The following is a 72,089-nucleotide window of genomic DNA, read 5'->3' as shown; positions in this document are numbered from 1 at the left end:
GATTTTTTTCCTCCCCTCGAGAACATGCCACAGTTCTGAGCTTCTGAATAATCTACGAAAGTGTTAAGGCAACACACTGCGTACATAAACTCAGAATTCAGAGCAGAAGACTGGTAGGAAAATTTAAGTTCAGAGGAGGAAGTATAAAAGGTAAATGGTAAATGTTTAATGTGGCCATTGAACTTTGAAAGATATTTGTTTCCCAAGGGTAAAGGCAGTGGATAAACTTTCGAAATGCATTTTAGCTTGAAGTCAGCTTGCAAATTAGTGTAATACCGTATCTAAGGACATCTTGCCGCAGGAAGATTTGGAAGCACACAAGTGGTGAGCTTCTCTGTAGAGGTAAAAGGATTGGAAGTGTGATGTCAATCTTCTGTTCTCTCTGTGTGAGCGGTCCGTGTGGTGTTGAAGAGGAAAGTGCTCCAAACAGAGTGTCTGGCTTCAACTCTCAGGAGTTTCACCGTGAACAAACTGGCCCACACCTTTCTGCCTCAGCATCTGATACTAATACCTGCTTCACAGGGCTATGATGAGCTTTGAAGAAAACACATAGCACTCTTCAAATAGTGCCTGACACTTTGTGGAGCTCACTCAATGTTACTATCATGAGTATTTGAGTGTATATTATGACACAGAAAATGAAATCATTTTTAAGTCATAGGAAGATAGAGATTTATTTAAAATAACTGTTTCTTAAGCAAGGCTTCTTATGTGGTTCTAGTTAACTGGATGTTCAGTCATTTGTTTCCATAACTGCTGACCCTTTTAATGCCTCACTGAGGCCTCAGGTTTCATATAAAAAGCTTGGTGAATTCCTCATGGAACTCCTGCGAGCCTCCATCCTCATTTTCCTGCTCTGCTCTTTGAACCAGTTTCTGTTGTCTCAGCCTATCTCTGCATCACCGTTGATGGAGCTGCTTGCAAAGATCTAGGATGATGCCGTTGGTATAAGTGCCGGCTCAGCGGCCCATGCCTCCAAAGAACATGGTACCTTAGGCTACAACACTGCCAGTCAGACCCACAACCTCACTGGTCCCCAATCCTATGCCCCCAGCTGCAACATTCCAAGGAGACAAAAACTGAACAGTGCCTTCAATGATTTTAAACTTTCAAACCAATATTTTCTGCAATGAAAGTTTTTTTTATATAAATTTATTTATTTTAATTGGAGGCTAATTCCTTTACAATATTGTATTGATTTTGCCATACATCAACATAAATCCACCACAGGTGTACACGTGTTCCCCATCCTGAATCCCCCTCCCACTTCCCTCCCCATACCATCCCTCTGGGTCATCCCAGTGGACCAGCTCCGAGTATCCTGTATCATGCATCGAACCTGGACTGGCAATGAAAGTTTTTAAAAACTGTGTTCAAGGTCAAAATCCAGCCCAACAACTAACATCAGTGAAAATTACTGAAGCCAACCAGAAAAAGATTTATTAATACAACTAAAAAGAAAAAGAAGGGGACTTCCCTAGTGGCCCAGTAGTTAAGAATCTGCCTTCCAATGCAGGGGACACTGGGTTTGGTCCTTGGTCCTGGAAATAAGCCCTTGAGCTGCAAACTACAGAGCCCACAAGCTCTGGAGCCTCAGTGAGACAACTAGAGAAGCCTGAGAGCTGAAACCAATACCCAACACAGTCATAAATAAAGAAATATTTTTAAAAACGATGTCAGGAAGGAACCGCAAGGAGACGGGTAGGAAGAGCAGGGCAGACACACATAATACTCAAATCCCATACACTCTAGGCAGTGACCCACAAACTGGAGAATAATTATATGACAAAGATTCTCCCACAGGAGTTCCACGTCAGGCTCCCCAGCTGAGGGATCTGGCTCCGGAAAGAAGAGCCCCCAGGGCATTTAGCTTTGAAGGTCAGCAGGGCTTAACTGACACGCTAGTGAAGTAATGCTCAAAATTCTCCAAGCCAGGCTTCAGCAATACATGAACCATGAACTCCCTGATGTTCAAGCTGGTTTTAGAAAAGACAGAGGAACCAGAGATCAAATTGCCAACATCCGCTGGCTGGATCATCGAAAAAGCAAGAGAGTTCTGGAAAAAACATCTATTTCTGCTTTATTGACTATGCCAAAGCCTTTGACTGTGTGGATCACAATAAACTGTGGAAAATTCTGAAAGAGATGGGAATATCAGACCACCTGACCTGCCTCTTGAGAAACCTATATGCAGGTCAGGTAGCAACAGTTAGAACTGGACATGGAACAACAGACTGGTTCCAAATAGGAAAAAGAGTACGTCAAGGCTGTATATTGTCACCCTGCTTATTTAACTTCTATGCAGAGTACGTCATGAGAAACGCTGGACTGGAAGAAACACAAGCTGGAATCAAGATTTCCAGGAAAAATATCAAGAACCTCAGATATGCAGATGACACCACCCTTATGGCAGAAAGTGAAGAGGAGCTAAAAAGCCTCTTGATGAAAGTGAAAGGGGAGAGTGAAAAAGTTGGCTCAAAGCTCAATATTCAGAAAACTAAGATCACGGCATCTGGTCCCATCACTTCATGGGAAATACATGGGGAAACAGTGGAAATGGTGTCAGACTTTATTTTTGGGGGCTCCCAAATCACTGCAGATGGTGATTGCAGCCATGAAATTAAAAGATGCTTACTCCTTGGAAGGAAAGTTATGACCAACCTAGACAGCATATTCAAAAGCAGAGACATTACTTTGCCAACAAAGGTCGGTCTAGTCAGGGCTATGGTTTTTCCAGTGGTCATGTATGGATGTGTGAGTTGGACTGTGAAAAAAGCTGAGCGCTGAAGAATTGATGCTTTTGAACTGTGGTGTTGGAGAAGACTCTTGATAGTCCCTTGGACTGCAAGGAGATCCAACCAGTCCATTCTAAAGGAGACCAGTCCTGGATATTGGAAGGACTGATGCTGAGGCTGAAACTCTAGTACTTTGGCTAGCTCATGTGAAGAGCTGACTCATTGGAAAAGACCCTGATGCTGGGAGGGATTGGGGGCAGGAGGAGAAGGGGACGATGGAGGATGAAATAGATGGATGGCATCACCGACTCAATGGACATGAGTTTGAGTGAACTCCGGGTGTTGGTGATGGACAGGGAGGCCTGGCGTGCTGAGATTCATGGGGTCGCAAAGAGTTGGACACGACTGAGCAACTGAATTGAACTGAGCTGAACTGAGGGCTTAACTGAAGGAGCCCCATGGGACTTGGGGAGACAGAGACTCCATGCCTAAAGGGCCACACAAACCCAGGACAGGGCACAAGAGCAGTCATTAGATAGGAGCCTGGGCCGGACCTACCTTTTGGTCTGTGAGGGTCTCCTGGAGGGGCAGGGGTGGCCAAGACGCATCCTGGGGACATTGGTGGCAGCCACATTTGGGAGCATCCTTTGCTAATGTGAATGGGCCCCACCATGGGACCCTCCCTCTGCTTATCAGTGCCAAGACCTGCCCATCTCCAACAGCCTGCTGGTGACAGTGCTGGGAGGCCTCAGGTCAAACATCTAACTTGGGGGTGGGGAGAGTGGGGAGGAGGGGTGACACGCAGTCCAGCTAAGGCACCCAGGCTGAAGACTGAGGAGCCCACAGCTGCCTCTGGACATGCCCCCTAGATGGGCCCTGCACACCTGAGGTGAGAACCAGGCTCTGCCCACCAGGCGGGGGGGTGGGGGTTGGGGGTGGGGGTGCAGACACCAGAAGCAAGAATACTATGACCCCCTCAAATGCCAGCCAGACCCTACCCTGAGCCCAGCTGGGCCCTGGCCCTACCCACCAGAAGCTAATGGTGGTGGTGCCCCAGACCCCATACCCAACTGTGTCAGGAACTGCCCCCCAATTCCGCCCCCACCATCCAGCAAGCTGAAAGGAACTCTGTGATTCCTGGCCTTGCAGCCAGACTCTAAGAGCCAGCTCTGCCAGCCCATGGACAGGGACTAACCCAGGATGTGGCTTCACATGCAAGAGCCCCAGAGGCTTTGGGACCCTGACTCTGCCCACCAGTGAGTCAGCACCAGCTCCGGGGAGGAGTGGGGCAAGATTTGGCAACTCACCACCTTGTGACCAGGCCCTGCTGACCTGCCACCAGCAGCATCCACATGAGGGAGGGCCTGGCAACCAGCAGACGAAGGGCTGACCAAGCCTGCCAGACCACCAGCATACAGAGCCTGCCACAACTGAGGGACCCCTACTGCAGCCCTGGCAGGGGGAACCCTGAGAGCCTCCAGCTTAGGTGATGAGAGGGGAGTGCATTGCCAGGATGCATAGGACATCTCTTACAGAGGACCATTGCTCCAAGGTCGAGAAATGTAACTAACTGCCACAGACACAAAAATACAAACAGCATCTGAAACAAAAGGAGGGGGCAAAGGAATATGTTCCAGGCAAAAGAACAGGAGACTTTCTCATGGCTCTCACAATCAAATCTTCACTCCTTATTTGGCCCTCCCTGTCACTTGGCCCTTATCAACTTGACCTCCACATGCACCCTCCATTCAAGGAGCCCTGAATCTTTCTGAATGCACCATTCATTTTTGAATGCACAGCCATTCCTCTGTGCCTTTATAATCACTTCTCTTCCTTGAATACCCCTTTCCTCCTGCCCACATGGAATACTCTTCCTTGAAGGTTCAGGGAAATTGTCAACTCCTCTCAGAAGCACTCCCTGACTCTTCCAAGCAGAGTTAAGCTTTCCTCCTCTGCACACTCACAGCATAGTTATGTGTTCTCCTATTGCACTTAATATATTGCTGTCTGAGCCACCACTCTCAGTTGGGGACTTAAATGTTTTTTCATCTCCTTCTGGCTATTTATAATGCAGACAGCCTTAAAACAGTTCCATGTTTGAATTTACTTCTGCTTCTATTTACTGTTTACTTAATTCAGGAAAACAGGGAAGATGGACCAACCTTCCCACATTGAAAGTACTGTCAGGAAACTGACAAGAATATGATCTGGACCCAGAAAATGGTTTGAGAAATAATCAAAACAGTACATGCAAAGTTAAGACAACTGAAAGATTTTCTTGGGAAAGAATAAGCCTTCATTTGAAGGATATATGAGACACTACATTCCAAATTGATACTATTTCAGGAAGTCTCCTACCCAAAGTTCCTATATGATTTAAGGGATAAAAGAGGAAACTGACAAAGATAAAATAAAAGGCTAGTCAATTGGGGGGAATGAAAAAACCCACATAAGTGTCAACAGTGCTCTAAATGACAATTATTCACTCTTAAAGAACAATTAACTAATTAAATAAATTATAGTATGTGCATACTATTGAATTCTATGGAGTGTTGAATACAATGAGATATTAATATGGAAAAAGGTTCATGCTAATATTTATATACACTATGACTTTTATGTCATCTACTCAAAATAAAATGCAAACTATCCTTTGTGTGTATGTTTGTGTATATAAAAGCATTTTTAAAATGCAGAGTATAACTGCTTAGCAAAAACAGTTTCCTCTGTGAGGAGGGGAGGGGTTTGTATGGGAGAGCAGAGTTGGGGAGCTGGGAATCCATGGATGTCAAAGGGCACTGTAACTGTTAACTCTCCCTGTGGATTGCTTGAGTTTTTGAAATTAATAAACACATTTTGCTTTTTTGACAAGTTTAATTAAAACCAGTAAAATATTCATTCAAATAACCATTCAAATCCTGCAAACCTCTCAACAAGATCTCGAAATGTAGGTGATATATTCTAACCTAATTAACTTAAAAATTATCCTTCTTAGACTATATATATAAACATATATAATTATATATATATATATATATAATACATAAAATGAAAGAAAATCATACATGCTGGAATGGGAATTCTAGATCTCAAAGACAAGATGAGAAAATCAGAATTAAACCCAGATAAACTAAAGCAGTTTCTGTTAAAGTTGCATGAGATAGATAGTAGTTAAAAGGCAGTTGACCATGGAAGCACTAGACATATGTGCATGTATGCTAGGTCACTTCAGTCGTGTCTGACTCTTTGTGACCCTATGGACCATAGCCCACCAGGATCCTCTATCCATGGGATTCTCCAGGCAAGAATACTGGAGTAGGTTGCCATCCCCTCCTCCAGGGGATCTTCCCAACCCAGGGATCAAACCTGTGTTTCTTATGTTTCCTCTATTGGCAGATGGGTTCTTTACCACTAGCACCACCTGGAAAGCAGTAGACATGAAGATGGGGCAAAAAAGAAAAAAGAGAGGGAGGGAGGGTTTATGAATTCTTACAACCAAGGATATTAGATTAGAATGAATCTGCCAAACTAACATAATTTTCACCTTTAAAATTAATTTAGCTCTATGGTTAACTTCAGTGTAGCCTCCATTGTGGGTTTCCCTCATGGCTCAGATGGGTCTGATCCATGGGTCTGGAAGATCCCCTGGAGAAAGGAATGCAACCCACTCAGGTACTCTTGCCTGGGAAATCCCATGGACAGACAAGTCAGGCAGACTACAGTCCATGGCATCGCAAAGAGTCAGATGGGACTGAGCAACTCTTTCACAGCCTCCATTGAAGTGTAAAGTGATTTCCTCCTCTGTGATACATTAATTCATTGTTTCATGCATTCACCAGAGATCTCTTGATGAAAGGGAAAGAGGAGAGTGAAAAAGTTGGCTTAAAACTCAACATTCAAAAAACTAAGATCATGGCATCTGGTCTCATCACATCATGGCAAATAGATGGGCAACAGTGGAAACAGTGACAGACTTCATTTCTTTGAGCTCTAAAATCACTGCAGATAGTGACTGCAGCTATGAAATTAAAAGATGCTTGCTCCTTGGAAGAAAGGCTATGACCAACCTAGATAGCATATTAAAAAGCAGAGACATTACTTTGCTGACAAAGGTCCGTCTAGTCAAAGCTACGGTTTTTCCAGTAGTCATGTATGGATGTGAGAGTTGGACTATAAAGAATGCTGAAGGCCTAAGAACTGATGCTTCTGAACTGTGGTGTTGGAGAAAACTCTTGATAGTCCCTTGGACTGCAAGGAGATCCAACCAGTCCATCTTAAAGGAAATCAGTCCTGAATATTCATTGGAAGGACTGATGTTGAAACTGAAGCTCCAATACTTTGGCCACCTGATGTGTGGAACTGACTCATTTGAAAAGACCCTGATGCTGGGAAAGATTGAAGGCAGGAGGAAAAGAGGATCCAGAGGATGAGATGGTTGGATGGCATCCGTGACTCAATACACAGGAGTCTGAGCAAGCTCTAGGAGTTGGTGATGGACAGGGAAGCCTGGCGTGAAAGAGTTGGACATGACTGAGCGACTGAACTGAACAGTGTACTAGGCCCTGCCCTGGGTATGAAAGGTCAAAGAGAAGAATATCCACGCCCTTTCTTCCACTTACAAAGCTTAGCATCTAGACACAGCCTTATGTTGAGCCAATGGCATTTAAGGGAGTCGTTGCTACTTGGGACCATACCAGTTGTGTGAATACCTCTAACAGTTTGATAGAAATTCCATAAGTCAGTGGTCCCCAACATTAGGCACCAGGGACGGGTTTCAGTTCAGTTCAGTTCAGTTCAGTCACTCAGTCATGTCCGACTTTTTGCGACCCCATGAATTGCAGCAAGCCAGGCCTCCCTGTCCGTCACCAACTCCCGGAGTTCACCCAAACTCATGTCCATTGAGTCAGTGATGCCATCCAGCCATCTCATCCTCCGTCGTCCCCTTCTCCCCCTGCCCCTAATCCCTCCTAGCATCAGAGTCTTTTCCAATGAGTCAACTCTTTGCATGAGGTGGCCAAAGTACTGGAGTTTCAGCTTTAGCATTAGTCCTTCCAATGAACACCCAGGACTGATCTCCTTTAGAATGGGCTGGTTGGATCTCCTGAGAGTCCAAGGAACCCTCAAGAGTCTTCTCCAACACCACAGTTCAAAAGCATCAATTCTACGGCACTCAGCTTTCTTCACAGTCCAACTCACACATCCATACATGACCACTGGGAAAACCATAGCCTTGACTAGACGGACCTTTGTTGGCAAAGTAATGTCTCTGCTTTTCAATATGCTATCTAGATTGGTCATAACTTTCCTTCCAAGGAGTAAGTGTCTTTTAATTTCATGGCTGCGATCATCATCTGCAGTGATTTGGGAGCCCCCAAAAATAAAGTCTGACACTGTTTCCACTGTTTCCCCATCTAATTCCCATGAAGTGATGGGACCAGATGCCATGATCTTAGTTTTCTGAATGTTGAGCTAGTGGAAGACAATTTTTCCACAGGCTGATGGGGAAGGGTAAGGTTTCTGAATAATTCAAATGCATTATATTTATGGTGCACTTTATTTCTGTTATTATTAAATCAGCTCCACATTAGATCTTCAGGCATTAGATTCTAGAGGTTGGGGACCCCTACCTTAAGTAGATCAAAGATGGAACTCCCTTTATGTAGCAAGGACTGGCACTGTGAACCTGAGTTGTTCACAACCCCTTTACCATTTTCTGCTTTCTAAACTCGGCACAGATACTTCATCGACTAGGAGGTAAAACAGGTGTTATCTACCTGTTCCAAAAATAAAAACCGGAGTTGGGCAGCAAAGTTGCTAGTCCAATTAGTCAAAATCAGGTAGTTGGCTAAAGCTCAGGTTATGTAATGGAGGACAAAATAGTCATGGTCCTTACCTTTGCAGAGTTCACAGACTAGGCACATGCCTAGTGCATAAAGGAGGTCCTTGTACCTAGTAGCAACTCGAGTCCCTTGAGGGTGTATGTTTATCCCATTTAACCTGCATGTAACAAATACAGCAACTCTTTGACAGCATCACTTATACTTACCCTGTTGTACTAAAACAAACTGCTTTCATGTCTGCATACCCAATAGGTGAAAACTTCTCATGAGCCATGAGCATGTTTTATTTATATTCTTAGTGCCGAGCCCTACCTGCCCTTAGTACATGTTATGTACTCAATAAATTCTTGTCAGAATGAATGGAATCAAACTGCTTTTCATCACATTATTTGGGTGCCTTTTTAGGTGACAATTTTTTCTTTTGCTAGATTTAACTGTGTTGTAAGAAAGACTGAATTCAAAGCCTTCACGTTTGAGAATGGAAGTGGGCGTAATTTCACTGCAGTTGACATCATCATAAGGTCTAAAAAAAATATATCTTTGTGACATCCTATATTTTCAGCTGTGGTTTGCAGCAAACTATTATTTTCCTTTTCTCCAAGGGAAAAGCTCTACCTAACCACAAATTTCTTTTTGATTTCACCAGGAGGCTGTTTGTTTGTATACCCCTCTTGTAAGATCGATCATGTCTTAGATCTATTTTTTTAGTCTTTATTATTTCATAAAGCAAAGGAACAGCTCTTTCTCATGTTGGTTGTTCTTCCTGCCCTGTGGGTAAAACTGAATGCCCAGATAGTGACTACTCAAATGCCCATCTGGATGGCTGAAGCTGACATGTGCCTTCTATCTGAGCAGGCACAAAGCTGAACGTCTGTCCCAGTCAGCAGGAAAGATGCAAACACTCTTAAAAGCATATTCTATTTTTACTAATATAGAAGGGATACATGTTTATAATAGAAAATTTGAACTTATTGAAAAAATGGAAAATAGAATATTCCCACCATATTTGTTGTTATTTAGTCATTAAATCATGTCCAACTCTTTGTGACATCATGGACTATAGCCCGCCGAACTCCTCTGTCCATGGGACTTCCCAGGCAAGAATACTGGAGTGGGTTGCCATTTCCTTCTCCAGGGGGTCTTCTCAACCCAGAGACTGAACCCCTGTGTCTTATATCTCCTGCAATGGCAGGCAGGTTCTTTACCATTAGCACCACCTGGGAAACCCTTCTGGGGCTCTAGGTACTTGAAAAACAGTAATGGCAGGGAGAGACTCTGAGCTCCGTTTACTACCCCAAGAAAAGCTTTGTCACAAACTCTCCTAGCTCCCATCTTGCCTAAAAATCATTTTTTCTTCCCTGAAAATTTTATATACCCCTTGCTCTTTGCCTATAAAAATGGTGATAATCCTGAATTTGAAAGTCATCTCTTTGAAATCCTCATCTCATTTCTCCTGGGTCTCTCCCATGTATACATGAGGTGTACATGTTATTAAACTTCTGTTCTTTGTCTTTTATTACAGGGAATCTCAGCCAATAACCCAAAAGGGTAAAAGAAACATTATTTGTCCTCCCCTGTACTCCTTGCAGTGTTGTGACAAGTATTAAAAGAATTAATACATGATAATGCCTAAAAAAATATTCTCTCGCATAGTAAATGTTAGGCAAATAGTGCTCAACAGACTGAACATTATCTTTAAACATCTTGGTTACTTATAACACACATTTGCTATCTAATTAAAATATTTTAGTTAACATATTCATGACCAAATGTCTCTGACATATTATTATTAGTAGTAAGAGTACAGGATATTCAATATAAAAGAACCTCCAATTCTCACACATTTTAAAAAGTAAGCTGAAGTTGATCTGCAAATTCATGAATATTAACATCATTTGAAATTTTAACTGATCCCTTCAACCACAATTGCCAAAATAGCCTGGAAAGCCTGTTCAGTGAAACTACTTGATTCTAAAACCACTTACAGATAGAGTATGCTTTGAAATTGTCAAAAGAAATCTTCATTTGAACTAAGCTTCAAATAAGTAATTGAATATTTGAATATTTATGGTAACTGAATCTGAATATTCAACTTTACAGAAGCCCATAGCAGTTGCTATAATAATATCATAATTATTTACACTATTGCCATAATATTCTCTTATTTTTTTGAATCATAAAAAATTGGAGATTAGTTTATCACTTATTAAGTTCCTTAATAGTGACATTTTGTCCCCACCCTTCTACTCCATTTTCCAATTCAGGGATGACTGACTTAATGAGTGAATTAGACAGTGGGGAAGAGTTATGCATTAACATTGTGTCTGTGAATGCAAAATGTAATGGATAATTATGGTAGCTACCTATATGAGAGCCACAAGAATGAAAAAGGTAGGTGATGACATCAAAATTCCAAGTGAGAAATTAGCAGTTGATCTTTTGTGTCAGTTCTCACAAGAAATACAAATACATTTGACCCTTGAACAATGCAGGGATTAATCCCCATATAATTTATAGCTGGCACCCCCATCTGTGATGCCTCTGCATCCACGGATTCAACCAGTCAAGGGCCTGGTAGAACTGTAGTATTTACTGTTGAAAAATAGCTGTCTATAAGTGGACCCACACAGTTCTTGCAATAAATATTCATAAAAAATAAGTTAAAAAAAAAAAAGTTCAAGTTGGTTAAAGGAATGCCAAATTTAACAAAATGAGACCCAAATTTTGTATAGTAAAGAAGTAAAAATAAACAGAATAATAAATCCCAATGTTGGAGAAACTATGAAAAGAGATATGCTTATTTATGGCTAGCACCATTATATGTTAATACAGCCCTTTCAGTGACTGCTTTAGTGATGCAAATGATAAGATGTTAAATAAACATACCCTTTTGACCAACAATTCCACACCCAGAAATTTACTTTAAGTGACTAATCAAAACAAAGTTTATTTCTACTTTATTAAAACATTTTTGGTCACTTTATTTATTATATATTAAAAATAAATAAATAATTTAAATATTCACAGAATTGTTCAGTATATTACCAGACCTATATTGATATAACAATATTAAGCAGCTATCATAAAGAATACATTGGAGGAAGATACAAAAGCTTTGTAAATAATTTGAATGTTTTGTGAGACACACTGGAACACAAAACTGGATAATAGTAGAAATTATTTACATTTTCAAGGAATCAGGTCTAAGACAAAATATCCCAAATTTGCAAGACATTGCAGTAAATAATTTCTCCCTGAAAATGCAGTAAAGAATAACTAAAATATTTAACAAGAAATTAAATACCATTTTTTCCACTTTCATCAAATTGTTACCAGAGCACTTGACAAGGAGTTTCTTGAATTGCTTTTTCTTATTCCCACACTGAGCATTTAGTGGACCTATATATACCATAAGTTCCAATTGCTACTGAATTCGACACACCATCACTTATTTTCCTCAAAATTTCTAATTTTGGACTAAGGAGTCCATATTCCCATTACAGCTCTAGCACTTGGCTTTCTTTTATAACCTCTGTTTGTTTGTTTGTTTCCACAGATTAACTTTATTTTCCCCACTTTTTTGAGAGTAACACTGAACAGGAAACCACATGGTGGAGTAACCAGCCAGGCTCACTCTGGCTAAGTGACTTGCTTTGGTTTCTCACCCTCAGAGTGTCCATGGGTCCAATGCATGCCTTTGCTGCAAACACCCCTCCCTCCCCTCTAGTTCAATACAAGCCCTGGACCAAGATGTCAGATATTCCTAAAATGAGCCACCACTGCTGTTTTAGAACCCTTCTTTAAACATACCACTCCCTCTGCTGGGCTAGTCTCACCCCCACCCTTCACATGAAATTACTAGCCACCTTTTAAGTCAAAGGTCAAGTATGACTTTCTCTAGGTAGCTTCCCTGGTGGTTCAGCAGTAAAGCATCTGCCTGCAATATCGGAGATGCAGAAGGCCTGTGTTCCATCCCTGAGTTGGCAAGATCCCCTGGAGAAGGAAATAGCAACCCACTCCAGTATTCTTGCTGATAAAATCCCATGGCGGGCTCCAGTCCATGGGGTCGCGGAATCTGACACAACTGAACATGGAGCATGACTTTCTCTGACATCTCCAGGAATGACTAACCCTGGTGTTATCTCCCTGATATTGAATGTAAAGTGAGTTCACAGTAAAATCCTGAACTATGCTTGCTATTTGGAGTTTTTAATAGTGTTAACGGTGAATGAAATGTCAGGACAGAGCAAAACTAGGGATCCATTTTCATTTTCAACTGAAGTTAAAGGAAACTCCTAACGTAAGAGAACCACATGTGGTTTGTTATGAGTACTAGTAGAATTCATACATGCATAATGCCTAGAAAAAGGTCTCATACACAGTACGTACTCAACAAATGTTGAAAAAATGTTGAAAGCCACTCAGTTGTGTCCGACCCTTTGTGACCCCATGGACTGTAGCCCACCCGGCTCCTCTATCCATGGAATTCTCCAGGCAAGAACATGGGAGTGGATTGCCATTCCCTTCTCCAGGGGCTTCCTGACCCAGGGATTGAACCTGGGTGTCTAGCATTGCAGGCAAATTCCTCACCATCTGAGCCATAGGTGGTCTCCACTTAACAAATGTTAGGCAACCCTTTCTACTAGTGTGACTTTCAGAGAAAACAGTCACCAATTTTGAAGGACTCAGGTTGGTAAGCAATGGTTAACTTCCTGAGATTAGTGGTTAAGGCATGTGTCCCCTTTTATGACTGAGTAGTATTCTACTGTATAGACATATCATACCTTCTTTGGGGTTTCCCTGGTGGCTCAGACAGTAAATAAATCTGCCTGCAATGCAGGCAACCCAGGTTCCATGCCTGGGTCAGGAAGATCCCCTGAAGAAGTGAATGGCTAACCATTTCAGTATTCTTGCCTGGGAAATCCCATGGACAGAGGAGCCTGGTGGGCTATAGTCCATAGGGTCACACAGAGTCAGACATGACTGAGCACACAGATGCTTGTCTTCAACATTGCAAATAGTGCTGCCATGAACGCTGGGGTGTTATATATATCTTTCCCAGTTAGCACATGCAACTTTCTCTGCGGCCTCCTTGCTACTTTGAGGTGGACGAATGTCTTTGACACTCTCTGAGGGTGTGTACACTTACTCCACAGCCATTCATCCTCTTGGATTTGGCTCTCCTTAGCAAGTAGTCTTGTGCTGGGATCAGCAGATGCTTCATTCCTGTTGACCCTTGGAGATTTATTTTGGCCTTTGGGAAAAACCTGTTCCTCAAACCCCTGCTCATATATCTCTTTATCTATATCAGTAGTCACAGCCATTCCCTAAGAGTACATGTTTTGGAAACCTCAAAGCTAAGAAAACTCTATTTTCTCTGCTTTGTGCCTTGTCAGATGGCTCTCCTGAATGGTGAACACCAAAGGGCATGACTACTTGAATGTGGGATGGAGGCAGAGAGATAAATAAACTACTGAGAGGGGAAATGGTTGATGCCATCTTGCAGCATTTACAAAGACTTCTCCAGCCCCAAATGTCTGGTGCAACTTCATAAACTCCTGATTGCCCTTTACTCCCCTTCCTGTGATGTCTGATGAAAAGTTAAATTCTCTTGAGAAATTCAGTCTTTTAAGCAATGTTGCTGCAAACTCTGGTCGAATGACTTTTTAAAAGAAAATGAATAATTACCTTCTAATTTTTCTTAATATTTGACAGTTTTCTTAAAAATGAAGCATATCTTTACATTTGATCTGATACTTAGTGTGTGGATTTATCATTGTTTAAAAGGGTTACAAATTATAACAGAATTGAGAAAATAGATTTTTTACCTTTATCTTATAAGAGTGGGTTGCTAATGAAATTAATGCCTTAAGAAAGTATAATTCTAGTAATTATGCTCAATTATCTTGAATCAATTATAAATTTTCTTTGGGAGCTCTTAGTAGGATAAATGTCTACCCTAAAGCTCCTAAGGTCTTTCTGTGATGTGTTCTTCATAACTATCAAATCTATTAGCATGTAGATTTTTATTGATTGAATTAATGATAAAATTCACTATCATTATCATTTTGTTAGATATATAAGACTTGATATAATTTCTCTCTTTAGGATACATTTTATTATACATTTTTATTGCATATTTCAGGAGCAAAGCTTATGCCACCTGGTGGCTGAAAGAAATATATAACATAATAGATTTCAAAAGTACTTTGTGGAAAACCAAAGGTTCCAAAATAGCACTTCGAATGTGTTTCTAAATCAGTCAGTAGCAAACTTGTGTTTGGGGGCAAGGTACACCACAGAAGGAAATCCTATAGGTGTAAAACTCAGTACTCAGTGGAGGCTGTGTCAAATAGAGACAATCAATCATAATACTCTGTTTTAGCCAAACTGTTCTGTGTTTCAGAATATTTTGGAACTCTTATGTCATATACATTTTATTAAACTGGAGTCAGATTATTTACATGCAGGATACCTTGGGCTGGTCCACACCTGAAGAATATATTTTCTTTTCCCTTAACTAACAGAGGAGGGAAGTGATGTTTTACTTGAGTATTCTCTGTGTTCCAGATGCCATGCTATCAGAGAGTATGGTGGTAAAGAGGAAAGTCCAGAGAAAACCCCTTTGCACTGACTAGCAGATCTAGTTTCCAGCTCAAAACTGTCTGGATGGCCTTTGGAAAGTCTTAAGCCACCTGATTCACAGATATATCATACATGCAAAACCTTTTTTTTAAGGTTTTACGGGAACTGATTTTTTTTTTTGCTATTGTCATAACTGTGGCCACAAAAGTTTGGAATAATTTTTTTAACATTTCTATTTTTTTTTAATTTTAATTGTAGTGAAAAACACATAATATAAACTTTACTGTCTTAGCAATTTTAAGCATAAAGTTCAGTAGTGATAAGTCTATTCACGGTGTTGTGTAACAGATCCCTAAAAACTTCTAATCTTGCAAAAATGAATCCCATCAAACAAGAACTGCCATTCCCCTTTCCCTTCAGCCCCTGACAATCAATCATTCTACATTCCATTTCCATGATTGTGACTACTCTATATACTTCATATAAGTGTAACCACTCAGTATTAGTCTTTTTCAACTGCTTTATTTCTCATCATAATGTCTTCAAGGTTAATCCACATTGTACCATGGGACAAGATGTCCTTTCTTTTTTTAAGGCTGAATAATATTTCATTGTATGTATATATCACATTATTCTTATTCATCAGACAAATGCACATGTAGGCTACTTCTACCTCTTGAATTTTTGAATGTACATGGGTGCTCAAATATCTGAGATCTTGATTTAATTTAAATTTTTTTGATATATATCAAAGTGAGAGATTGCTAGATCATATGATAATTCTGTTTTTAGTTTTCTGAGGAACTGCCATAGTGTTTTCTAAAAGGGCTGCACCATTTTACCTTCCCACCGACAGAGAACAATGGTTTCATTTTCTCCACGTGTTTGCCAATAGTTTTTTTCTGTTTTTTTGTTTTTGTTTTTGATAGCATAAATCCTAATCAGTGTGATGTAATAACTCACTGTGGTTTTCATTTTCATTTCTCTAATGCTTATGATGTTGAACATCTTCACATATGCTTGTTGACCATTTGTATATCTTCTTTAAAGAAATGCCTACTCTGCCCTTTTGCCTTATTTTTAAATCTGGCTATTTGTTTATTTATTGTTGTAGGAATTCTTTATATGTTCTGGATATTAGCCACTTATCATCATATATATGTGAGAGTTTACTTCTAGGTTTTCTATTCTGTTCCACTGGTCTATGTGTCTGCCTTTATGCTAGTTTCATACTCTTTTGATTATTGTAACTTTATAATTGGAGAAGGAAATGGAAACCCACTCCAATATTCTTGCCTGGAGAATCCCCTGGACAGAGGAGCCTGATGGGCTACAGTCCACAGGGTTGCAAAGATTTGGACACAACTGAAGCAACTTGGCACACACACACATCTTTATAATATGTTTTGAAGTCAGGAAATATGAGACCTCCAACTTTATTCTTCTTTTTCAAGATTACTTTGTCAATTTTGGGTCCCTGAAGTTTTCATATCCATTTTAGGATTTTTTTCTTCTATTCTTTAAGGGACTCAGAGCAATATAACATAAAAATCCAAGTTTTGATGTGTAGTGGTGTTCTCTTAACCTCCTGGTTTATCTTAGCAAGAAATCTGGTTACTTTATGCAGCAACTCAACTTCTTTACTCACATTCCTCACTTTCACCTCAACTCATCAGAGCAGATTCACCTCTCATTTTAAAAGATCGCCAGCAGTCATCATTCACATCAACGTGGGCCTAGTATAACAACTTAATCCACCATTTGTAGCTATGCAAATTCCCTGCAGTGGTTTACACCCTAGAAGAACTGTCCCATTTCACTTTCTGTTTGTACCCTTTATTCTGATTAGCCAGCTGTTTGTTTCTCCTTGGGCTGGCCTTGAGTATTATATTGAATGCTTCTACACAATTACTAATGTTTCACAAACCACCCAGTCACTAACATGCTGAAGTTTCCTTGATGGAAATTATACCTCATCACCCTGGCTTTGGCTCTAGGACACCGGACACTGTCTTTCCTTGAGAGTGTCACAAAGTAGGCCTCTACCGAATATAATGTCTGAGAGAGTCTCTTACTACACAGTGCAACACTCAAATGTATGGTCAGCTGAACTGAGTAAACCTTGGCCCCTTTATCAGAACTTAGTCAAGTCTGTGTTATGTCGGCCTGCAGCAGCATTGAAAGGCCTATTGTTTTCCTCTTCTATTGTGTTCAATGGTGAATGATTTGAGGTAACCTAAGAGGATGCATATTAAAAACCATTTATGATAAAAACTGTCCAGAAAGTAGGAATAGAAGGAACATACCTCAACATAATAAAAGCTATATATGAAAAACCCACAGCAAACCTTATCCTCAATGGTGAATAATTGAAAGCATTTCCCCTAAAGTCAGGAACAAGACAAGGGTGCCCACTCTCACCACTACTATTCATCATAGTTTTGGAAGTTTTGGTCACAGCAATCAGAGCAGAAAAAGAAATAAAGGGTATCCAGATTGAAAAAGAAGACAAAAACCCTCACTGTTTGCAGATGACATGATCCTCTACATAGAAAACCCTAACGACTCCACCAGAAAATTACTAGAGTTAATCAATGAATATAGTAAAGTTGCAGGATATAAAATTAACACACAGAAATCTCTTGCATTCCTATACACTAATAATGAGAAAACAGAAAGAGAAATTAAGGAAACAATTCCATTCACCATTGCAATGAAAAGAATAAAATACTTAGAAATATATCTAACTAAAGAAACAAAAAACCTATATACAGAAAAGTACAAAACACTGATGAAAGAAATCAAAGAGAACACAAATAGATGGAGAAATATTCCATGTTCATGGATTGGAAGAATCAACATAGTGAAAATGAGTATACTACACAAAGCAATCTATAGATTGAATGCAATCTCTGTCAAGCTACCAATGGTATTTTCCACGGAAGTAGAACAAATAACTTCACAATTTGTATGAAAATACAAAAAAAAACTTCGAATAGCCAAAGCAATCTTGAGAAAGAAGAATGGGACTGGAGGAATCAACCTGTATGACTTCAGGCTCTACTACAAAGCTACAGTCATCAAGACATTATGGTAGTGGAACAAAGACAGACATATAGATCAAAGGAACAAAATGGAAAGCCCAGAGATAAATCCATGCACCTATGGGCACCTTATCTTTGACAAAGGAGGCAAGAATATACAATGGAGAAAATACAATTTATTTAACAAGTGGTGCTGGGAAAACTGGTCAACTACCTGTAAAAGAATGAAACTAGAACACTTTCTAATACCATACACAAAAATAAACTCAAAATGGATTAAAGATCTAAATGTACAACCAGAAACTGTAAAACCCCTAGAAGAAAACCTAGGCAAAACACACTCTAACATAAATCACAGCAGGATCCTCTATGACCCACCTCCCAGAGTAATGAAAATAAAAACAAAAATAAACAAATAGGACCTCATTAAACTTAAAAGCTTTTGTACAACGACGGAAACTATAAGCAAGGTGAAAAGACAGCCTTCGGTATGGGAGAAAATAATAGCAAACGAAGCAACTGACAAAGAATTAATCTCAAAAATATGCAAGCAACTCCTACAGCTCAATTCCAGAAAAATAAATGACCCAATCCAAAAGTGGGCTAAAGAGCTAAACAGATATTTCTCCAAAGAAGACATACAGGTGGCTAAAAAACACATGAATGCTCAACATCACTCATTATCAGAGAAATGCAAATCAAAACCACAATGAGGTACTATCTCATGCTGGTCAGAATGGCTGCTATCCATAAGTCTACAAACAATAAATGTGGAGAGGGTGTGGAGAAAAGGGAATCCTCTTGTACTGTTGGTGGGAATGCAAACTAGTACAGCCACTATGGAGAACAGTGTGGAGATTCCTTAAAAAACTGGAAATAGAACTGCCATCTGACCCAGCAATCCCACTTCTGGGCATACACTGCTGGGCATACACACTGAGGAAACCAGAATTGAAAGAGACTCATATACCCCAATATTTGTTGCAGCACTATTTATAATAGCCAGGACATGGAAGCAACCTAGATGTCCATCACCAGACGAATGGATAAGAAAGCTGTGGTACGTATACACAATGGAATATTACTCAGCCATTAAAAATAATACATTTGAATCAGTTCTAAGGAGGTGAATGAAACTGGAGCCTATTATACAGAGTGAAGTAAACCAGAAAGAAAAACACCAAAATAGTATACTAATGCATATATATGGAATTTAGAAAGATGGTAACAATAACCCTATATACGAGACAACAAGAGACACAGATGTATAGAACAGTCTTTTGGACTCTGTGGGAGAAGGCGAGGGTGGGATGATTTGAGAGAATAGCATTGAAACATGTATATTAACCTATGTGAAACAGATTGCCAGTCCACGTTTGATGCATGATACAGGATGCTTGGGGCTGGTGCACTTGGATGACCCAGAGATATGGTATGGGGTGGGACATGGGAGGGGGGGTTCAGGATGGGGAACACAGATACACCCATGGCTGACTCATGTGAATGTATGGTAAAACCACTACAATATTGTAAAGTAATTAGCCTCCAATTAAAATAAATTAATATTTTTAAAAAAAGCTATTGAACCCCAGAGTGGGTAGTCATGTGACCAAGGCCACACAGGAGGGGCCAAGATCAAAACCCCGGTCATAAAATTCCAAAATCAGTTTCTTTTCCACTATCAAAGGAATATGTGATAGCTTTGAGGGAAAAAGACACTGTGATAGTCATATAGCTGAAAGATGACTGAGGACCTCCATATGTGGAAGTCAAAAACAAAGCTGATGTTGACCATTATCAGTATTTGTTCTTTGAAGCTAAAGATTTCTAATATGAATATTTTATTATAAATAAATGGGTATATAAAATTTATAGCATGAAAAAATATATATATACAGGTCTGTTAAGCAATTCTACACTTTTAAGAACACTATATATTTTGTCACTCTAGCTAAATATAGCTTTTTAAGGATAGGGTCCATGCTTGATAGACAAATGACTTGGTTTCTGGTTTATGTTGAAATATATGAAAGCCACCCAAAAACTTATGTTTCATAATGGGAGAAGGAAGAAGGTCAACACTTAGTGTCTATGTACGCTGCCCCACTCTGGATAAATAATGGATACATAGATTTGTTCACTTATTCAGCAAACTGAATGTTAGACTACCTGTTATGTGCAAATAGCTGTTCTAAATGTGTATACAAAGGTAAAATTAATCAAACAAACAAAAACAAAGCAATTTTTTTCTTTTTTTTTTAATTTTATTTTTACTTTATTTTACTTTACAATAGTGTATTGGTTTTGCCATACATTGACATGAATCCACCACGGGTGTATACAAACTCCCAATCCTGAGTCCCCCTCCCACCTCCCACCCCATATCATCTCTCTGGATCATCCCCATGCACCAGCCCCAAGCATCCTGTATCCTGTATCAAACATAGACTGGTACTTCGTTTCTTACATGATAGTATACATGTTTCAATGCCATTCTCCCAAATCATCCCACCCTCTCCCTCTCCCTCAGAGTCCAAAAGTCCGTTCTATACATCTGTGTCTCTTTTGCTGTCTTTTTTTTTGAAAAAACCACAGCCTCTTGAATTTACACGATCTGACTTCTGATCTTACTTGAGAATTTCTTAGTTGCCTTAGGCTCATCAAATTCATCACAGGTAACTTGTTAGAGAGGTTAAATATTATGTTCATTCATTCTCATAAAGGCTGTGAGGCCCATATCACTGCCATGCTGTAAACATAGGAATCTAACTTCAGCTCATTTATGATTTTTATTGCTATGACAAGCACATTTTAAAATCTCTCTGTGAATCACCAGTGGTAGCAGTTTTACTCTTCAACACTAAGCAGCAGTTAAGAAATCATGTTAGATATTCTGGCAATCTGTTTTAATTCCAATTAGCTAATAAAATAATTAGCAAAGTGAGAAATGTATTAGTACTACATGGTATTATGACTTAGCTGAAATTGCATGTGCAGATGCATAATGTAGAATTTCTAAAAATTCTATTTAGAAAATTTAGCAGTGTATTTAAATATTTTCCATTCACAGGCAACCAGCTGTGATGGAAGAAGCTGTATTTAAATAGTTAGTCAAAATTGAAGGTGCCAGCAGATTTCAAACAGAACACGTGAAAAGGAACTTTTTATAAAATTTGTTTTCCTTCTTGACAGGATTATCACAACACACCAAGATTGAGGTGTTAGGTTTATTTTAAGCACCTGTGTATATTTCAAAGTTTTATGCTGCATTCTTTGCGAAGTACACAACTGTCTGATAATACTCACTGTAAATACCCATGCACCTGTACAGACACTCCTTGCGTGAAAGACCATGATAGTAGTGTACATATTAGGGTATACTTTGAACGTAGTTTTATGTTAACATCTGAGCATAGTGATTCAAAGATAAGATGCTAAATAAAAATAAGTACCTGATTATATATATCTTTTGTACAGAATTTATTTTTTACTGCAAAATAAAAAACAAAAACTGTAAGGCAAATACTAAGTATATTATAGCATTCCTGTGACATCTATACTACCAAAGAGCAAGCTTCTTAATACTAAATCAGCCATAGAGCAAACAATGCAAGAAGTCTATGAGACATTTTTCTTTTCTTTTCTTTCTTTCTTTTTGAAAACACACAGTATCAAGTCATAACAGAACAGTTACTAATTCAGTCAAATTCATTATGGTGCAATGAAGCAAACGTCCTGTATACACCAACAGATATAAAATTGAAAGAAGCAGAGTTAGTCTTTTAAAAGAGTGCATTCATTATTAAAAGTATTGGCAGCCTAATTTTGCATGGCCTTACACAAAGTGAATCGCACGGATTGTTTCTTGGAACCTAGCAACCTATATCAGATAAAAAGAACACAAAAGTGGAATCAAACCATCAAACCAAAAGCATACACAGAATGAAAAGAAAACACCATCCAACCAGCATTTTAGAAAGTAAATTATTAGATAGATTGTGAAACTTGGGAAGAAACTCTATGACCAAATAGGGTTGGAAGTGTAAAATTTGACTCTTCTCTAAGCAACCTGGGAAAATTGCAGAAATGTTTGCATTTCAGGAGCGTTTAATGGAATAAGATCATCAAAACCATTTAATGTGTAAGAGCATAGAGAAGAGGAAAATAGAAAGAGAGAGTAAAGAATGAAATGAGATCTCTTGCAAATACCAAAGAAAATTATTTTGTGCCTCATGATAGAACTGATTATTGCCAGCGGGGGGGTGGGGGGGGGGACCTTTACACAATTAAGGTATAATTTTTAAATGCCAAAACAAAATGTAAGTACAAATGAACATATAATAATAAATCATGGCCTTAACTGTGTTGTGCTACCTATAACATTTCATAATCTTCCCAAAAGGTCTTGCCTTGATGAATATCATAAGCTTGAAATAGACGATACACAATTTGTATGGAAATACAAAAACCCTTGAATAGCCAAAGCAATCTTGAGAAAGAAGAATGGAACTGGAAGAATCAACCTGCCTGATTTCAGGCTATACTACAAAGCCACAGTCATCAAGACAGTATAGTACTGGAACAAAGAGAGAAATATAGATCAATGGAACAAAATAGAAAGCCCAGAGATAAACCCACGCACCTATGGACACCTTATCTTTGACAAAGGAGGCAAGAATATACAATGGAGAAAAGACAATTTCTTTAACAAGTGGTGCTGGGAAAACTGGTCAACCACTTGTTAAGAAGAATGAAACTAGAACACTTTCTAAAAACATAAGACAGAAACTATAAAACTCCTAGAGGAGAACATAGGCAAAACACTCTCTGACATAAATCACAACAGGATCCTCTATGATCCACCTCCCAGGATTTTGGAAATAAAAGCCAAAATAAATAAATGGGACTAATTAAAATTAAAAGCTTCTGCACAACAAAGGAAACTATAAGCAAGTTGAAAAAACAGCCTTCAGAATGAGAGAAAGTAATAGCAAACGGAGAAACTGACAAAAAATTAATCTCAAAAATATGCAAGCAACTCCTACAGCTCAATTCCAGAAAAATAAATGACCCAATCAAAAAGTGGGCCAAAGAGCTAAACAGACATTTCTCCGAAGAAGACATACAGATGGCTAACAAACACATGAAAAGATGCTCAACATCACTCATTATCAGAGAAATGCAAATCAAAACCACAATGAGGTACCATTTCACGCCAGTCAGAATGGCTGCTATCCAAAAGTCTACAAGCAATCAATGCTGCAGAGGATGTGGAGAAAAGGGAACCCTCTTACACACTGTTGGTGGGAATGCAAACTAGTACAGCCACTATGGAGAACAGTGTAGAGAGTCCTTAAAAATCTGGAAATAGAACTGCCATAAGACACAGCAATCCCACTTCTGGGCATACACACTGAGGAAACTAGAATTGAAAGAGACACGTGTACCCCAATGTTCATCACAGCACTGTTTATAATAGCCAGGACATGGAAGCAAACCTAGATGTCCATCAGCAGACGAATGGATAAGAAAGCTGTGGAACATATACACAATGGAGTATTACTCAGCCATTAAAAACAATATATTTGAATCAGTTCTGAGGAGGTAGATGAAACTGGAGCCAATTATACAGAGTGAAGTAAGCCAGAAAGAAAAACACCAATATAGTATACTATTGCATATATATGGGATTTAGAAAGATGGTAATGATAACCCTGTATGCAAGACAGCAAAAGAGACACAGATGTACAGAACAGTCTTTTGGACTCTGTGGGAGAGGGAGAAGGTGGGATGATTTGGAAGAATGGCATTGAAATATGTATATTATCACATGTGAAATGAATTGCCAGTCCAGGTTCTATGCATGATACAGGATGCTCAGGGCTGGTGCACTGGGATGACCCACAGGGATGGTATGGGGTGGGAGGTGGGGGGGGGATTCAGGATGGGGAACACATGTACACCTGTGGCAGATTCATGTCAATGTATAGCAAAACCAATAAAATATTGTAAAGTATTTAGCCTCCAATTAAAATAAATAAATTTATATAAAAAATAGATGATAAAACAAAAGCATTGATATCAAACAAAAAACTAAGTTAAAAAATATTTATCAAATGCAGATACATAAAGATTCTTCAACCACTATATATGACATTTTTATTTGCATGCAACTTTGTATAATGCTGGCTGATTAAAAATTATTTAAAGAAAAGATGATTAAAGTATTTTGAATTTACCACTGAAACCTTCTACAGTAATTTACATGGAATTACAATGGGATTTATTTTGAGGGGAAACATAAATCACTTAAAATTCTGAAGTTGTCACCAACATAATTCACTGATAAATACTAGTGGTTATCTAGGAGACAGTAGTTTAGCCTGTTTTGTGAGGTACTTTCATTTAGCATGGGGCATGAAAGCAGTAATTATTCAACAACTTGCAAAATGAACAAGAAAACAAATGCACATCACTGGCAAATAAATCCAAGTGAAAAGAAGTAAGCCCTTGTCTGTAGATGTGGGCACTTTAGGTATGAAAACCTACATTAACTCCAGATTGTTTCTCTTTACTTTCCAGTTCTTCTACTGGAAATTTATGTATGTACCTTGAGATCGATTTTCTAAAGAAAAGTCCCCAAATATCTATCTGCTATTCATTCCAAGTAAGGCTCAGAGTCTAAGAACTTCTGATTAGTTACCACTGAGTCAGGTCTATATATTGTCTTATCTTTAACATTTTAATACAACTACCTATAATTCCATTTCATTCAATTCAGCTGACATATATGAAGCATGTAGATTTTGCCTGGTATGGGGATATATGACCCATATGCTACTAGATGGGGACAGGAGAAGGCAAATACAAAAATGGATTAAGATAATAGTTCCATGAAAGTGAAAGTGTCTGTTGCTTAGCAGTGTCCAACTCTTTGCAACTCCATGGAATGTACCTGCCAGGCTTGTCTGTCCATGGAATTCTCCAGGCAAGAATACTGAAGTGTACATGTTTCAATGTCATTCTCCCAAATCATCCCACCCTCTTCCTCTCCCACAGAGTCCAAAAGTCTGTTCTTTACATCTGTGTCTCTTTTGCTGTCTCACATACAGGGTTATCATTACCATCTTTCTAAATTCCATATATATGTGTTAGTATACTGTATTGGTGTTTTTCTTTCTGGCTTACTTCACTCCATATAATTGGCTCCAGTTTCATCCACCTCATTAGAACTGATTCAAATGTATTCTTTTTAATGGCTGAGTAATACTCCATTGTGTATATGTACCACAGCTTTCTTACCCATTCATCTGCTGATGGACATCTAGGTTGATACAGGATGCTTGGGGCTGGTGCACTGGGATAACCCAGAGAGATGATATGGGGAGGGAAGTGGGAGGGGGGTTCAGGGTTGGGAACTCATGTACACCTATGGTGGATTCATGTCAATGTATGGCAAAACCAATACAGTATTATAAAGTAAAAAAAATAAAAGTTAAAAAAAAAAGAATACTGAAGTGGGTTGCCATGCCCTTCTCCAAAGGATCTTCCTGATCCAGGGATCGAACCTAGGTCTCCTGCATGGCTGGCAGATTTTTTACTCTCTGAGCCACCAGGGAAACTGAAAATGGTTCCATGAGAAGATGACAATTTGATGGGAAGGATGACTGACTTGAAAAGATAATGTGATCACTAAAGAGCATTGAATGAAGTTCCCTGAGCTATAGAGTAGGTTCTCATTAGTTATCTATTTTATACATTATATATATATATATATATATCCAGTCAATCCCAGTCTCCCAATTCTTCCCACTCCTGTTTCCCCTTTGGTATCCATACATTCGTTCTCTACATCTGTGTCTCTATTTCTGCTTTGTAAAGCAGCTATACTCCAATAAAAATTAATTACAAAAGATAATGTGGTACTTACACTGCTTTGAGGAAGCACAATTGATTGAAAAGCTCAATTAAAGACTTGGTTGAAGGGATGACATTTGGATTCAACTTGCATATCTTCCCAGGACTTCCGTAGGCATCAATGGGACCAGGAAAGGCTGCCAGGCAAAAGGGAGCTATAGAGGCAAGTACCTGGAGATGAACATCAACAACAAAAGATCATAGGAAGTGGTTAGGTTTGGCCAAACATTAAGGAAAGGATTAGGTAATGAGTAAAGATGGTAAGTGGTAAGGTATGGAATCTGCTTTTCAGAAATAGTGGACTTGAACAGTGACATTTATTGCATACCTATATACTAGTTTCTTCTTGCTGTTAAGTCATTAAGTTTTATCTGACTCTTTGCAACCCAAAGGATTGTAGCCATCCAGGCTCCTCTATCCATGGGATTTCCCAGGCAAGAATACTGGAGTGGGTTGCCATTTCCTTATTTTGTCATATATGAATGCATTCTTTTGGATGTGACTAATTGTATACTGGATCTCTTCTTCAACATTCCTCCAAAGTGTTTCATCAACCAGTTGAATCCTGCAAGAAACAGGCACTTTCCAGTATGCTGCAGTAGCCCATTTCTCTTTTGGACAATTCTAATCATCAGATTCTACCTTCCTGTGAGTTCAAATATTCCTCTACATAGCTCTACTTTCTGTAAATGTAGAGAAGTTTAATCTCTTTTCTGTAAGATATCCCTAAAAATGACTCAAAACAGCTAAACTTCCAGTTTTATAGGGGAAACACAATCAGTACCTTCAGTAGTTTCTCATCTGACATGGTTTCCAAAATGTAAAGGTTTCCTCCTGAGTACTTTCTAGCTTTAATATTCTTCATGAAATATGGACTAAGAATGGCATGAAGTACTCCAGATATGGCACATGCAACAGAGAACAAAACCAAATGTCCACCTTGTTTATTACAAACACTTGCATTTTCATTAATCAACTCTACTTGCTTCCTTGGCCACCACATATATTATTGACTCACACTGTTCTTATACTCAATTAAATCTTATAAGGTACCCATTTATTACAGCTACTGGTTATCTTATGAGATGCTAGAAGCAAGACCTTGGAGAAAAAATACACCATCCACCAGGATTACACAGATTCCATGTGGCCTTCAGCCACTCACTCTTTCTGGATTTCAATTCCCTCTTCTATGAAATAGAAATAATACTGCCTTTTCCTAAGGTTGTTATGAGGATTATATATAAAAACCATCTAAAATCGTACGTGATAGAAAACAAGTTCCGTGATTATTAACAAACGACGACGGTCAATAAGGGATAAGATTCATAGATGAAGTTTCATTAACCGACAACAATAGGTGAAAAACATTCACAATTTCTTTGAATACAGAACCAATCTTAAAATATGGTTGTTAATATTTTTTTTAGTAAAATCATTCACTTAAGGCAGAGACCAGAAACAGAGAAAAGAGTAAGACTTCTTGGATTTGGAGACTTCCCAAAGGGGCTTCCCTGGTGGTTCCGATGGCAAAGAATCTGCCTGCAGCGCAGGAAATCTGGGTTCCATTCCTGGGTCAAGAAGATCCCCTGGAGAAGGGAATGGCTACCCACTCCAATATTCTTGCCTGTGAAATTTCATGGACAGAGGAGCCTGGCAGGTTACAGTCCATGGGGTCACAAAAATTCAGACATGACTAAGTGACTAAGAGAAATGCAAGAAATGAAGGCAGAGAGGAAGCCACTTTTCTTAAGCAAGGACATCATAAAGGTAAACTTTAGGTCACAGAGAGGGACATCTTCAGAGATGAAAATAATCACCAAGTGTCATGACGGTGTGAGCCTGAATTTATTTTGGACCAGAGTCTAAGCAGCTAAGTCCGGCATCCAATGCCACATAAACTGCATTTTGCAGTTTTGCAAGAGGTTGTTTTGCACGAGGTTCTGATTTCAAACTTTCTCTTAATGTCAGATTGAGTGGGAAAAAAAAAATATTTTTAAAGAAAACAGAGAAATCTAGCAAGAAATTAAGAAGACAATGACTACAAGTACTTAAAATGCCTGAAATCTATAAAGCCACCATCAGATGACTTTCTAAAACTGTAATCTCCAGGATGGCGGAAATTGTTTAGTTCCACTGCTAAAATCTTAGTGCTATGTGTATAACTGAGTCACTTTGCTGTACAGCAGAAATTAATGCAACATTGTAAATCAACTATACTTCAATAAATATTTTTTAAAAAATCAATACCTTTAAAAACATCTTAGGGCATTGCATAGTTCTTAGCACAAAATAGGTGTTCAAAAATGATTTCTTGAAAGAGTAAAGCAATGGTATTTCTGTTTGCCTCAGCCTTTTCCCATATAATGAGTAACAGGAAAACATTTTAATGAAAAAGGATATTTAAGGGGACAAAAAACAGAACCTGCTAAATTGCATTCTGCATCCAGTCTAATAGTGAAGAGACACCCAGGGGTTATGAGGTATAGCAGAAATAAACAAGATAAGAGAAACAAAAGGTAAAGTGTGAAGCCTTTGTAAAGGGAAACAGAAGAGAGTTTGTAGAGCTTGCCTGGGCCAAAGGTATTTAGCTTGTGGAAGATCAGGGTCCTTCCCCTAAATTGATCCATTATTGAATTGTCAAATCTACCTGTTGTCCTATAATCAATAACCTTGGTTTCTTACTGTCACAAATGAAAGCTGAATGCAAGCTGGGAAATTGCTACAATTACTTGGAATTTTAAGTTTAAAGGTCTAAACAAAATCAGTCTGTTGATTTATCTACATTTTTTACCAGGCTGCCCAGGACAACATGTAAGTTAATTTACCTACTGGTCTTTTCCATTGTGCCTTCTTCAGGATATAGCCCAGAATTCCTCATGTGGCCATAACAGGCCAAGAGATCCGGAGGGTTGGCATCAATAACAGTTGCAGTTTCATAAACTATGACATTTTTAAACAATATGCCAGTGAAAGCTGCCTGTCACCTATTGTTTCCCCATCTCAGAAAAGTAACTCTGATTACCAAGGATAGTTTGGGTTGCTATTATACATTATAAGTAGAAAGGATTAGATTTGGAACTGCCTTCTTAAATCCTTCCATGTTGCCCCAATACTTTTATAACCAATAGAAAAGCTTAAGGGAAAACGAATGCAAAGAGGGGTTGGGGGGAGGACTAAGAATTCAAAGACTTCAAGGATAAAAGTTTGGGGTTTTGGTCCCTGTATTAGCCTAAGAGGGCTTCCTTGGTAGCTCAGCTGGTAAACAATCTGCCTGCAATGCAGTAGACCTGGTTCAGTTCCTGAGTTGGGAAGATGCCCTGGAGAAGTGCATTGCAACCCACTTCAGTATTCTTTCCTGGAGAATCACCATGGCTAAAGTCCATAGTGTTGCACAGAGTTGGACACAAATGAGCAACTAAGCATAGCACAGCATATTAGCCTAAGAGCAAAGCCTAGCTGAGTTCTAACTTAAAGCAAATATGAAAGGGGTAGTGGAAGAAGGTAGTTATACTATTATTTATATACTCATGAAAGAAAAAAATACTTGAGCAGCTATGTCTATTTCCTTCTTTGTGTGTGTACATACACACACACACATTTACATACATATGTGTATATGTAGTTATATGTAGTACTGAGTCAGTCAGGAAGTTCATTTGGATTTTTGTAATGTCTTATGGGAAAACCCAAGTGAACTTTTTGGCTAACCCAATAGCTATAGATGTATTTTATGCATGTATATATATAATATATATACATATATGTTTGTGTGTGTGTATTCAATAAGGATACATTTATCCCTCTGTAATCCAACCAGCACAGCAGTTAAACACCTCACCTGCTGTGATGTAATAGAAATAAACCTTTTCTTTATAAAACCTTTTACAAAATATTTTTAATCATTTTCTACTATCATCAATATCTGTATGTTTGAGGGCTAAATTGGAGTGCTAATTACCATGCCTTTACTCTCTCCCTATATATATATATACACACAATTTCACATCCACAATTTCTTTTTTTCATCTTTCCTGTTGTCTCCTTATTATTTTCTATAAGGATTGTCTCTGACAGTTAAGTTCAGAAATTAGTCTTTAAATTATGTACTATTTAGGTAAAATTTAAATTAAATTAAAATTTAATAGCTGGAGATGGGCATTATACCTTTGGACATCAGGGCTTTGCAGTGGGGGAAAGGGAGGTGCATCTTCATTTGGAGGAAGGATGGAAAGCATAGAGTTTTGTTGTATAAAAAGTTAAATATGTGTAGGAGGATCAATATGGATATTAAGTAGCCAAAGAGTGGGCTCTCAAGTTAAAATACACCCTTCTATATGGTTTTTCCAGTAGTCATGTATGGATGTGAGAGTTGGACTGTGAAGAAGACTGAGCGCTGAAGAATTGATGCTTTTGAACTGTGGTGTTGGAGAAGACTCTTGAGAGTCCCCTGGATTGCAAGGAGATCCAACCAGTCCATTCTGAAGGAGATCAACCCTGGGATTTCTTTGGAAGGAATGATACTAAAGCTGAAACTCCAGTACTTTGGCCACCTCATGTGAAGAGTTGACTCATTGGTAAAGACTTTGATGCTGGGAGGGATTGGGGGCAGAAGGAAAAGGGGACGACAGCGGATGAGATGGCTGGATGAGTCTGAGTGAACTCCGGGAGTTGGTGATGGACAGGGAGCCCTGGCGTCCTGCGATTCATGGGGTCGCAAAGAGTCGGACACGACTGAGCGATTGAACTGAACTGAACTGATAGCTTCTATACACGCTCTGTGACTCTGTAAAGCACATTTTTCCCTTGCTAGCTGGATCCCTGTGAGATTTTGCTAACGGGGATCTAGATAGAGTCTATAAATCTGGAGGAGAGACAAGGGACGTGGTTCTTCCTTTTTATTTGCTAATCCCATAGGCAGTGACCCTAACAACTGCTCTTTACCCTGGCAGTAGCCATTGGTTCCAGTTTCCAGTTTGTTTCAGCATTTCCAAAACCATTCTTTTTCTATTCACCCATGATGACTATAGTATGTTACTTCTTTAGAGAGTCATGTGTGTGAGTGGGCGCACATGCTCAGTCACTCAGCCATATCCAACTCTTTACAAACCCATGGACTGTAGCCTGCCAAGCTCCTAGGTCCATGGAATTTTCTAGGCAAGGATACTGGAGTGGGTTGCCATTTCCTTCTCTAAGGGATCTTTCCAACCCAGGGATCGAACCTGTGTCTCCTGTGTGTCCTGCATTGGCAAGTGCATTTTTTAACCACTGAGCCACCTCAGAAGCCCTCAATGGAGAACATTTTAGCACCCCAGACTGAGATACAGGGTTTTAATTGTTTTTTTTTTTTTTAATTTTTGTTCTTTCCTTGTTCTTAACTTGTCAAGTAATAGAACCTTAATCAAATGAGCTCTAGTCTGTTTCTTATACTATAAATGATGTAATTATAATGTCTTTTTTTATAATCTACAAGAATGTTGTAAGCATTAACTAGAAAATATCTATGAACCTTCTTAGATATGGAAAAATAATTTTGAGCTAAGATGCAATGTGGGTAAAAGAAATCATTTTCCATTTTAAATCTTTGGGAAAATAGACAGGCACCAATCCAGATAAATGACTAATAAACTGAAAATGAGTCAAATAATAATACAGCAGCAACAGAAGGGAAATGTGTTTTTTTCTTCCCAAATAATTTTTTAAAGCAAAACACACACACACACATACACACACAAATTAAACCTCATGTAAATTGAATAGCCAAGGAGGATTTCAGTGTAAGATGCTGAACACCAAATGCTTGGGGACGGCTGCTCTTCAGACTTTCCCTTTATCTTTCTTCTTTTGTGGGAGAGGGAGCCAGTGGGCATGGGGTGAGTTTTGCTCATGCAGTAAAGCAATGGAACTGAGGCAAAATCCTGAGTACCCAAGTTCTCACAGAATCTCTTTTCAAATTCAGTTTCAACATACCCTTAAGAATTGTATTTGGGTGATGGGCTGAGCAAAAGCACAAATTAAATACTATGTTAGAAGACAGAATCCAAGCAAACCAAAAAGAAGTGTGAAGTCTCTTGACATCCATAAACAGCAATTAGAAGGCAGCACTGTCAGGCCAAGGTCGGAATCCCAAGGCAAAATGGCTCTAAGAAGGAAATCTACAGTCTGCTTTGACTTACTAAATGGTCAAAAAATATAAAGGAATCCACTTTTCAGTCTTGGTAATTTCAGTAAGAATCCTCCTTTGAAATGTTTTTCAAATGACCCATTTAAATACTGTAGCACATTTGTGTATATAAGTAAAAAAGGAAAAGTGATAATGTAAAACCAGTCCAGCTAATATCCAGGGTACTATTAGCAGCAGTTCTTGCATTCTGAGAAGTTGGAGGTTTTGAATTGTTGCTTCTTGATCACTAGATAATTATATATATAGAGAGAGACATGGTAGAAAAGACAGTTGTCATTACATTTCACTCGGTTCCACTTGAGAAGTCAACTCCCTACTCCATCTATATAATGTTCACATTGCTGAAACTAACATGAGCTTGTCTTCCTTTTTCTGTCACCCTGCTTGAGGCGTTCATGTTCTGGACATCATTGAAAAAATTCTTTTTTGATGTCCTCTTCCATTTTGTTTCTTTTGGTTATATTGGTTACTTCAATTTCTGGCCCTTCCAAATGATTTAATTTCTTATTTTATACTACATTTCCTGTTAATGTCCTTTCCAAATATGCCTGGCACATGGTAAATTTTGACTCTGTATTCTGGAGGAATACCAAAGTTTCGGACTGTGTCATCTCCAGAAGGACATACAAGTTGTTGACCTTGCCATTTGGTGGAAGACAATGTTCTGATTTTCTTAATTTCCTTGAATATGTGCCATGGAAGCCTATCATGACTGCCTTGAACTATAGTATTTCACAATGTTTAATAAAAACAAGAAATTTAGTAAAGTTTAAAAATATGCCTTCAGTGGTTCAAGGGCATTTCCATTCAATACATCTTAGAATACTATTTATTATAACATAGTCTCATTTGCCTTATTACTAAACTAAAAGAACCTGGAGGACACCTTTAACCTTGCTATTCAAAGCCTCATGTATAACAGATATTCAATAAAGGCTTAAAAAGAACTGAACTTGATGGTCAAGCAGATTATGTGCAGCCTGGCTATCTTCACTAAAATTCATATTTTCTTGAATTTATAGTTCTTGGAGTCTGAAAGGAAAGGCAGTTTTTTATTCCTAGGACAGCTAGAGACAAACATGCTAATTTGTTTTCAGTATCCAAATCAACAGTTGGGATGGAGACAGGATGAGGGAGGGAGTGATCCAGGTTGGCTTAAATTTGGGAGAGTTTATGTCCACGTGGTATAAGATGCAATGCTTCTCTCGAGGAAGGCTGAGGATTAAGCTTGTCTTTTTCCAGAAAAAACCTCTGAGCTTAATACAGAATTTATAGTCAGTGGACAAGAAGGAAAAGTGCTTGGTTAAGAAAAGTAATTACTTGAAGTAGGTAATGATTTGAACGAGAGAAAAATCTACTTGAGAGTTATGTGTAATTTATGTATCATATGCAACCTATGCTAAAATGTCATTTGTTTCTCTTTAATACATTTTTCCCCTCTAGGCCACTCTGTTCTTGCCACTAGTCTTAATAAACGACAAAATCAGACTATCTAATGAATTAGAAATACTTTACATAATAATATTTAATAATGAGCTGAAAACAGATTCCAAAATGTTTACCTTTTGAGTTAACATCCATTTAATCACCCAGTTCTTATAATTTCCAGTGTTTACCAAATTCTACTTCTTTTATAGCAAAAGAGCCAACCTCTGTTAGCAATTTCTTATATAAAATCCTACAACTTTTTTCAAACACTTATTAACAGAATAGAAGCTCTTGTCAGCGTATTTAATTTTAAGTTTAAATGTTAGTGCTACCTTAGAGATATTCAACCTATGTCACAGGTCTTTGGGTTTCCAAGACATAACTGGCCAATGGATCAACATAAGTCCAATCATTCACCAAATTTTAAACTGAAAAATGGCATTTTCTCTATTTTGACCAGAAGTTCTCTTTTAGTGTACATGGAAGGGTAGGAATGGATTCTCAAGGTCCCACACAGGGATGCCCTACCATTTGTCAAATAGGACAGATTCTCAAGAAGAAAATTAGGGTGGCTATCAATGAGACCCTTCTCCTGTCAAGGCTGAGGAAACTCACATCTCCTGAAACACAGGCAGAGAAATGAGAGGAGTCATCATACTATGGTCCATTTGTAATTTTTTCATATTGCCCTGAGTGCTTGGATCTTATAGTTTTGGTTTCCTGGATATTCTTTCATCCATAAAGATAATACAAATGAAACTTTATATAATAGCTCCAACTATAACTAGAAGTAAAATGCCCAGAAAATTCTACTCTCTGAAAAATAGATTGGTTAGATGTCATACCTTGAACATTTTTTACATTAGAATATTTTTACATAGGAAGCTACAAATAAAATCCAGATAGAGTTCATTTCTAGCAATGAATTTTCTGAGAAAAGTCAATTAATAGTAGCTCAGATGCACTGTATTAAACACTGTATCTATTGGAATAGTTACTGGATGACTGAGATTGAATTAATTACATAATTTATCACACTAAGATGGTCTTAGATATAATTGCATCACATCTTGTCAGATCTGACTTTCTTTTCTCTCAAAACAACATATGCCACTCTTATGACAAAATAATCGTATGGATAGAAAAATGCTAGTTCTTCAAGTCATTAAGTTTCTAAAAATACATGTTTTCTATAGATAAAATGATAAAATTAGTGCACTTTAACTCTTTTTCTGCACATGTTACAAAGAATGCTACAAATAACACTGTACAAAAAGCAACTGTATAAACTTTGGCTCTTTTTCCCCCTTTTCTTTCTTGTTTTTTTTTTTTCAAATAAATATTCAGTGAATAAATATTTATTCCCAAATAAACATTCAGGCTTCAGGATGAAAATATTTTTAATATTCTCTCCAGAATCATAATGAGGAACTTTGCTGAAATAATATTTCCCACTTTTTGTTGGTCTAGAGTGCAGAAGACGAGATTCTAGACTAAGCAAGCAAGACTCATAAAATAAAGATGGTGTTTACACACCACTGTACAGAAGTTGTTGAAATTGATGTTTAAAAACTAATAATAGATGAGATTAGAAAAGAACAGTAACTAAAGGATACCAGGAAGTATAAGCACTCATGGATTTATTTTAAAATATTGGCTTCTAGCTTTTGAAATAATTTTTGAAAAGCAAAACAGACAAATAATATCACCCTTCTATTCATCATCCTTAGATGAGTAAGACACGAGTATACAGTTTGCAGTCTTTGCTTTTTATATATGCAGAAGTTTATGCTACTTATGAATAGAAGGGAATAACGATTCTCCATGTCAGAAAGTTACCATTTTAGGTGTTTTGTAACATTATCATAGTTAATCCTCATAAAATCCAGAGAGATGGAGTTTGCCATAACCATTTTACACAGAAGATAATGAATTCTCAGAAAAGTTAACTGCCCTAAATCATAGAACTACTATCTAGTGAAGCAAGAATTTCACCCCAAGCCCAGCAGGTTCCAAATTTCATGTTCTTTAAAATCCTGATAGGTTTCATTTTATGTTTCACAGTGACAGAACAGTAAAGATTTCAAAAATTCTGTAATTAATTTCTTAGGTGAGTCACTAAAACTTCAACCCACGGGGTGGGTTGAATACACCTCATCACCGGGTGTATTCAAGCAATGAGTATTCATCTGATGAAGATTTAAGCTTTGACTGGGAGTGGTCGAACTGTAAGGATTTTAAGGTCCCTTTAAACCATGAGACCCTGTACTTAACAACAATCCTATGCACATAAGAGATAAAGCAGAAATTCTCTGTGATGACAAATTTTCCTATAGCATGATCCCTGGCATGTGACTGAGGACAGTTTTCTCATGTAGACCTTCCGTGGGTAGACATTACTCAATTTGAGTCAGATTGGGGAAACAGAAGCTCCAATCTTGAACCGAAAAAAGGTAGTCAATCAGAGATACATGACACTGGCTTACACAGATGTTCTGCTTTCCTCTGACTCACCCTTTGAGCCTCAGAAAAGGATACATTTTATTTTTGATGTAGTAATTGGGGTACAGTCACACCATCACTCATCTCTTCCTATTATGTCTTTTCTCCCTTGTTTTATGCCCCTGAGTGTGACCCACATTTGTAATTATCCAGAAGGAATCTTGAAAATAAGAAAAGGTGCTGAAACAAGATCAATTTTGAAGGAAGGTTTTAAGTTTACATTTCTAAAGAAAAAGAATACTTATAAATGTACTGGGGGGAAATTGTAAACATTTTTTTTAATTAAAAAAAAAAAAAAGTTTTGCTAGATAGGAACAGTATTCTAGTTGCCCAGATAGAATTGAGCATGTAAAAATGGAAGGATTCTCATCAACTTTCTGTCTTTCTGACAAAGCTTTGTTTGGTGTTATGGAACTTGTACAGCCCATGGGAGTAATTCTCACAGAAGATTGGCTATTAACGTTCTATTTTTTGTTTCGTGGTCTTTATTATCTCTAGTTGTCTGAGGGCAGTAGAGCTTGTTTCTGGACCCTAATCTTTGCCAGTGAGTGAGAAAGATGAGACATGTTTAAGTTAGAGAATAAACAGAACAGCCGCTCATATATTAGCATCTGTGACTTAGAAAAATGATATTCTAGAGAATACAGGCAGTCCTAGGGAGCCAAATGAACAGGTATTCATTAGAAATCCATATTATAAAAACCCTTCAAAACAGCATACTCTTTTTTGTTACTACTCCAGAAAAAGAAATCTGTGACATCATATGAAAGATCAGCCAAAAAAAACATAGGTTACCAGCTGTAAAATAAAGAGGTAGCCTGGGCAAAATGGAAGGTCAGGTTAATCTAATCTAATCTGTTAGTCAATTAATCTCATTTATTCCATAGATTTGTATTATTGTCATGTTGAATGGTTTGCCTTGGAAACAAATCAAGATGATTCTGTTGTTTTTGACATTACACCCAAATACTGCATTTTGGACTCTTTTGTTGACTATGAAGACTGTTACATTTCTTCTAAGGGATTCTTGCCTACAGTAGTAGATATAATGGTCATCTGAATTCAGTTCACCCATTTGCATACATTTTAGTTCACTGATTTCCTAAAATGTCGATGTTCACTCTTGCCATCTCCTGTTTGACCTGTCCAATTTACCTTGATTCATGGAGCTAACATTCCAGGTTCCTACATAGTATTGTTCTTTACCACATGCGACTTTACTTTCACCACCAGACAAATCCACAACTGAGTATCATTTCCATTTTGGCCCAGCCTCTTCATTCCTTCTGGAGCTATTTCTCTGCTCTTCTACCCAGTAGCATATTGGATACCTACTGACCTGGGGAGGGGGCTCATCATCCAATATCATAGCCTTTTGCCTTTTCCTACTGTTCATGGAGTTCTTAGGGTAAGAATACTGAAGTGGTTTGCCATTCCCTTCTCCAGTGGACCACATTTTGTCAGAACTCTCTACCATGATACTACCATCTTGGGTGGCCCTACACATCATGGCTCATAGTTTCATTGACTTATGCAAGGCTGTGATTCATGTGAACATTTTGGTTAGCTTTCTGTGATTGTGGTTTTCATTCTGGAGGCTATGGGATTATAGTTCTTGCTTCTTCTGTCTGCCCATGATGGATGAGGATAAGAGGCTTCTGTAAGCTTCTTGATGAGAAGGACTGGCTGTGGAGAAAACTGAGTCTTGCTCTGGTGGGCAGGGCCATGCACAGTAAACCTTTAATCCCATTTTCTTCTTATGGGTGGGGCTATACTCCTTCGTTGTTAGTTGTTTGACCTGACTGAGGTGGCCTGGTACAAAAGGACTTAAACTCTCAGAACTGTTGCTGTTAGTGCCCCTGTCCCCATGGAGGCCACTGCCAGCCCACTCCTCTGCAGAGACCCACAAATATTCACAGGCAGGTCTGGCTCAGTCTCTTGTGGGGTCCCTGCTCCTTTCCCCTGGCTCCTGGTGCACACAAGGCTTTGTTTGAGCCCTCCAAGAGTCTCTGTTTCTGCCAGTCCTGTGGAAGTTCTGTAATCAAATCCCACTGTCCTTCAAAGTCAGGTTGCCTGGGGATTTCCAGTCCCTTTATCAGATCCCCAGGTTGGGAAGTCTGACATGGAGACTAGAACCTTCACAAAAGTACAAGAACTTCTTTGGTAATACACTTGCACTCATTTCACATGGTAGCAAGGTAATGCTCAAAATCCTTCAAGCTCGGCTTCAATAGGATGTGAACCAAGAACTTACAGATGTTCAAGCTGGATTTAGAAAAGGCAGAGGAACCAGACATCAAATGCCAATATCCAATGGACCGTAGAAAAAGCAAAGGAATTCCAGAAAAGCATCTATTTCTGCTTCACTGACTATGCTAAAGCCTTCAAGTGTAGATCACAACAAACTGTGGAAAATTCTTCAAGAGATCAGAATAACAGACCACCTTACCAGTCTCCAGAGAAACCTGTATGCAGGTCAAGAAGCAACAATTAGAACTGGACATAGAACAATAGACTGGTTCAAAATTAGGAAGGGAGTGCATCAAGGCTGTATATTGTCACCTTGCTTATTTAACTTATATGCAGAGTACATCATGTGGAATGTTGGACTGGATGAAGCAGAAGCTGGAATCAAGATTGCCAGGATTCAGGATTGGGGCACACATGTGCATCAGTGGCTGATTCATGTCAATGTATGGCAAAAACTATCACAACGTTGTAAAGTAATTATCCTTCAATTAAAATAAATCAATTAATTAGAAAATGAAGATTTAAAATAAAGATTGCCGGGAGAAATATCAACAACCTCAGATATGCAGATAATTCCACTCTAATGGCAGAAAGTGAAGAACTAAAAAGCCTCTTGATGAGGATGAAAGAGGAGAGTGAAACAGCTGGCTTAAACTCAACATGCAAAAAACTAAGATCATGACATTGGGTCCCATCACTTCATGGCAAATAGATGGGGAAAAAGTGGAAAGTGTGGCTGATTTTATTTTCTTGGGTTCCAAAATCACTGCTCATTGTGACTGCAGCCATTAAATTAAAAGACTCTGGCTCCTAGGAAATTATGACCAACATATTAGACCATCAAATTATGACCAGCATATTAGAAAGCAGAGACATCACTTTGCTAACAAAGATCCATATAGTCAAAGCTATGGTTTTCCAGTCACGTACAAATGTGAAAGTTGAACCATAGAGAAGGTTGAGCATCTCAGAATTGATGCTTTCGAAGTGCATTGCTGGAGAAGACTGATGAGAGTTCCTTGGACAGAGAGGAGATCAGACCAGTCAATCCTAAAGGAAATCAACCTTGAATATTCATTGGAAGGACTGATGATAAAGCTGAAGCTCCGATTCTATGGCCACCTGAAGGACTGACTCATTGGAAAATCTCTTGATGCTGGAAAGATTGAAGGCAGGAGGAGAAGGGGTGACAGAGGATGAGATGGTTGGATGGCATCACTTACTCAATGGACAAGAGTTTGAGCAATCTCAAGGAGATAGTGAAAGACAGAGAGGCCTGGCATGCTGCAGTCCATGGGATTGCAAAGAGTTGGACACAACTTAGTGACTGAATAATAACACCTCTTCCAAGTAACTCTGTGCCCTGTCAGGTAAGAGTTCTTTTATCTTTAATGGTGGAAGAAGCCTAGAGATGAACACTACTGCTTTCCCTGGCTCCATTGGACAGAAACAAAGGCAACTGTCTCTAATAAGGAACCATTTAGATACCATCATAGGTTCAGAATCAACTCATGTATGAAAGTTGAAAGAGCAAAATGGATGAAACAAGCCCATGTTTGGCAAATGGTAAAATCAGCTGATTTAAGAGACCCCTTCATGTGCAACTGATGTCAAGTGTTTCTCATATCATTTATTGGTTTATTCTAGTGTCAAGAATTAATAATTTGATACTTGCAAACATTTACCCAAGTGTTTATCTCTGGGGAAAAATAATTAAGCTTTCAAAATTAAAAGTGCTTTCATCCCTCTATGGACAAAGGAGTGTGAAATATCAGGAAGATCTCAAAGACATGGAGTCAAATCTTGACTGTCACTTACTAATGTGTGACCCAGGGCAAATTAACTTCTATGAACCTCATTTTTTAAAGAAGATTAATCTCTGTAGTACCATACAGAGAACAAAATGAAATAACATTTGTAGGCAACATGGCTTAGAAGAGGGACTCAGTAGCATCTACTGTGGTATGGATTAGATTATGATTTGAAAGCTTCCTTTCAGCGCCAAAATTCTATAAAATTTGAAAAGTTACACAAGTAGTACAAGATTTCTCAAAGTGTATGTGATCCAAAAGGAAAAAAAAAGGTTTTCACTGTCAAATAAGTTTGAGAAATGCTACATGCTCTATCCCTTTTCCTTTGTAAGTCAGAAATAATTTTTAACATAGAATTTGCTGAGAAACTCTAAAGTTAAAAAAAAATGTTTAGCTTTATAGAATCAAAGGTCTTCTGAACTTAGTTGATTACAGAAATCTCTCTTCTCAGATTATTAACATCCTTTAATAGAACTTTCTAGAACCGGACATGGAAAACTGACTGGCTCAAAATTGGGAAAGGAGTACCACAAGGCTGTATATTTTCACCCTGCTTATTTAACTTACATACAGAGTATATCATACAAATTGCCAGGCTGGATGAATCACAAGCTGGACTCAAGATAACCGGGAGAAACAGCAACAACCTCAGATATGCAGATAATACCACTTTAATGGCAGAAAGCAAAGAGGAACTAAAGAGCCTCTTGATGAAAGTAAAAGAGGAGAGTGAAAAAGCTGGCTTAAAACTCAACATTAGAAAAATTAAGACCATGGCATCTAGTCCCACTCCTTCATGGCAAATAGATGAGGACACAGTGGAAACAGTGATAGACTTTATTTGGGGGGGGCTCCAAAATCACTGCAGATGGTGACTGAATCCATGAAATTAAGACTTTGGCTCCTTGAAAGGAAAGCTACGACAAACCTAGACAGCCTATTAAAAAGCAGAGACATCACTTTGTTGACCAAAGTCCATATAGTCAAAGCTATGGTTTTCCAGTAGTCACATACAGATGTGAGAGTTGGATTATAAAGAAGGCAAAGCACTGAAGAATTGATGCTTTTTAATTGTGGTGCTGGAGAGGACTACTGAGAGTCCCTTGGACAGCAAGGAGATCAAACCAGTCAACCCTAAAGGAAATCAACCCTGAATATCCATTGTAAAGACTGATGCTGAATCTGAAGCTCTAATACTTTGGCCACCTGATACAAAGAGCTGATTCATTGGAAAAGACCCTGATGCTTGGAAAGATTGAAAGCAAAAGGAGAAGTGGGTGGCAGAGGATGAAGTGGTTAGATAGTATCACTGATTCAATGGACATGAATTTGAGTAAACTTGGGGAGATAGTGGAGAACAGAGAAGCCTGGGGTGCTGCAGTCCATGGGGTTGCAAATAGTCAGAAAGGACCTAGTGACTAAACAACAAGAACTTTCTTAGATTCCACTCAGAGAAATGTTAAGTTTACCATTTTTTTCAACTGCCAGAATATAAATACACTTTTGAAATGAAAACACACCAAATGATCTATTGATTCCTGGATACCAATGAAGGATTTTTTTATTTTAAATAGCAGCAAGATAAGGCAGAATAAATGAGGAAAACAATGAAATTAAAAGACTACTAAATAGGGCCAAGTATTACTAATCATTTTTTGATAGAAGTATTTGAATAAAATGCCTTTGAAATTAAGGCTATCCAGGAGCTTGATGAAATTTCTGGTGCAGTTGTTTATTTGCCTTGAAGGAGGGAGACACAATATGTCAGCATAGTTCTATGGTTCCAGTTATATCTTTGCAAAGCCAAGATTAAGTATGGTGCAACATTTGGGAAAACTATGAGGCGATTACAAATCTGTCTCACAATATTTGCATTCATATATTTTGGGAAGAACATCAACTTTGTTTTTCATTCCATTGCCATAAATAGTACTGGAGTTTTCTTAACACGTTTATTTATTTATATATTTACTTCCTTTTTTAAGCTAGAAATCCCCCTTAGTTTACCATTGTCCTATATGGCTATCATATGTAGTTCTGGGAGACAGAAAAGAGACTGCAGGGCTAAACGACTGGGTTTTTTAACTATTCTAAAAGCAAAAAAAAGCAGAAGGCATGGAAGCTGTTACTTCTATATTATTCTTATGAGTATCCCCTTTATCATTCTTAAACAGCCAACTATTTTATATTAAAGCTTTCATTTTAATAAGCTGGATATTAGTCACCCATAAGTTCCTAGTACTATTATTAACTGTAATTTATTGATGTTCTAGTCGTACTTGTTTTCAGACTTCTGTCTCCATACATATATGAAAAAGACCATTCCACAGTTATTGCAGTCAAATATAGTTGACTCTTAGAACAGTTTCTGAAGTTAAATAAAAATAGACATTTAAGTCATCTGATATTTACTGTCCAAATCTGGCCTTTCAGCTATCACAGGACTTGGAATGTGCATATTTTCAGGTAAAATTTTTTGCTCATTCTATTGAATCTTGTTAACATTTATAGTAAAGGATAAACAGCTCCCCCATCCTGATAAAATATACTGTAGCTTCCTGAATCCTTTGCATCTAGAATAAATGCCATCCTGTTTTGGTATACATTACCACTTTCAAATTGCATTATACAATATAATGTAAATGTGAGTTCTTAATTAGCAGGATCTATTTTGTTCAAATGTACAACAGTAGAGGGATTTTTCAGTGTACTGCAGCTGTTACCTATGGAGGAAACAAATTTCACCTTACTAAGAAAAGCTGTACAAGTGCATATATTGTTCTGGATGGATCTTTTACTGCTTTCTTAAGCCAGGCTATTTCATAATAGATTTTACTATTGAATATAGTACATTTTACCTTTGCTGCCCACTCAATTTCTACTTCCAGGTTGTTTTTTAAAAGAGAATATGATGAAAAGTTTAAGGGCAATGGAGAGTGGGGGTGGAGAAAGGGTTCTTCATGAAAGATACAATATTTATCAAGGTCATAAAGAAATATGCCTTTATATCCATATCTGTTTAAATATTCACTTAAACAGTGTATGTGCATCTGTGTATACAAGCCATGTCCAGCAAACATTTGCATGACTATATCACTAAGGCAGTCTCCAAGAAATGACAAAAATGAAAAAATTGAAACATATATGAATAGATCTTACTGATAATACAGAAGGTAGGAGAGTATCCACAAATAATGTAATAAATTCTTTGCTCATCGGGTTTTTTGGTCTGGATTTGAGGCCTTTAAGCATCAACCAATTATGGTAAATGTTTAACTGTAGGAGTTCAGGCAGACTGCCAAATTCTGGTTTCAAAGCTATTGCTAGTTTTAAAGAGTTTCTCATTTCTAAGCAAAAGCATTTCTGGGTACTGGTTATATCGTATTGTGGGTGGAGCTACTGCAATGTGAATAAGTGGACTAGGCAGAACCTAGGTCCTGAAGACATTGGCCCTTCAGTATTACTTGAAAGGTCCTGGGGAGATAGTTCCCATTTATAACGTAGCTCTATTTACCTAAAGCCAGTTTTATTTCCACCGACACAAAGTAAAGAGAGATAGAGAGAATTGTTTTTCTTAGCCGAGGAGCATCTACAAAAACTGCAAGGTTGGGGGAAGGGGAGAAAAACTACCATTTTAGCCTTTACTGGTTAGGAAAGCCAGGTATTTGAAATACTGTCTCTCCCCCTACCCCCGCTCCCGCCCCACAGGTTCCAGTGCTTCCTTTCTAAGCTTATTAACTGAATTACCAATCTGCATGAAACTGGTTTATACGTTCGCCCGGCCTCAAGACAGCCCTAACCTCCAGTGGCAGGATCAACAAATGGGGCCTGGCCCGTCCACACGGTGGGTTTGCAACCTCCGGATAGCTAAGATTCAATCCTAAAGCCTCTCTGGTATAGACACAATAACGGAGCTACTGAAGTGACTTTTCTTAGTCCATTCCATCTCCTTTCCTGTCTCCCCGAGGTAACCCAGAGGTCTCTTTCCTTTTTTTCTTACCAGACTCTTCCGCGCAGCCCCCAAACTCCAAACCTTGTCCCCCTTCCCTAAAGTCTCCCATTCACTGCCACCCTCCCCTAATCAAAGTCCCCTCCCGGTCACCACCAAAGCCCGGAGAAGTGGATTGCACACAATGCCTCCCTTATAGGGCTTGAGCTGGGAACTGGGCATGCTCAGTAGCCAAAGCAGTTTTTTTTCTTCTTCTTCTTCTTTTGGTCGCAAGTGCGGCATCTCTCTCAGTTCCACACCTCTTTCCTCTCCCCTATCCCCTCTTCCCACCCCTTAATGAACCCCTCGTAACCTGTTCCACACCGAAGGTTCGCAGGGTTCTGAGGTGCGGAGAACTAACGCGTCTCCTAAATCCACCAAACAGTCTCACTTTGGGCTAAAGCTTCACACTTTTGCCTTAAAGCCCCCAGCCCCTTACGCGCAGACAGGTAGGAGGAGTGAGAACACTACTGGCTCCCAGGAAACTGGTCCAGAGAAGGCTCCATCCAGGATCGCCCGCGACCGAAGAAGTATTCCCGGAGCCCTCTGTTCTGCAGGGTGACAATTAGCAAAAGGTACCGTACCCGGGATACAAAGCCCAAGTGCGATTGTTGCCTTTGAATGTCATTGTTGTTGACTCACCTCCCCCCCCTCCCCATATCTCGATCCTGGAATTATTCAATTCCGCGTAGACTGGACGCCCCTATCTACCTCCCTTGACCCCCTGCCTTCCCCCAAGCTCTCCGCTGTTTCTTGGGCTTTGCCAGGGTTGTTGGTGGCTCGCTCAAAGGAACGCCCCGGTTGTGTGTGTGTGTGTGTGCGTGCGTGTGTGCCTTGGTTCTTAGGGGACTGGGGGAGGAGAAAGGACTGGAGTGTGTATATGTTGTGGGGAAATGGAGGCTAGCGCGCCCGCGTTAGGTGACTGGGGTCTCTATGCGTGAGGAAAGGGGTCGCTCCTCCCTACGGGGTGTTTTAGGAAAAAAGAGGGGGCATGCCGGGAGAAAAGTGCGCTGTCTTTCCCGGCGTGGGGGTAGAAGAGGAATCAAGGGTGGGTGTCTGGGTGGGGGTTTGGGGGAGGCCTCGGGAATGCGCGGGGGTCGAGGTGCTTCAGTGTCGGAAGGGAGGGCTGCGTGAGTGCCCGGGGGTTGGGGGGGAGTGCGGGGGGAGGGGGCGAGGATTAGGCGCCTGTATGTGAAGGTGCAGCCGGTGTGCGAGGGGCTGGGTGCGCGCGCGGTGTCTGGCTGGGTGCGCGCGTGCGCGCCGCTGCCCGCCTGCTCGCTTGCGAGGGTTGCTCGCTGTGTTTGACGGGCGAGCGGGCGCCGAGGAGCTCCAGCCTGGATCACGTAGAGACTATCGCGGAAACTGCAGCGCGGATCGCGGCGCGGCGAGTCCGGCGAGAGCCGCCGGGGTCCGGAGGTGGGTGAATTTCCAGCTTGGGGCTGCAGAGACACGCGCTGCCTCTTTCCCCAGCTCGGCTCGGCAGCGCGCGCGAGCGCGTGTGAGTGTGTGTCTATGTGTGTGTGTGCGCGCGCGTGCATGTGGAGGGGGGCAGGTAGCTTCTTATTTTTAGTTTGGGTCGTGTTGGTTTGGAGCGAGCTGAGTGGCCAAAGCGGCCGTAGTGCCTACCTCCCCGCTCCCGCGCGCTCCCTACTTGCCTGCCCACCGCGCGGTCGCAAGTCCCCGAGGACCGAAAGAGTCCGGTGTCCTTAGCATCATTGCCCCCGCCCCCGCCCCCGGGAGGCTGGGGCGACTGGGAAAGTGTCCTGGTCTACGGCGATGTGGGCTGTCGGGGCCGCTGAGCAGGGCTGGGCTTTGTTTTTTTTCGACCCCCTCGCAGGCACTCTAGGCGGACCTGAATCTAGGGCTCCAGGCAGTGGCCCGCAAGCTAATAGGAGATTGCTGGCATCCCGCAAGACAGGGAATACGAGAGAAGCCGGTGGGTAACTCCAAAAACCCTGCAAAGCCTGGCAAGCGCTGGCAGCGCGAGTTTGCAAGATGCCCAAATGTTGAGCTGATTTCTGGCTTGGTGACAGCAGCATTCTGTGGCTGGCCGGCGTGGGGGGTGGGGTAGGGGTGGGCGCGCAAGGGGGAGCCTGGGCCGCCGCTGTCGGCCAAGGAGCCACAGGGTCACTCTGCCTATGGCTAGCGGGCCAGTGACGCCCCGGTAGCTGTCACCCTCGTGGCCCGAGCCGGACACCTCTTCCCCCTCAACCACCGCACGCCTGGGTCTATTAGAAGCCAACGGAAACTCCGGCAGCTGCCCCTGGTGGGACGGGAGCGCGCGGAGAGATGTGTGCGCAGCGGGGCTGAAGGCCCCCGCGACATCCCGAGCGGTCCCTGCCTCTGCTGCACGGCCCACGAGGCCGCCGCTCGGGCCCGGGACCCGGGACGGGGCTGCATGCCGGCCCTGGGCACCGAGATGCGGCAAAACATTGCGGTACGCGCCATCGCCGGCGGCCCCTCCAGCCGCGTCGCTGCCGGCCCGAGGTAGCGCACCCGGGGCGGTGTGGACAGCGTCTCTCCGCGGAGCCCTCCAACGCGTGCGCCCCAGGCAGGCAGGAGGAGGTTTCCCGGGCCAGTTCCCGGGGAGCCACATCGGCCCACCCTCCCGGGTCATCAGCCCCCTGCAGGCCCGGTCCCTCCGCGCAAAGCGGAGCGCCAGGCGCGGCGCTCCGGTGGATGCCGGATTTGTGGTAAGGCTAGGTTTGTGCAGTCCTGGCCGGCCGTGGGAGCCGGATGTTTTCCAGGGCAGGGAAAGCGAGAGACGGAGAGGTGGATAAGGATACGGGCCGCCCTTGTAACCCAGAGAGATGGCTTTTGGTACTCAGCTCACACTTTGTGGATTTGCTTTTTCCTTTTGGCCTCCCCCCCACCCCCACCTTGTAAAATGTACAGGTTTTAGTGGTACCATGTGACTATGAGGTTTCTTTCGCTTGCATTCATTGCCCCTTCAGCCCCCCCCCCCTTTTTTTTTTGGAGGGGGAAGATCCTTTCTCCTAGCATTTTCTCTTAATCTGTCCTCTTCTCCATGGTCTCTTGTCCTTTCGGTCCCTCTTCCCTTCTCTCCTTGGCGGCTCTACTCTCCTTCTCCCTTGCTTGATCCTCCAGCCGCCTGCAGCTTCTGTTTCACAGGAGCTGCGTTTGGGAACTTCTAGCTTGTCCTTGCGCTACCCCCACACCCCCCATTGCTACTTAAAGTAGAAATTGCAAGGAGGACAGCTCCTTATACAATTTCAGGTCTGTTCATGCTCCTTGTTCTTTTGTTTTGTACTGAATTCAGGTGTTCAGGTTTTTGGTTTGGTTTGGTTGCTATAGCATTTCTTTGGGGTTGGGGGTGGTGCGGGATAGGGGGGTAGTAACAAGAAATGACTCTAAGGAAACGGAGTAGCTGTTGAAAACCAGGTCTGTAGGAAGGCCAAGAAAGCATGTGAGATTTTGATTTTACAATGAAAGTTAGTTTGGATGATGTCATACTTTGAAATTATGACTTCTTTTTGCACTGCCAATTAAGCTATCACCGTGAACTGAGGAAATGCTCATCTATATGGCAGCCAAGGAGCATCTGGGCAGTGCTGGCTGTATTCTGAACCAAACTACTCAAAATGCAAATCTTCATGGGTCACGGCTAAGGAATTGTCTACCTTGAGGCACGTTCGGTTTTGCCACTAGCTGATTCCTCGCGGGCAAAATAAACAAAGGAGCTTTTATGTGTCACTTCTCTCTTTGTATCATTCTCCTCCTTGTGTGTTCCTGAGTAATTGATTTATTTAATTAATATTTGATGGTAACCATATTGAAATTCCGGCCAGCTTCCCATTTGAGATGGAGGAGGCTCACATGAGTAAAACTGCATTGGTAAAATGCACAGTGCTTGCTGTTCCTTTTAATCTTTTCCCTGAAGCATCACATATATTTGTACATGCATATAGTGTGGACGGAATTGGCAGCCACGGGTTAATTTGCTAAGCATGAAACTCCACTAAGTGATTCTTGGTTTGTTTGTAGACAGGGACAGAGGGTGGTAATATTTGGAGTGAGGTATTTGGGAACTGATGACTTTGAGGACAGACATTGGCTGTGCTAAATGTATCTGGTGCTGCAGATAAAGCCTCCCGGGGATTGTAGTGTGTGAACCCCTCTTCCTCAGCAGTAGCAGTCTGTGGTCCAAGTGAAGGAGATCGGTATCTGAGCCAAGTGTCAGTCAGCCCTGGGTTCAGATGGCACACAGAAGAATGGGAGAGGGTCAGGGAGGCAGGAAAGCCCGTTCTGGGGGAGTGGGGAGGCTGTCTGGACAGCCTATAGGCAGTATAGGAGCAAGCAGGTTTCTTTCCTGCTTTCTGGGACCCAAAGACAAAAAAGCCTTATTTCCTCCCCTGTTTGGGAGATGACTGACAGGAAACTGGATACTGCTTATTTACCTGATACTCAAATTAGGCCATTTCCTACTTGGTTATTTTGCTAAACCCTCTCAGGGTCATATGTGAGTGTGTGTGTGTATGTGTGTGTGTGTTAAACACAGTGTAGAGCAGTGTACAGAAGTGAACTGATTCATGGCAATGTGCTTACCTCTGGGCTGAAGCTCAGGCACGTATCTTTCCAGGGTTTCTTCCACCTTGATCTTTTGACCGTTCCCTCTGCAGCCACTCAGTACTCCCATCGCCATCCTTCATGGAACCCAAGGCCCTAATATCTCCTCTGCCTGGCTTTTTACCAAGCTAAAGCCTAGAGAGTAGGCATTTACAGATAGAAATTCCTTCCTGGTGCTAACAACTATGTGGTATAGTTGATGTTCTGGAATCAGTCATTAGAGTTACCAATAGAAGTTTGAGGTCTGAGTTCAAGGGTGGAATTTGGTGGTCCAAGTTTGTTTGTTTGTTTGTTTGTTTTTAATGCTATTTTCAGATTGTTCAGGTTAAACCATGATCAGCAATTTTTTTTCCTGTTGTTTGTTGTGTGTTCTGCACATGTAAACTTTGTATCAACTACAGGCACAGAAATAAAATGTATGGTATTTTTGGTGGCTCTTGTTGGACTGAGTGAGAATACTTAAAGTTTTGAGTGTCTTAAAAATACAAAGCTAATTATTATAGCCATGTGTTCACTGTGGTAGGATTTAAGCACAAATTCTTTTTCAAGTAACAATCATTGAAAAAAATGTTTTCTTTTTATTTTTTAGATTATTTCTCTTTATTCAGAAGCATAAAGTTGTTTGCTGATTGCAAGAAGATGTTTCTTTGGCTCTTTCTGATTTTGTCAGCCCTGATTTCTTCGACAAATGCAGATTCTGACATATCGGTGGAAATTTGCAATGTGTGTTCCTGCGTGTCAGTTGAGAATGTGCTGTATGTCAACTGTGAGAAGGTTTCAGTCTACAGGCCAAATCAGCTGAAACCCCCTTGGTCCAATTTTTATCACCTCAATTTCCAAAACAATTTTTTAAATATCCTCTACCCAAACACATTCTTGAATTTTTCACACGCAGTGTCCCTGCAGCTGGGAAATAACAAACTGCAGAACATTGAGGGAGGAGCCTTCCTTGGGCTCAGTGCATTAAAGCAGTTGCACTTGAACAACAATGAATTAAAGATTCTCCGGGCTGACACTTTCCTTGGCATTGAGAACTTGGAGTATCTCCAGGCTGACTACAATTTAATCAAGTATATTGAACGGGGAGCCTTCAATAAGCTCCACAAACTGAAAGTTCTCATTCTTAATGACAATCTGATTTCCTTCCTTCCTGATAATATTTTCCGATTTGCATCTTTGACTCATCTGGATATCCGAGGGAACAGAATCCAGAAGCTCCCCTATATTGGCGTTCTGGAACACATAGGCCGTGTGGTCGAATTGCAACTGGAAGATAACCCTTGGAACTGTAGCTGTGATCTATTGCCTTTAAAAGCTTGGTTGGAGAATATGCCATATAACATTTACATAGGTGAAGCTATCTGTGAAACGCCCAGTGACTTATACGGAAGACTTCTAAAAGAAACCAACAAGCAGGAATTATGCCCCATGGGCACAGGCAGTGATTTTGACGTGCGAATCCTGCCTCCATCTCAGCTGGAAAATGGCTACACCACCCCGAATGGTCATACCACCCAAACATCTTTACACAGGTTAGTGACCAAAGCGCCAAAAACAACAAATCCATCCAAGATCTCTGGAATCGTGGCCGGCAAAGCCCTCTCTAACCGCAATCTCAGCCAGATCGTGTCCTACCAAACCAGGGTGCCTCCTCTTACACCCTGCCCGGCACCTTGCTTCTGCAAAACCCACCCTTCCGATCTGGGACTGAGTGTCAACTGCCAAGAGAAAAACATCCAGTCCATGTCAGAGCTGATACCGAAACCGTTAAATGCCAAGAAGTTGCATGTCAATGGCAACAGCATCAAAGACGTGGACATCTCTGATTTCACCGAGTTCGAGGGACTGGATCTACTCCACTTAGGCAGCAATCAGATTACCGCAATCAAGGCTGACGTATTCCGAAACCTCACAAATTTACGCCGGCTTTATCTCAACGGCAATCAGATCGAGAGACTCTATCCCGAGATCTTTTCAGGCCTTCATAACCTGCAGTATTTATATTTGGAATACAACTTAATCAAGGAAATCTTAGCGGGCACCTTTGACTCAATGCCAAACTTGCAGCTGTTGTACTTAAACAATAATCTCTTAAAGAGCCTGCCCGTGTACATTTTCTCGGGAGCACCCCTCGCTAGATTGAACCTGAGGAACAACAAGTTTATGTATCTGCCTGTCAGTGGTGTCCTGGATCAGCTGCAGGCTCTTACTCAGATTGACCTGGAGGGCAACCCATGGGACTGCACTTGTGACTTGGTGGCATTAAAGCTGTGGCTGGAGAAGCTGAACGATGGGATTGTAATGAAAGAACTGAAGTGCGAGACACCTGTGCAGTTTGCCAACATCGAATTGAAGTCCCTCAAAAACGAAATTTTGTGTCCCAAGCTCTTAAACAAGCCATCATCGCCATTCACGAGCCCTGCACCTGCCATTACTTTCACTACCCCGCTGGGGCCCATTCGAAGTCCTCCTGGTGGTCCAGTGCCTCTGTCCATTTTGATCCTAAGCATCTTAGTGGTCCTCATCTTAACTGTGTTTGTAGCTTTTTGCCTTCTTGTTTTTGTGCTGAGACGAAACAAGAAACCCACAGTGAAGCACGAAGGCCTGGGGAACCCCGAGTGCGGTTCCATGCAGCTGCAGCTGAGAAAACATGACCACAAAACCAACAAAAAAGACGGCCTGGGCACGGAAGCGTTCATTCCACAAACTATAGAGCAGATGAGCAAGAGCCACACCTGCGGCCTGAAAGAATCTGAAACCGGGTTCATGTTTTCTGATCCCCCAGGCCAGAAAGTCATGATGAGAAATGTCGCTGACAAGGAAAAAGATGTATTGCACGTGGATACCAGGAAGAGACTAAGCACCATTGATGAGCTGGATGAATTATTCCCGAGCAGGGATTCCAATGTGTTTATTCAGAATTTTCTCGAAAGCAAAAAGGAGTACAATAGCATAGGCGTCAGTGGCTTCGAGATCCGCTATCCGGAGAAACAAGACAAAAAAAACAAGAAGTCACTGATAGGCGGCAACCACAGTAAAATAGTCGTGGAGCAAAGGAAGAGCAGTGAGTACTTTGAACTGAAGGCAAAACTCCAGAGTTCCCCCGACTACCTACAGGTCCTTGAAGAGCAGACAGCTTTGAATAAGATCTAGGTCATGCAATCTTACTTCCTACAGAGGACATTTAATGATGAAAGTGCCTTTTGTTGACTTCTCACTTCCAAATACTATATTATCAATAGGCATAGAGACAGATGTTTCCAAGGGTGTCTCATTAACTGTAGCTGCAAAATGTGTCCCGTAGAAGAGAATTTCCTTAATAGATTTTACTACATAAAACCTATACTGTGGAGTCCTGTGGGGGATACTGCAAACTCTATTGCCAAAGGGATGCTTTATATACATAATTTACTGAATTTAACCTCAAGAGGCAAATCTGTTTTGTACCCCAATGCAAAACTTTCGTCTCTTTGTGCTCTGTAAAACAAACTCAAGAAAACTGGTACCAGTGTTTGTACCTCAGCTGGGTCCTTCATCTTGCACGTAGATTCAGTTGGTGGAACTGGAATACTCCTTTTGATTTGTGGCATTGTAACAACTTTGTGTAAAGATTATCTGAAAAGTAAAAAAAAAAAAAAAAAAAAAAGCATGCCAAGAGAGAACATTCGACAGTATTTGTAAATCGGTAAACTTTATGGCCTGCATCTTGAAACCGCTGGATTTATAATGTTAAATTGTGCAAATATTTGTTTAAAATATACCATGCATTACATAACTATAAAATAAATTTGAACACTTTAAGCATTACTTGTCTAGACATAAAACCTAAAAGAGAAAAAAAATAATAATAATAAACGTGAGTTACCTAGCGTTTGTGGTGATCTGAAGAAATACGTGATGTTTATCAGAATTAAACATGGCTCAAATTCAACTAATATTAGAGTTTGTTCTCAGTTATGTGAAATACCCACAATCCTTAAAGGTTGTCCAAAATTAGCAAAGTGCTTACCGTGTGAGCGCACCCAAAGCTATTTTTGTAACATAATTCATATTTATGAAGTACTTTGTATACTAAATAGGAAAATATGTACTCCTTAATCTGTATTTAATATGCCTGACTTGTTTTCCTGATCACAGGGAATTTATCAATAGTATACATTTAGACAGCAAAAATATACCAAACTAAAACTGAAGCTTATGTGTACAGAAATATTCTGGACATTGTGATCAGGTATCATTTAAAAACAAAACAAACAAAAAAAAACACAAAAAAAAATTAAAAAAATAGTTCTGTGCTATCATTGAGAATTTAGCATATTATCTTCAGATTTGTTACCAACCGTGCATTTTAAAATAGGTTCCTTAGTTTTATAGACCGTGTCTGAGGCAATTATTTGCCACCACTTGTCTTGCTTTTCAGGATTCTATGAGCTGAATTCAAATAGTTTTCACTACGAATATTTAAAAAAATACTGAATAAGGTTAGTAGTTATATCTTGTATGCATCATATCCTGTTCTTTCATCATTCTGACTACTATCAGATAATCAAGTAGAACAGTAAACATCATGGTAATCCGCGGCTATGAAAGCCACACTGTAAAATGCTTTCATTGGTCTCAGATGAGTTCACAGTCTGCAAGTACAAATGATATGCCACTGTGTTTGCTTGTGCTGTTAACTTCTAAGTCTAAATTGGTCAAAGGAAGGGAGCACTTGATCATGGGAGATATTTTAATATTTTTAGATTCTCCCAATTAGCAAAGGGACATCCTGAAACATATTGCCTTCTTGGCCTGCCTGCATATGTATATTATTCGTGTTCCATCTCTTGTAATTACCGTATTGATCAGTAAGATGACCAAGAAGGTAAAATATAGGCATTCTTCATGAGTTTCAAGTGACAGGTATTTTGGTGCAGCTTCTAAAATGATATTATGATTCAAGTTGTAACAGCAGTCTCTTTATTAATGACTAATTCCAGGGCTTTATGTGTTTGTTGCAAGATTTTTAAAAAAAGCAAACAAACAACTTGGCATTCTTGGAGGTGTTTGTGTGTATGTGTGTGTTTGGGTGTACATGCATACATATAGATTATTTGGAGATTTTTTTTTTAAATAGCAGAAAAAATTGTCTCCATATGTACGTGCTGGTGCTCTTAAAACTTTAATGTGTAATTTTAATTTTCATGACAATGTCTGTGAATACTTTATATGACTATTAAAAATATATAAACAAATACTTGCTTTCTGATCTTGAAAGAAAAGACATGAAGATGTGTGCCCAACAGCCTGTTTGCATCTACAGTTTCATAAGAACTTTTAATATGCCATTACCATGTTTGCATGCATCCATGGATTAAAGGGCTTCTAATGTGTATTGACAGGATAAAGACGCAAAGCCTGCAAAGAAAGTGTTTTAGTTTATCCTGTCAATAAAGTATGACTTGAGGAATCTTAAGTAGATGCTCATGGGAGGAACCAGAAAGCTCTATTTATGAGCTGGGGATAAGAGGTCATTGAGATGATGCCTTTTATTCAGTGTGGTGATAGTTTGAAGAGGTTTCAAGGTTTTTGCAGTTGTCAATGATAAGAGTACCTGCCTCCATCTTGAAGCTTGCTGTAGCATATTGGCTATCTCATACTCTTCTGCTGAAAGGAATAAATGTTCACCTTTTCAAAAAAAAAAAAAAATTCAATGTATGTGGTTATTTGGAAGTTCTACTTATAAGTGAATGACAGTAACAAATCCTTGGTTAAGGCTGATCTCTTTTCCTGAACTAAAGTCTTTGTGCCTACATTATGCAATGTATACAATTTTACACCTGTCTCTTATTAGTTCTACTTGTACATTTTATGATAATGTAGTTAGGCATAAATTTTGAGTTGAGTACAAGAGCAGTTAAAATACTGTTATCTACAGTTTGTTGGTTTCAACTATAACCTTGATGTTAGTTTAACTCCTTAAGGAAAGATCTATATGTTGGTACAGCATTTTTAGTAGAATTTAATTCAAATCTAAAAAATCCAAGAAGTGCTCATTTCTAATGTGGTCTGACACATCATGGGCTTCTTGGCATTGTATCATGTACTTGGACTCTGTTAGAATGGTGACAGAGGAAATTAGATCATATGAAATCAGTAAAGGGGTGGGGATAATATGTCTGTGGAATATAAATCAAGTTTTAATTATTTTTTTATGAAATCAATAAAGATGATTCAATTCTTTAAAAGGAAATCTTTGTGTAATTTTATGAGAAAGCAGCTATTAGAATACAGTGATTCCAGTCTATAAGGCAATTTGTATTCTGTATTTAGTTTTCCATTCTGAAAAATAAACTGAATAAATATATTAATTAGAAAATCATTTCAAGACCAGCTTTCTTTCTTTGCTTTTAGAAAAACAGTTAATTTCTTTAAGCCACAAGGATGCATACATTATACAGGGCATGGCCTCATGAGTAACATCAACAGGTATTGGAGAAATAATAAGACATCTAGAAATGTATGGCAGAAATATTAATCTATATCCTTTGCATGATTTGTACATTGACATTGTATGAAATGAGCACAGTGAGTTATTATTTTTTTGTGTTATTGTCGCATCCAAAGAGCTGGGGAGAAAATATATGAAGAATGTATTTATAATTACTATTTTGAAATAAAGTAAAGAAAACTCATTGTATTGTTTTTACCCTGATTTGATTATTATTATTTATATTAGTTTCTAAGACAAAAATCAAGTAATGCTATAAAAGCTAATGTAAATCACAGAAAGGAACTGTTTTAATCTTTTGTTTGCTTTTAATAGCATCAAGGTATTAGAAGACTTTATTAAATGCCATTTTTATGAAAGTCTTAATAAAATTGTTTGCTACAATGGTATTTCTGAAGCCATACTTTGTTAAATATATTTATCTTTCCATTATTTTTCAGAAGAAATAAAGCAGTAATCAAATTGATCTTTTCACCCAGATTTGAGGTTAAGACACAGAGCTTTAGAATGCTCTTTGTATTAAACTTAATTGCTAAATCTGTGTTAAGAGATGCTTTTCCTTTCGAACATCTTTGCAATTTGAGTTCCTTTCCACTGGCATTCTCTTTGGAGAAGAGCCAGACAGGGCCAAGGTCAACACGATTTGATTCTTCCCCATTGCCTTGAATCAGTTGGAATCTGACATAATTGCAGATAAGCAAATATTAAAGTTCAATCTTTATCTGTTTCATTACTTCTAGAAAACATAGGGTCCTCTATCATCTATGGCCAGCTTGATTGGTTAGTTATCCATTTCTGGGATTGCTTTTGACTTTTATTTGGTTCTTTCAAAGATGACCAAAATCATCAGTCCATCATTTTGTTGAGAAAAATGAACCAATTGCATAATAAGGCTGCAAAGATTATAAACTGGCCAATAAAGTGTTTTCTTTCAGGAAGCGATAGAAAGACCGAGGGATACAGAGAACATTAACGTTGCTATGGCCTGGCTCTATAACCAGCTATGCTGAAGACCTGAGCAATATAGATAGCATGTATGAGTACTTTTGGACAAAATGTTTTGTGTGTTACGGGAAATGCATCACATGACGGAGAGACCTATTTTAGTTCTTTTTTTCATAGTGAGCACAGTGGTTTGGGTCCAAGCCACTCAGTTACGTAGACAAAGGGTATCAAAGGTTTAGCTTCATTTCAAGTGCTCAGTCTGTTAGTCACTATGATCGAATGGGCTGAACTAAAATATCCTGTTTGTGGCTTCATTTACAGGGAATCACTGGTGACAAATCTCAAGTTCAATTGTTAATCCTCAATTTCAGATTTGCCGGGGACTCTGTCCTTTGTTAAAAGCAAATGGGAAGCTAAATACATTTTAATAATTTATTCTGTACAAAACTGATCTTAGTCTAATTTTGAATTGCATTTGTTTTACTTCCCCCTGGTTGACAAGATTGCATTTTAGAAAGGTTACTCAAGGAAGGAAAACTGCATTGTCCATCTTGTGTGAAACTCTATGACTTTTTAGTTCTTTAAAGATTATTTTTACCCTGTTGTTGCCTATGTCTGCAGAGGGAAAATGAGGGAGGGCTCTGAGACAACCACTTGAATACTTTGAGCCAAATAATTGCCACTGAGAATAAAAAGATTCAAATGTTTCATTAAATCATAATTACTAGATCTGCTGACTATAGTACCCAGAACCAGGAAAGAATTACTCAGGCTTCCACCTTAGTTTTCTTTTGTATACGTGGGCTAAATAGAAACTCTGGTGATTCAATAATACATCAAATATGAGAAATTCCTTGTTGAATTTAAAAAGCTCATTAATATGGCCTTCAGAGAGTGGTCTGAATATGTAATAAGAATATATAATATCACTTTCAAATTAACTATAGGAAGGAAACAGTCATCTGAAGTTCATGAACAATCTATTTCTATACCAGCTAATGTCATACACTGCTAACTGCTCATGACAGCCTTCGAAAGTGATAGTGAGGTCTGTTCTCTCACTGAGATTTACAATGTATGTTTCCATCATTGTTCCATGTAAACTGAACCATTGTGGTAAACTTCTGGAGTTGATATTTGATCATTTTAATGCTGTTTTCACTAATAAAAGTCTTTTCTTATAGGTCATGTTTGTAACCATTCAGTGTGTTTATTAGCATGACATTAGTAAAGCTCAACATCAAAAGGAAATGCAAATGATCTGGTTTTTAGATTATGCCATTGTTCCATTAGTTTATACAACAGGCCAGTTCTACCTACCTACACATGCAAACACACACGCACACACTGACACAGAGGAATACACACAAAGAGTGAATTATGCATTCTCCCAGGACTTCCTTGGATTTCAGTAATGTCTACTGTCTTGAGATTTGGTTTTGATTTTCCTTATTTGTTAATTTTATCATCATTATCATCTGCAATCTATAAGCTTCCTTGCTGTACAGTGCAGTATGGAATGGCAAAGTAGCCAACCATGGTACAAATCTGTTACTACCTTTCACAAATATTATCCAGAGAGCCAGATAGGGGCCCCTAGATCCAAAGTAAGGAACCCCAGGGTGAGAGTTTGACTCAAAATTATTAGAATACAGAGGTTTAAAAAAAAGAAAAGCAGATTGAAAATGACTGACTAAAAAGCTGTCTACCCAGGTGAAGGTTGAGAAGGATAAGGGCAAATGAGTATCAAAAGGAAAATGTTGTTTATCAGATAGAACTCAGTCTCTGATTACTGAACAAGACTCAGGGTAAAATATGTCAAATCTTAGACTCCTTTCTCCCTCTCTGCTTTATTTCTTTTTAAATATGTAGGAAATCCAGGTTGTATCAACACAACTCATGTTTTTACAGAATTCCCTGGTCAGTGAAAACGACTTAGTTACCTTTACAGCCTCCATGATATTTTTTCCTGGGATGACTGTTATCACGAACTGACTGAATGTCAGGGCCTCCTGGTGAGTTCTAGCTGTTAAAAAATAATAATAATTAGCAAATGTGTTTAATGAGAGTAGGAGGTGAAACAGGTTTATTACATATAATGAATTTTGATAGGGGACAAAATAAGTCGATACAAACATTTGGGTACCTAATCTTCTGGTAAAAAGCTGCTAGGCCTTTTGGTTTGTTATCAGAAATTGTATTTCAGTACAAATTACCAAGCGCGTATTTCAGAAGCCATTTTCTGCCAGAACCCCCAGGAAGCCATGTCTCTGCCATGGGTCCCCTTGCTCCATCGCAGGATGTGTCATATTTGCCAAGTCCTCCCTGCTGGAAATTCTTCTCTTCTGCTGTTATAAAAATCCAACATCATCTATGTCATAGGCTACTTTCGGGAGATTTTTTTTTTTTTTCCACTGTCGTTTACTTGTTAGTGGCAGTACACACACAAAACCTAGGATTCCATGTTCAAGAGTGGAATATTACCACAAGTAGAGATCACGCTGCTGTGTGTATTTCCCACATTGCTATATTTGTTTTTATTTACCAGTTATCTTCCAGCCCACAGTAGTTACTGGCTGTTTTATTCATAGCTCTCCCTGTCAAAGTGAAGGGTAATCTCCACCCTGGAAACTCAAGCTATTTATAGAAAGAATCATCACACTTCTATCTGTTCATTTCCTTCTTATAACTTCAAGAAATATGGAAAATGTAGTACAGTAAGTGATTGATTTCAAAGGTAGTCTTGCTGACACGAAAGTAATTATAAGAAGAGAGAGTGAATTATCAGGAAACAGGACAATGTTAGGATTTCTCGCAATTTAGATTTCCTTGCATCAGAATTGGACTGCAAGGCTTTTAGTCCTGAGCTGGATTCAGAGAAATCAGTTTGTACTCTGGGGTCCCTGCAGTAACTCGAGAAGTCTATTATTGCTGACATGTAGGCAGGTTTGCCATGTGTTGCCGTAAGCATGGCTGTTATTTTCTCCTTGCACCTTCTATTTCAGAAAATATTCATTTGCTCAGATTTGGCACAGCTGCTTAAATGCTGCTGTATCCGTTCTCACCATGAAAATTCACAAAGCATTTTTTTTCTAGATGTAACTAAGCAGTTCCACAGAAATGTGTATTGTAAACTGGATCAAACCATCAGAACTAAGAAGACAACTAGCATGTCCTTAAGAAAAGAGGAATTTTAAAAGAACCCAAACACAGGCATTTCATTAAAATTCCATCCAGTGAGATCACCTTCCTTGGAACTTGTTGACTTTTTGTAGGCTTTGATGTGTCCATTTGGAGAGAAGTAGGACTCTGTACAGACTGCACAATACTCTTGGTTGCCTAGACTGTGCTGCAGTGTAGGATGTGTGAGCAGTAATTTGGGTATTTAATCCCAAATGCATATCTGATTTCACCTACTCATTTGACTACAAACACATTGGAGAAAGCTAGTTTCTAAATAGTGTCTTTACTATAGGACATGGTCTAAACAGTCTTTATTCCATCTTAAATGTCATCAGAAAGGGATTAATCCAAGAGCCTGTTGGGGAATAGTCATCTTCAATGTTTAAGAACCACCATAAACAGATGGGAGCATACACACCCATTGAAATCAGATTGCTTCTTCCCAGTTCCTTTCCTTTTGGAAAAGCAAGTAGGGCTGGAGCAGGAAGGTGACTTGCCCAAAGTCAAGCAACACATGAAGGCCAATCTGGTCTACATCCTGATTCTCCTGACTCACAGGATAATGCTATTTCCATTACACTGTTCTATTTGTAAGTTCCAGAGAGGAGAGTGAGGATCTGTGGGTGATGCTTCAGGGAAACATTCCAATGTGGCAGAAGGATATTTTCCATAAGGATTCATAGCAGCCTATAACTGGAATGAGCTAGATTCCAAAATACAGAATTCTTTGTCCAGGGAGGTGTCCATAGTCTGAACAGTTCTGACAAGGAGGATGGATGTCATTCAAGAAAATGTATTTGAATGCAAGTTTAGAGCAGATGATCTTGGAGAACACTCTTAACTCTCAGATCCAAGATTCTCTGGTTTATAGACTTAAGTCATTTATCCAGCAAGTTAAATATGTATTTGGCTCCAAACATTCAAATACTTGATCTATAGTAGTTTAATAACTAATGCATGATACCTGCCAGATACAAATCCACAATGCTAAATACCAGTTAGACAGTAAGCATCATTTTAGAAGAGACATAAATTTCTCTGTCATTTTTAGCATTTTCATGTTGTGAGATCCCCAAAAGAATAGTTTCTGATGCTTGATTTATTTTTTAACAAAGGAATAAAACAACTTCCTTTGGACATTGCACTGAAGATGGCACTATAGTAACAACCTCATACCAGAAATGGTAAGACGTGCTCATATTCATTATTTCAATCCTAGGTTTCAATTTTGAGGTTATTTCTTGAGCTTGACAAATGGAGCACACAGGTTAGTTGATTGTAATATCATCTTCTCTAACTGGAGTTGGGTCTATTTTTTATTATTATTATTTACCCTCAATTAGATAGAATTGAAAATAATTCCAAAGAATTTAAATTCAGGTTATATCTCAACAGACTCTATTCAGAATAGCAACTTTAAGTTATCTGAACTATAAAAAAAATACTCTCAGAAATTCGCCTTGGAATTTCATTCTATAGAGAAAGTTTTGTTAACAAAAGAAAAGAAAAAGGTGGGGGGACTCCTTCAGACTCAAGGGCTTCCGTTTGTTTATTTTGGGTACTGTTAGTTTTTAAAGATTGTGAGTACATCCAATACCACTCAGCCATTCTGAATTTGTCATTAAGCCTCCTTAAAAGTGCCCTCCCCCCTTAAAAGTGGCTACTGGGCATTCGCTGACATCTTTAATCACAAAGAGTATTCCTTCAGGTACTAGTTAATAACTCATTCAAAACGAGCAGTTTAACACTTCAGAATCATACTTGACTTCTAATATATAAATAACTTCTGCCTAATTATTTTTTGGGTGTAAGTAGAGAAAGCTAGTCTGCATTACCAGCTGAGCTACAGGAAACCCAGAGAGAAGACTGGAAAGGAATAAAAATATTTAATTTGATTTGTTGCTGACATGTGAAGATGTCTATTAGAGGAAAGCAGACTGACCCTCTTGCCTCGTCTCTCTCTTCTCTTGGTGCCCACACACGCCCCCACTTCACCCTGCCTGGCGCCTGCACAGCCTCGCAGCTTCTCAATCAGAAGGCTTCTTCTGCAACAAGGGCCATGAGCTCTAACAGTAACCTCTCCACCCTGAGTCAAACTGATGCTCTTTCAGCTTATTCCTTCTACTTGACACCAAATTCCCAGTGCAGCTGATTCACATGCACATGACTACATCAGAACTCTCAGAGGTACTTGCATTTGGAGAGGGGGCTGGGTGGGTGGGTGGGGGGGGGGCAGGCAATCTTTTTTTTTTTTTTTTACAATAGGAACACATCATATAATTTCACTGTCTTCTGGCCTATGTAATTTTTTTTTTTTTTTTCCACACTGTCGGCATGAAGGATCTTCCCTGGACCAGGTGTCAAACTCGTGGACCCTGCAGTGGAAGTGCTAGTGTTAAGCACTGGACCACCAGGGAAGTCCTGGTGCTTGTATTTCTAAGAGACACTGTTGAAGGGTAGAGAAAGAGACTCCTTTAGGACACAGGGTAGCATGTCAGACCTGTGACAAGCAGTGGACTAGGAGGCCACCATTGCTTTCCTTCAGTCACAGCACTTGTAAAGCTGGTGCAACTCACATCCATCCAAACTGGGAGACTGACTTAAACCTACTCCCCTGAAGACCCGCTTAAGGTCCCCTCAGTGGCATTCACTCAGACGACATTCATATTGGCCTGGGGATAGTCCATCATAGCTTCAAAGTAGCCACAGGCAGTAGGTAGACAAATGGGTGTGGCTGGGTTCCAATCAAACTTTATTAACAAAACAAGTGATAGGACTGATTTGTCCAGAGGCCAGAGGTTAGGGTTAACCTAACTTACCCCAGGCTAAATTATGAAGGACCAGTTAGGATTCTGACTACATGGTGCTTTGGGGAGTAGATGAAGGTTTGAAAAAGCATTCAGGTAACATGGAGAAGGAAATGGCAACCCCCTCCAGTATTCTTCCCTGGAAAACCCCATGGATAGAGAAGCGTTGTAGGCTATAGTCCGTGGGGTCGCATGGGGACAAGACTGAGCAACTTCACTTTCACTTTCTTTTCAGGTAACATGACTAGGTTGATTTTGGACAAAATTACTGACTGTTTTCATACTCTTCATGGGGTTCTCAAGGCAGGAATACTGAAGTGGTTTGCCATTCCCTTCTCCAGTTGACAACATTTTGTCAGAACTCTCCACCATGACCTGTCCATCTTGGGTGGCCCTACATGGCATGGCTCATAGTTTCATTGAGTTAGACAAGGCTGTGGTCCGTGTGATTAGATTGGTTAGTTTTCTGTGATGGTGGTTTTCAGTCTGTCTGGCCTCTAACCTCAGATATGCAGATGACACCACCATTATGGCAGAAAGTGAAGAACTAAAGAGCCTCTTGATGAAAGTGAAAGAGGAGAGTGAAAAAGTTGGCTTAAAGTTCAACACTCACAAAACAAAGGTCATGGCATGTGGTCCCATCACTTCCTGGCAAATAAATGGGGAAACAGTAGAAACAGCGGGTGACTATTTTTTTGGGCTCCAAAATCACTGTAGATGGTGATTGCAGCCATGAAATTAAAAGATGCTTACTCCTTGGAAGGAAAGTTATGACCAACCTAGACAGTATATTAAAAAGCAGAGACATTACTTTGTCAACAAAGGTCCATCTAGTCAAGGCTACGGTTTTTCGAGTAGTCATGTATGAATGTGAGAGTTGGACTATAAAGAAAGCTGAGCGCTGAAGAATTGATGCTTTTGAACTGTGGTGTTGGAGAAGACTCTTGAGAGTCCCTTGGACTGAAAGGAGATCCAATCAGTCCATCTGAAAGGAAATCAGTCCTGAGTATTCATTGGAAGGACTGATATTGAAGCTGAAACTCCAATATTTTGACCACCTGCTGTGAAGAGCTGACTCATTTGAAAAGACCCTGATGCTGGGAGGGATTGGGGGCAGGAGGAGAAGGGGACAACAGAGGATGAGATGGTTGAATGGCATCACTGGCTCAGTGGACATGAGTTTGGGTAAACTCCGGGAGTTGGTGATGGACAGGGAGGCCTGGCGTGCTGCGATTCATGGGGTTGCAAAGAGAGGCTAATGAAAGCTTCCTGATTGGGTAAACTTCCTGAGGGGGATACTGGGTCTTTTTCTGATGGGTGAGGCCATGCTCAGTAAATCTTTAATCCAATTTTCTGTTGATGGGTGGAGCTGTGTTCCCTCCCTGCTATTTACCTGGGGCCAAACTATGGTGGAGGTAATGGAGATAATGGTGATCTTCCTCAAAAGATCCCAGGTATGTACTGCTATAGTCCATGCCCCCAACCCTGGAGCATGCCACCACCAATCCAAGTATTCTTTGGAAACTCCCGGACACTCACAGGCAAGTCTCCTGTGGGGTCACTGTTCCTTTCCCCTGGGTCTTGATGCATAGGATTCTTTTATGCCCTCCAGGAGTCTGTTTCCCAGTCCTATGTAAATTCTGGCAGCTCTATAGTAGGTTAACGGTGACCTCCTCCAAGAGGACTTATGCCATACCCATACCCAGAGCCCCTGTCCCTACAGCAGACCACTGCTGACCTGTACCTCCACAGGAGACTCTCAAACACAGTTCTGTCTCAGTCTCTGTGGGGTCCCTGGGTCCTGGTGTGCGCAAGGTTTGTTTGAGCCCTCTGAGTGTCTCTGGCAGGAATGGAGTTTGATTCTAAACATGATATTGCACCTCCTACCATCTTGCTGGGGCTTCTCCTTTTCCCTTGGACAGGAGGTATCTCCTCACAGCCGCTCCAGTGCCTACCATCTTACTGGGGTTTTTCTGAGCTTGGACATGGGGTATCTCAACATGGCTGGTCCAGCAAAGCACAGCTGCTGCTCCTGACCTTGGATGTGGGGTATCTCTTCATGGCTGCTCCATTACTTTGCCAACAAAGGTCCATCTAGTCAAGGCTATGGTTTTTCCAGTAGTCATGTATGGATGTGAGAGTTAGACTACAAAGAAAGCTAAGCGCTGAAGAATTGAAGCTTTTGAATTGTGGTGTTGGAGAAGACCCTTGAGAGTCCCTTGGACTGCAAGGAGATCCAACCAGTTCATCCTAAAGGAAATCAGTCCTGAGTGTTCATTGGAAGGACTGATGTTGAAGCTGAAACTCCCAATACTTTGGCCACTTGATCCAAAGAACTGATTCATTTGAAAAGACTGTGATGCTGGGAAAATTTGAGGGCAGAAGCAGAAGGGGACGACAGAGGATGAGATGATTGGATGGCATCACCGACTCAATGGACATGAGTTTGAGTAAACTCCAGGAGTTGATGATGGACAGGGAGGCCTGGCGTGCTGCAGTTCATGGGGTCGCAAAGAGTCTGACGCAACTGAGTGACTGAACTGAACTGACTGTTTCATTGAGGCTGAACTAGAGGGGGTGAGGGGCAGAGTGTGACAGAGGAAACAACATGGAAGAACTTGCAGTAGTACTGACAGAAAGTGAAGGAGCTCTTAGCTGTTCCAAATGAAGGAAGTAGATGGTTGTGAGCAATGCTTTTGATGTAGACTGCAGACCTTCCTGACAGATATGCAAGTCCAAGGTGAGGGGCTGAGGAAGAGGCAGTTCACTGAGCTGAGGACTTCTAGGGAGAAGGGCTGTGGAGGGGACTTTTCAGGAGGGTAAGAGTTCCAGCTTGAACATGTTAAATTTGAAATGGCTCCAAGTCTTCAAGTCATCAGCTAGGTGGCTGCCTGGTTCCAGCAGGAGCACAAGAGAGTGCCTTAGGCCAAGAGCAGGATTGAGACCCGTCATTACTGACATGGAAGGTCACAGAACGAGAAGACAAGGCCCAGCAAGGATTGCAGGCTCCAAGCACCATCTGTTTCAGAATCACCTGAGGAACCTGCTACACTCCACACACTCGAGCTTCTTCCACACCTGAGGATCTGTGGGCAGGGCCCCAGAATGTGCCTTTTAAAGCTTCCCAGGTTATTCTTATTTATACAACATTGTAATAATCTCTACTGCTGTGATCATTTGGAACAGAAAGCTCCTGCGGAAAGAAAAAAAAAAAAAAAGAGAGAGAGAGAGAGAGAAATCAGAAGTAGACAGCTAGGGAGAAAGCCAGGAGGCTGTGGGGTACTGGGAACACAGAGATGAGCATCTATAAGAGAGGCAAGGAGTGGCTGGCCATGCCCCAGGCAGCTGAGAGACATGAGTTCTATCTCAACAGACTTTTTTGGTACCTGGCCCACTTGAATTGCATTCAAGCCAGATGTCAGAACACCTGGCTCCATGGGGGACTCCGTGCACTGATAGAAGACACTACAGATGAAGATGGTCTGAGAAATGAGACAAGAATCAGGACTGGAGCCCTGGGTGCAGTGGAAGCAAAAGATGAGTGCAAGCAAAACTTGGGGATTCCGGATGAAAGGCATGGGACTATCAAAACTGGTGGCAGGGTGGTATCCAGGAGAAGAGGTCAAAGTGAGCACCTAGAGTCAGTGCCAGAGGGCAACAGGGTAAGCTGTGATGGGAGGTTAGCTCCACTGCTTGTTTAGACGCTTCATGCCAGTGGTGTCAGCCCATCAGGGATGAGGAACAACTAGGGAAATCTTGCAGCTTGACCCGTTGGCGGTGGACTTTGACTTGGAGCAAATTCTGCAGGACCATACTACACCCACCACTCCCCACCACAGCCACATGTCCTTAATAAAGTGGATTTTTTAAATTGTAGGTAATGCACATCCACTGAATGTCTCCTCTGTGTCTTCCCTGGGTTGTAGGCTGGAGGATGCAGAAGCCTTGGACCAAGTCCCAGCCACCATGGAGATCGTGAACTAGCAGAGGAGGCGGGTGTGAAAGTGATCAAATAAGCAGACTCTCAGGTCTTCAGTGTTTTCACGTAAAGACAGTGTGCACCGTAAACCAATGCTCACGTAGCTCTTACCTTTGATCAGTGGAGAGTGAAGTTCTGGCTGAGAGAACAGTTTGTGTAAAGTAAGAGAGGGCTGGGAGAGCTCACTGTTTCCAGGACACTGGGTGGTGTGGTGTGGCTAGAACACATGCTAGGATCTCTCTCCCTGCTTACCCATATCTCCGCCTAGAAGAATCGCAGCTCCCTGGAGCTCTGTATGCATCAGACTAATTTCATCATCCTCCCTGCAAAGAATGTTGTTCTTGCCTTTGCCATCCTGATGGCCAGCCTTTGAGCTACCTGGTTACTGCAGCCAGAAACCCAGGTGTCACTGTGAGTCCCAACCTGTTCTTTTCCCTATGCCAGCAAAGTCTGGGGGTTCTCCCCAAGTCCTGTCCTTCATAACCATGGTCACTATACTGGTCCAGGCCTCGAGCCATTACCATTTCCTTGAATCTCTGCTGAAGCCCCATTGCTGATTGCCCACCCCCAGCTGCCTCCACGGCCTCACATCCATTTTCCACACAAAATCAGCCTCCATCATCTTAATGTTTCAGTCCCACAAATCCCTTCAATGACTTCCCATTGCCCTAAGGATAAGATACAAATAGCTGAAAGTCATACTTATGTATTGAGTGCTTATTACATGCCAGTCACTGTGCTAAGCATTTAACATGTGCCATCTAAATGAATTCTTATAACAAGTTTATGTTGTAGGCAATACTGTGGTCCCAAGTTCACATATGGAGACACGGAGACAAAGGGAGATTTTAAAAACTTGCCTAAGTTTATGCATGAGTCAATACCAGGACTGGAAAACAGACCCAGGAATTGCAGAGATAGACCCCAGATTTGACTCTGCTACCTGGTTCATCCAAAGTGGATATTCTTTATGGCGCACAGTCTACACACCCAGCAGGGCAGGGCCTGTGCTTTGTTCTCTAACCTCCCACTATTGTTACCCTCTCTCCCTTGATATTCTTTGTGACATGTGTGCATGCTCAGTCACTTCAGTCGTGTCTGACTCTTTGTGACACTATGGACTGAAGCCCACCAGGCTCCTCTGACCATGGGACTCTCCAGGCAAGAATACTAGAGTGGGTTGCCATGCCCTCCTCAAGAGGATCTTCCTGACCCAGGAATTGAACCCACATCTCTTCTGTCTCCTGCACTGGCTGGTGTGTTCTTTACCACCAGTGCCACCTGGGAAGTCGAACGAAATGGCTGCAGTTATGTGAATATGCTATGCTCTCCTATCCTCAGGCCTTTGAGCATGCAGCAGCTTCCTTCTGCCTAAACCTTCCTTTGTCTCCTCTCTTTGCTGGGTTGACTTCTATTCTCATCTTAGATCTCATCTTACACCCCACCTCCCCCAGGAAGCCTCTGCTAGACATCCCCACAGTACCCTGTGCTGACTCCTGTACCAACATTCGTACCTTGTTTCAACACTGCAAGTTTTCTTATCTGCCTCTCCAATAAAAATCCATATTCTGTCCATCTTATATCCCCAGTGCCGAGCATAGTACCTGGTACCTAGTAGACGATGGACAGATATTTATTGATTCCATAAGTGTAGTCACCAGTATGACAAGATGAAGTCTGAGAGAGGGAGTTGAAAGTCAAATTATGAAGGGCTTTGGATTTCCTGCTATGATATTGGTTTTTTATTCTGCAGCCAATGGGGAGCTATTGATGATTTTTGAGGAGGAGGGTACAGAATCTGATATTTTATTTTAAGAACATGTGTCCGATACTCTGGGTATTGGAAAGAGAATTTTGAGGGCAAAAAGATGATTAGGGTGTTATAAAGATAATTAGAAAGTTAACAAATCAGTCAGTTTCTGCTCCATGAAAGAATTACCCAGATACTCAGCAGCATACATCTCGAGTTGACTGCAATGGCTTTACTTCAGGCTACAGGTCTGTGGATCAGCTATGAAGGCCCTTCTGTAGACTGCAGGTGTGGGGGTTGGGTGATCTAGGCTGACTTGGTTCCAATGCGTGGGTTCAGTTCTGCCTTTTTCATGTGTCTTTCATTCTTCTGGGACTAGCTGCTCATCCAGCAAAAGCTCTTCTCAAAACAAATTCAGAAGCACAAGAGGAAAAAACAAGCCCAGCCACACAAGTACATACCAAAGCCCTATTTGTATCATGCCATTGACCAAAGCAAGTACACAGGCAAGTCCAACATCAAAGGGGCAGGGAAAACACTCCTCCCATGGAGGTTAAAGGAGAGAGAGTGACTATTTGCTAAACAAGAATCTAATCTACCATGGACACAACTGTTATAGTCTAGATCCATGAGGGTTAAGGAGGTATGCCCTGCCTTGGAATCTGAAACAGAATTTTAGGGGTAGGGTAATCACAGATAAATTAAAAAAAAAAAAAAAATCTGAACTCTGAGCCTTTAAAGCAATGTGAGCCAGATCATGTCACTCCTATTTTCAAAACCCTTATGGGTCCCCTTTTCTCTCAGAACGAAAAAACAAAACAAACTGCCCCCAAACTAACGGGCTTATATTGGGCTCTAAAGTCTTACACAATCCAGCTTCTCTTCTTTTCCCCAAGCCCCTGAACTTTGACCTACCATCAGCCTACATACCTACCGAGCCAGAACACAACCCCCCTTTCAAACATCCTCTTGAGAGTAAAACATTCTTTGACCTTCCATCCCGCTTGGCCACCCTTGGTCATCCATCCCACTTCCCGACACGCAGTTCTTTCTAGCCTTGTTTATTTATGCCTGACCGTTGAGACATCTGCTGATCTCATGATCAAAGCCTTCTCTCTTTATTGAAGTTACCTGTTTCCCTCTACAAGCAATACTTATTTTCAGTAAATTCTCTCCCTAATGATGTTCTTTAAAAAAAAAAAAAATTGACATAGTCCACTAGATTTTGCTTTTCTTAAGTCAGCTTTCTGCCCCTAGACCTAGCACCAGCCTCATCAGTAAAGGCATTGTTAGATATTAGCTGAATGAACACAAGATTGAACAAATATTAGTACGATAGGCTAGGCACTGAGGTATAGGCTTAGAAAGACAAAGGAGAACAAGACCTACTCCTTTCAAAGATCCTGCAGCTCAGATACTTCTTTCCAGCAATGTTTCCTTTAACCCAGAAGTTTGGCATTGTTTAAGCCAAAATCTCACTTTGTAGTTAAATCACAGAATTAGACACAATCATGCATAGGTCTGTATTTCTGGCTATTTATCTCCAATCTGAATTAGAAAGGACTGAAGGCATGGTGTTTTCTCAATCAACTGCAAGAGCTTCTACTTCCTTCCAGCTTAGCAAAGCCCTTGAGGGAGTTTGGGGTTATTGTTCTTTAAACCTTGAAAGCTAGGCTCACAGTGCATCACTGCTCCTTCTCTTATTGGGTGTACTCTGCTAAACTCAGATGAAGCTTTTGTTGCCAGAATTTGTGTTCTAATTTTTTTCAGGCATCTCAGGGATGAAAGAATTGAGCATTGCAGTTTAAAAAGAAAAAAAGAAAAAGAAACAGCTCTCAACTATTCCATTCAAAGCACTCTGCATCCACCTAGCAATTTCTACATGGGGTCTTTATGTTTTCCAGTTTGCCCAAGCCCCTGGTTACAGGTGATAGGGAGGGTGTCATTTCATTTCTTTCTTTGCTTCCCTTTCTTGTTTCTTCTCTTTCTCTGTAAGGAAGAGCCACTTTTCATTTTCTTTTGTGTGTGAGCCTGCTCATCTGTAGGAGGAAGGAGGGTCTTGGTGAGCTGTCACCTTTCTGTGAACAAAGCTGATATTTGGACTGCAGCCCTGTGCATCTTGTAAATAAAGCAGTAGCTTGGGTCGTCTACTCAGTTGCCCTTGGGTCTCAATAATTAGAACACCATGGATCAAATATCAACAGAGTGAAGAGACGAAGCATCCTTTTCTAATTTAGAGCTGAATTTCCATTTCAGCCTCCACTTGTACTAAAATAGAACTGGCAAAAAAAAAAAAAAAAAACACTCATTATGGAAGATTCACCATCTATCCCATCCTTCCTCCCATGGTACTTCCATTCATAGAGATGAAGGTGATCCTGTCCCTTGGGAAGTAGATTTGGGGAGAAGGGGAATCTATAGATTCCCTACTCTACAAGGAAGATGTAGCAGAGAAAGGCAGCAATCCCTGTCTTGAGTGAAGCGAGATTAAGGAGGCAGCCTGCTTTAGGATCTCAGACTGTAATAACAAGCAAGGGGAGGGATTTTGATACATCTGTTGTAGCTGCATGTTGTCACTCCTTTGAAACCATGTATTTACTTTTTTTTTTCCATATTTTTGAATGGAGGTTGGGAAAATAATTGCTATGTATTTTGTCAAGTGAATTTGCAAAGATTGCTAATTTGATTACTATTCTGATGTCTAGAAGCATGATACCCTTGGCTTTGCTTTTTTTCCTCAAGATTGCTTTGACAATCTGGGGTCTTTTGTGGTTCCACATTTTCCTAAGGTAAAATAAATAAAATAAACAAATGGGACCTAATTGAACTTAAAAGCTTTCCCACAGCAAACAAAACCATCCATGAAATGAAAAGACAGCCTATGAAATGGGAAAATACTTGCAAATGATATGATTGATAAGGGGTTAGTATCCAAGATATATAAACAGTTCATGTAACTCAATATCAAAAACAAAACAATCCAATCAAAAAATGGGCAGAAGACATTAACAGATATTTTTTCAAAGAAGACATAAAGATGGCTGCTCAGCATTGCCAATTATCACAGAAATGCAAATCAAAACAACATTGAGATATCACTTACACCTGTCAGAATGGCTGTTATCAAAAAGACTACAAATAACAAATGTTGGTGAAGACGTGGAGAAACGGGAACCCTTATACACTGTTGGTGGGAACATAAATTGGTGCAGCCACTATGGAAAACAACACTGAGTTTCCTCAAAAAACTAAAAATAGAACTACTGTATGACTCAGCAAATCCACTGCTGTGTATGTATCCAAAACAGAAACACTAATTTGAAAAGATACATGAATCCCAATGTTCATAGCAGCCCTGTTTACAACAGCCAAGATAGAGAAGCAACCAAAGTGTCCATCAAATATGAATGGCTAAAGAAGATGTGGTATATATAAATGATGGCATATTACTCAGCCATAAAAAAAAAGAATGAAATTCTGCCATTTGCATCAACATGGATGGACTTAATGAATAGCATGCTTGGTGAAATAAAAGAGAGAGAGAGACAAATACTATATGAGATCAGTTATATGTGGAATCTAAAACATTATTCAAATGAATGTGTATAGAAAACAGAAACACTCACAGATAAAAAAAAAATGATGAGTTTCCATTTTGTTTTGTTTTTTTCTGTGTTTTCACAGATAGAAAACAAACTAGTGGTTACCAAAGAGGAGAAGAAAGAGAGGAGGGGCAAATTAGGGGTTTGGCATTATGAGATCCAAACTACTATGTATAAAATAGATAAGCAACAAGGATATGTCATGTAGCACAGGGGATTATAGCCATTATCTTATAATAATTTTTATTAGAGTATAATCTGTGAGAACACTGAATCACAATGCTGTACACCTGGAATTAATACTAAACTTTCATTTTAAAAAATGAAAATCAAATTTAAAAAGAGTCCCGAAATTTTCAATGAGAGAATTTTAACTACTTTCCACCATTTATCATGTCTTTCTGTCTTATTTCTTCGTATGGTTAGCTTTGCTAACCAAAATTATTTTGTTGTCATGAT

General features: G+C 40.1%; 1 protein-coding gene across 1 annotated transcript; it reads left to right on the top strand.

The window, feature by feature from the left end:
* The first annotated feature begins 49,510 nt into the window (after nt 1–49,510).
* On the top strand, nt 49,511–52,024 carry SLITRK4 (SLIT and NTRK like family member 4). The gene has a single exon (XM_068963057.1). The coding sequence runs from the start codon at nt 49,511–49,513 to the stop codon at nt 52,022–52,024; it is 2,514 nt and encodes an 837-aa protein (XP_068819158.1).
* The last annotated feature ends 20,065 nt before the right edge of the window (nt 52,025–72,089 follow it).

The sequence above is a fragment of the Capricornis sumatraensis genome, chromosome X (assembly GCF_032405125.1).
Source record: "Capricornis sumatraensis isolate serow.1 chromosome X, serow.2, whole genome shotgun sequence".
Taxonomy (NCBI): Eukaryota; Metazoa; Chordata; class Mammalia; order Artiodactyla; family Bovidae; genus Capricornis; species Capricornis sumatraensis.
The sequence above is the reverse complement of the archived record's forward strand: the minus strand, read 5'-3'. Positions and strand labels throughout refer to the sequence as shown.

What these genes read in the sequence shown, in the direction of transcription:
- SLITRK4 (XM_068963057.1), top strand. Translation starts at nt 49,511, where the DNA reads ATGTTTCTTTGGCTCTTTCTGATTTTGTCAGCCCTGATTTCTTCGACA.